The 72,089-nt window shown below is 39.5% G+C and overlaps 3 protein-coding genes across 3 annotated transcripts; 1 reads left to right on the top strand and 2 right to left on the bottom strand.

Annotated features, from left to right (window-relative positions):
• The first annotated feature begins 7,266 nt into the window (after window positions 1-7,266).
• On the top strand, window positions 7,267-9,120 carry LOC143857411 (lysM domain receptor-like kinase 4). The gene has a single exon (XM_077367837.1). The coding sequence runs from the start codon at window positions 7,267-7,269 to the stop codon at window positions 9,118-9,120; it is 1,854 nt and encodes a 617-aa protein (XP_077223952.1).
• A 9,765-nt stretch (window positions 9,121-18,885) lies between these two features.
• Window positions 18,886-21,661, bottom strand: LOC143857413 (uncharacterized). The gene is made up of 7 exons (XM_077367838.1): window positions 21,284-21,661; window positions 21,094-21,225; window positions 20,383-20,985; window positions 20,200-20,276; window positions 19,188-19,971; window positions 19,010-19,082; window positions 18,886-18,896 (listed from the first exon to the last, which is right to left on the bottom strand). The coding sequence occupies exons 1-7, from the start codon at window positions 21,659-21,661 to the stop codon at window positions 18,886-18,888; spliced, it is 2,058 nt and encodes a 685-aa protein (XP_077223953.1).
• Window positions 21,662-24,933: 3,272 nt separating this feature from the next.
• Window positions 24,934-51,126, bottom strand: LOC143857282 (uncharacterized). The gene is made up of 15 exons (XM_077367701.1): window positions 50,973-51,126; window positions 50,059-50,215; window positions 49,833-49,965; window positions 49,419-49,543; window positions 48,077-48,251; window positions 45,442-45,503; window positions 45,163-45,326; window positions 44,949-45,046; window positions 43,879-43,937; window positions 43,659-43,793; window positions 43,213-43,457; window positions 42,786-42,945; window positions 39,657-39,732; window positions 39,520-39,570; window positions 24,934-25,253 (listed from the first exon to the last, which is right to left on the bottom strand). The coding sequence occupies exons 1-15, from the start codon at window positions 51,023-51,025 to the stop codon at window positions 25,033-25,035; spliced, it is 1,914 nt and encodes a 637-aa protein (XP_077223816.1). The 5' UTR covers window positions 51,026-51,126; the 3' UTR covers window positions 24,934-25,032.
• Between the last annotated feature and the right edge of the window lie 20,963 nt (window positions 51,127-72,089).

Below are 72,089 nucleotides of genomic sequence, written 5' to 3' on the forward strand. Positions count from 1 at the left end.
CTTGAGCTATGGCGTTGAATTCCAAGGCGAATATGTTAGAAAGGGTTGAAACCCCTGGGCAAAATCACAACACGCAGCGGAATAAAATCGTGTAAAACAAAAATTTTCTTCAATTTTACGGGTATCCGAGGAATCCTAAGGTTTAGATGATCTGTTGGTGATCAAAATAAAACATATAAATATAAATTACCTCACTTGCTGTTACGAATAAGAACTTATGCGTGATTTACTCCTCGAACAGTAAAAAACGATCCGATCACCTCCGCACCGTAAGTTGAACCCATGGATTCCTTTGTGTTGCACAGAGGGACAGAAAATAAATTTTATTCTCAGCTATTTACGGATCAAATCAGTACCAAGAGATGGGAAATTGAGTTTCTCTTGATGGTGCTTTTATTATTTCTCAAAAACTTGAAGCTAGTATTCAAGGACTGTAAGAGACAGAAAGTGACACGAATTTAGGGGTGCCAATATTAATTCCAACAGCTTGGGCGAGATCCAATTCTCGTCAACCCTTCTGGTTTAAATAATATTGTGGGTTGCTTTTTACAATTCCCAAAAGTTACTTTCAATAGTACCCAAAGATTGAAAAGTGGTCAATGTTCGAAAAGTCAATAATGTTAACATATAAGCTAAATATATGGCAGCCCAAAGTGGATGTGGCTTATTGTCCAACTTAGTTGGGTTTCGAGTTTATATTAATTTTGTTTCCAAAACTTGTGGTGAAAGATTCCCATCTCTCTGTTTCCATTCATACAAGCTGTTTCTTTCTTTCTTTCTCATCTAACACTTTAGAAATAAGATAATGTTCCTAACATTATGTCTACAATTGATATGAACAATCCACATGGGGCACACAGTCATGGGTCGCACCCAAATTCGTCCCATGTGGGTTTTCACTATCCAATTTGAAATCCTTTGCAATTTCCAATTCAATTCCCAATTGAATCAAATTACAAATCCGTCCTATCCAATTATAGGATCAAAGCTCCTTCCAAATAATATGTAATTCCCAAAGTACCCCTTTGATTAACACTTAACCAATTTGGTATTCCAATTGTGTCCTAGAGTGACATAGACCATTAGAACTATGTATATCTATCACATTGCATCAAATCCGGCGAAACTAGTTCGTCCGCAATCCGTTAAATGCGGGACCCTTATCCAAAGGATATAAATGGGTCATTCGAGTTGTGAGTGAGATCGTTGCAGGGATTTAACGGTTGATCCTGCGAAACCCAATGGTGGGCCCCAATGCAATCTTGCTCCGTAGTTAAAACTAGGAGGGATATTTTCTCCTTTATATGGACAATCAGCTTTAGACAATTAATCTTTTACACCATTTGCTTCTCTCCAAATATTAGTCAGTTTCCAAGAGATTTGAAGTTGTCGAAGTCCTATTTGATCACTGCTAAGGTTGGGATCTTCTTCCCTGGGCAAATATAGCTTCCATTGATGACATTTACCACGAAGAGAGAAACTGATTCTATCCATAGTTCTTCCATCTTCATGTCTTTTGCAAGCCGTATTCCTTGAGTTGTGGCGTTTAATTCCAAGGCAAATATGTTAGAAAGGGTTGAAACCCCCGGGCAAAATCGTTACACGCAGCGGAATAAAATCGTGTAGAATAAAAGTTTTGTTCAATTTTGCAGGTATCCCAGGAATCCTAGGGTCTAGATGATCTGATGGTGATCAAAATAAAACATAGAAAATATAAATTACTTCTGTTGTTGTTGCGAAGAACAACCTATGCGTGATTTACTCATCGAACGGTAAAAAACGATTCGATCGCCGCGGCGCCGCAAGTTGAACCCATGGATTCCTTTTTGTTGCACAAAGGGATAGGAAATAACTTTTATTCTCAGCTATATACTGTTCAAATCAGTACCAAGAGCTGGGAAATCGAGTTTCTCTCGATGGAGCTTTTATTATTTCTCAAAGACTAGAAGCTAGTATTCAAGAACTATAAAAGATAGAAAGTGAGACGAATTTAGGGGTGTCAATATTAATTCCATCAGCTTGGGCAACATCCAATTCTCATCATCTCTTCTGGTTTAAATAGTATTGTGGTTTGCTTTTTACAATTCCCAAAAGTTACTTTCAATAGTACCCAAAGATTGAAATGTGGTCAATGTTCGAAAAGTCAACAATGTAAAAATATAAGCTAAATATATGGCAGGCCAAAGTGGATGTGGCATATTGCCCAACTCATTTGGGTTTCCATTTTATATTAATTTTGTCTCCAAAAGTTGTGGTAAAAGATTCCAATCTCTCTCTTTCCATTCATACAAGCTTTTTCTTTCTTTCTTTTTCATCTAACACTTTAGAAATAAGATAGTGTTCCTAACATTAAGTCTACAATTGATATGGACAATCTACATTGGGCGCACCCAAATTCGTCCCATGTGGGTTGTCACTATCCAATTTGAAATCCTTTGCAATTTCCAATTCAGTTCCCAATTAAATCAAATTACAAATCCGTCCTATCTAATAGGATCAAAGCTCCATCCAAATAGTATGTAATTCCTAAAGTACCCCTTCGATTAACACTTCACTAATTTGCTATTCCAATTGTGTCGTAGAGTGACATAGACTATTAGAACTATGTATAGCTATCCCTTTGCATCAAATCCGACGAAACTAGTTCGTCCGCAATCCAATGAATGCAGGACCCCTATCTAAAGGATATAAATGGGTCATTCGAGTTGTGAGTGGGATAGGCACAAGGATTTAACGGTCGATCCTACGGAACCCAATGGTGGGCCCCATTGCGATATTGCTCCATAGTTAAAACTACAATCGCAATGAATCTAGACCTGACAAAAAGTGACCCGGACCCGCGGGTCCACCCTGCCCGCCCATAAATTACGGGTTCGGGTCCCAAATCATTGACCCGCGGGTCCTCCCGGCCCGTCAAAACTGTGCCGGGCCGGGTGGACCTGTGGGTGCCCGCGGGTGCCTGTAGAGAAGTGCAAAAGGTTTTATTTTGGCATCTTTTGATTTTTTTTCTCATAATTGTCATAATTTTTGCTTTTTCTTTGTAGTTTTTTTCAGTAATTGTCATATCTTATTACATTTTTTTCGGTTTTTTTTTTCTTAATTTTTCTACTTTGCTACCATTTTTCCGTAATTTGTCATTTAAAACTTAGTACCCGTGATTATTATTTATTCCTAGCCAACTTTTCACAAATCGTACTTCTGCCAATCTTTGCAGTTTGCACCACGTCGACAGTTAGACAAATCTCTCAAACAGTGAACATAAATGGTCGGCGAAGGTGGCTAGCAAATCCCTGTACAATAAAAAAAATCTTAAAAAATATGTCAAAAATGCGGGTGACCCGTGGGTCGACCCGGCCCGTACGGGCCTGGTCCGGGTCCAACCTTAGTGACCCTTAAATTTTTTTGGGTCATTTTAACCCGGCTCGTTTGACCCGGACCCGTACGGGCCGGGTCAAACCCGACCCGGCCTGCCCATTTGCCAGCTCAACAAAAAATTTCCTTGTTTTTCAAGAAAAATTGCAAATCACCTGGAATCTAAAATTTTATTTTTCATGTAAATCTATTTTCCATAATTATTTTCCCTAGATCCAAAGTCCAAACACCCCTTCGTGTATGGAGAGATGCTAGAAAAAAATGGACTGCATTTCTCATAAAAAAAATGGGATATAGGAGGATGACACGTGCACAAAATGCATTTCTCAAATCCAAGGGTCATGATACCCCTGAATTTGTATTCAAGGGTATCATGACCCTAGTTGTTTTGCCCTTTTTCTTAGAGGGAAATGATACCTCGCCCCTACCGGTTTCAGTGAGAATGGTTCCCTGCTGGAGGGTAAATTCACCCCCCTTAACGTTTTTCTTTCCTTTAAAACTTAACGGATAATGTTAAAGAGGGGGGGGATATCACTTCCCTTCCTTAGATTGTTCTAAAGACTGGGCAGTGGTCCCTCGACCCCAGCTTACCCATTAAGAAACAAAAAGATAGAAAGAGGGGTATATTGGGCCCAATCTAACTTCTAACAAGATGATGAAATTTTAGGAGTAAATTTTAAAAGAAAAACAAAAAGCAATATCAATCTGATGCAAGTAGGGGTGGACATGGTTCCGGTTCGAACCGAGGAACCGAACAGAACCGGTACATATGGTTCGGTTCGGTTCCATATCTATATGGTTCGTTTCGTTTCTGATATCCTGGAACCGGTGGAAATTTGGTTAAGTTCTGGGTTTGGGATCCTGGAACCGAAAACCGAACCGAGAACCGACCCTCACCTTAAAACCCAATGCCTCCTCATTTGATAAAATCACCCCACCCCCTTTTAATTCACCCCTCTTTAACGTGTTGCTTTGCCTTTAAAATTTTAATTCACCCCCCAAATTTGTGCCTGTTTGTAATTCATATATATTTTTTGCATTGCCCAAATTTATGTCTGTTAGTGCTTGTAGTTCATATATAAACAGGACCGAGCCGAACCGAACCAATTATAAGCACGATTAGGCAAAATATTTACAATTGGTGAAGGTTGGGTAAACCCAAAACCAAACCGAACCGAACCGATTATATATGGTTCTGGTTCGGTTTGGTTCCAATTTCAGGGAACCGATTATATATGGTTCGGTTCTGGGTATACCCAAAACTGAACCGAATCGAACCAATGTCCACCCCTAGATGCGACCAAGAAAGGTGGTTCAAGGTCCGCTCAAAAAATGATACAACTCTAACGTAGATTTTAGATCGATTTTTCTAATGGCCGATGGGCCCACCTTTAACCATTCGACTCTCCACTAAGTTCATATTAATTGGGCAGAGAGACTCCAATTGACATTTGTCTCATCGTGCTACTAGTGATGGCTCAATGGTAATGTCATATGTTTAAAAAATTAACCCGTTTAAGCATTTGTATTTTATTATTTTAATCCTTGTTTTTATTATAATAAAGGATCTCCATTTTAAAACTATTTTCATAGGATGAATGTAATTTTCTCTATGCCATGTTTGGATTGCAGGAATTTTTGGGTGTAGAAAGGAAAAATATTTATAACATTTTCTACTCATTTTTGCCGGAAAAAGACGAATCATATTCAAATTTTAATTAGATGAAGCTTCAATTTTTTATGATATCACTCAAAATTAACCATAATCGTATCATTTCCTTCAAAATAAAGAAAACTTTTCTAAGGTCTCCTTGTCCCTCTTCCACCACTTGATAAACTAATATTTCATGGAAAAAGAAATTTAGGCCCAGTTTTCCGCTAAAAATTGGTGCCCGTTTTACATTGTAGAAACATATAACGAAATTTTTTCCATCAGAAATGTTTTCTTGCAATCCAAACATGGCCAAAACTATTATTATTTTCCAAAAGCATGTATCAAGTCATAGAGATGGAGTTACATGACTTGGTAGTGTAACATAAAAATCCAAAAGCAAAAAAAATTCTCTCTTAGCCTAAATCTCTCTACCTCTTGTATTATTGTTATCAGGAGGAGCCCATTCAATGATTAAGTAACCTCCTTCCATTTGCAAGGTGATAAAAATGATAAAAAAGTTGCTTAGCACAATAACAAACCCAACACAATGTCTATATGAAAAGGACATTAAATATATCAGACACAAGAAAAGTCATATTCTCTAGACAATGAAAACAAGCAAGAACCAGGTCAAAATGACAACTACTAGTTCTATTTTATGCCTAAATAGCTGTTTAGATCTTGATGGAGCTTTCCTTGTTAAAATGCTTTTTTCTCTTGGAGCTATCACCCAAGGGCCCAGTTTTAGTATGTAAAAAATGCTAAAAAGACACTGGATGTTTGGCTCTTTCCTAACAGCCACTTTCTGAGCAACATGTGTTGGACATGCTTGTGATTGGATTGGCTAATCTGACCAGTGACCAGGAGGTCCAGAACTCCCGTCCATTGTCGTTGAACTCAATTCGAGGATGATCTTAGCCTCTTGATTGACCAGCTTCATTTTAAGTAAACTCAACTCAACTCAACGAAGCCATTGTCCCAAACTAATTGGGGTCGGCCAATGAGTCCTTAGAAAATTTCCATGAAGAAGGTGAAAGGATCTATCCGGTTCAAATTGAGTAAATCTAATCCTGACACTAGTTGGGTTTAGAAAAATATCATTTTTAGTATACTTAAAGAATCATTTTAAGTATATGTTTAGAAAAGTATTTTAAAAAATTTAGCGATATTTTATAAATTTGTGATAAAATAAAATAAAATCTCAAAATTTTCCCAAGATTATAAAAATCATCGAGATATCTTCATATTTTATTGTTTTTACCGCAAATATATTGTAAAAATATCAAGCTAAATTCACAAAATTATTTGATGTCCTAATTTTTTCTTCAATTTTATATTTTTTTATATTTTGAAAAGAGAAAAGCGTTCCTGTAGCAGGGAGCTTAACTGTGCTTAAGTGGTTTATACCGCCTCCCATTGGTTCGTACAGCGGGTCCCCCTTTGAAACGTATAGCGGTCCACAAGAAAGGAACCAATGGGAGGCTTTATAAACCACTTAAGCGCAGTTAAGCTCCCTGCGCTGCAGCGCAGGAACGCTTTTCTCTTTTGAAAATGTTTATTATTTTTTCTACTTTTTCCTTATATAAACCCAAAAATGACAAAAAATCTTAAAATACCCCAGAAATTTCTGAGACAAATATTTGTGACATTCCTCTGCAATGAACCAATATTATTCGGGTCATCTCATGATGGATGACCTACAAGATCAACAATTTTGATCATACATGGCTCCTCGTTGATCTTAATGATTCATGGACTTTTTGGAAATATTTTTCACAAGTGTTAACTTTTTTGTTATTTCATAATTTTCAATGACTAATTGGAAAATATTTTACAAATCGCGTACTTATAGCCGAAAATCCCTATGGATCTTAAACATGGAAGCCGGAGCGATCAACGACCCTGATCCCCGTACATCTTCAACATAGAGACTTCAGATCATGCTTGAAGAATAGTAGTATTGCTAGTATTTCTGTTTTCTGATTTTCTCAAATTACCATGCTTATGTCAGTTTAAACTAAAGAGCCAAATGCTTATCCTGAGTTAACTCAGCGAGTCCGAAACCGAGTCAGATTTTTCAAACCATTCATTTAACAGACATAACCTACTATTTTTGAATTCTTCAATCTATATAAACCAGAGGCCTCCTCTCTCTCTCTCTCTCTCTCTCTCTCTCTCTCTCTCTCTCCATGGTTTCTCTCCTACCTTTGATCTGGGCTCTCAGTCTAGCATTTCTCTCCATGGTTTCTCTTCTACCTTTGATCTGGGCTCTCAGTCTAGCATTTCTAACAGAACCCATCACTGCTTCACAATCCTACGACAGAGACTGTTATACCAACACCTCCATCCCAGGTACAAACTACCTCTGCACCACAGACAGAACACCATGCCAAACCTTCATAGTCTACAGAGCTCAACAAACATTCCTAACACTTTCTTCAATCACCTCTCTCTTCACATCCAACCAAACCCAACTCCTCACCCTCAACAATCTCACTCTCCCCACCACGCACAATCTCAACATCACCCAAGAAATCCTCCTCCCCATCAATTGCTCGTGTTTCGGCCAGTTTTCTCACGCAGTTTTCCTATACAAATCTTCTCGTTCCTCCGACACTTACTCGATTGCTTGCGAAACTTTTGAAGGACTGTTGAAAGCACAGACGCTCACAGAGCAGAACCCATATCCAGATGGTAAAATTCCTGCAGGTTCTGAGGTTAGTATACGAATTAGATGTGCATGTCCTGATACATTTGAGACCAAAAATGGTACAAAATACCTTGTGACATACCCAGTTGTAGAAGGAGATAATATAGAAAAAATAGCCAGGAAATTCAATTTGTCTCCAGAGATTCTAGGGAATGAAAATGGCTTGGATCCAAAATCTACTATTTTTCCACAAACAACACTGCTTATTCCCATGACAAAAGTCCCAGTGTTAAATTTCATGTCTTCTCCTCCCCCCGTAAATTCATCTCCCAATCCTCCAATTGTAAATAATCTGAACAAAGTTAAGTCCCATATGCGATCGAATCGGAGGAATATGTTTATACTACTCGCAGCCATCACATTCACTATAATTCTGCTATCAGTTGTATTGGCTGGAGTATTTACAATTATTCGGAAAAAAAGGGAGCAAAATTTTGAGCCTTTATCTGCTAGAAGCTCACAGTTGTCAAAGTTATCACCTGATTTACTTGATGGGATGTCTAAGTTGAAGCATACTTTGTTCAGTTATAGCTTGGAGGAGCTGAAAATCGCAACTGGGGATTTTAGCGAGGATTCGAAGATCAGTAACTCGGTATATCGGGGAAGGATCGAGGGTTCTGATTTGGCGATCGAGCAGATGAGTTTAGGAGAAGCACGCAGAGTCATCAAGATACTGACAAAGGTCAATCATGTAAATATTGTGAAATTACAGGGTTGTTGTGATGAAAGTAGACCTTATCTTGTGTTTGAGTTCACGTCTAAGGGTAGCTTAAGAGATTACTTGTCAAATCAGGAACTTGGAAAGGAGCTCACGTGGAGAAAAAGGATGCAGATTGCTTTTGACATCACTATGGCTCTGCATTACTTACACTGTTGCACAAGTCCTTCCTATGTGCATGGTAACATCAACAGTAGAAATGTGTTTATAACTGAAGAGTGGAGAGCAAAGATTGGAGGGTTTGGAATAGCAAAGCCTCTTACTCAACTTGAAAATGAAGAGAAGGATGATAATAATAGTAGGATGATAGTGGGAAGAAAGGGGTATTTAGCACCTGAATATCTTTGTCATGGGTTGGCTTCACAAAAGGTGGACATTTTTAATCTTGGGGTTGTTTTGCTTGAGCTAATATCAGCTAAAGAGGGTGTGGATGGGTGTATGTTGAAGAGCTGTGTTGGGTTTTTGGTGGACATTGAGGAAAAGCTTGAAGGTTCCTCTCATTGTGTGGAGATGCTGAGGGAATTTATGGATCCTAGTCTCAATGGGGATTATCCATTAGGTGATGCTTTATGTTTGACATTCTTGGTTAAGGGTTGCATGGAGGAGGATCCTCTTCGTAGACCAACTGTGGATTGTCTCTTGAAAGCTCTCTCTAGAATGATATGAGACAATGAAAGGGTAAGAGGGCAATTGAAACCTGAGTAGAGAGTGGACCTTACATCATTTTCAACCTTGCATATATGAATGTGGGAAGCTTTTCTCTATTACTTTTGCATTTTAATGTACAATATTTCTATAAAAACAAGTGGCGCACAATACATCTATGGTTTCTATTGGATAGAGATGGTAAGATTGAATGGAATGTTGTTCACAACAAATTTCACATGCATGAAAAGAGAATCACACGCATAAAATGCATTGAGATCTCTTACGAGAAGGTGTTTTATTAATTTTGCAGCGACATACACTCCTGCTCTATCGGCCATTAATTACATTTCTTGAAGAAAGAAAACACCTCTGATTATCCATCAAGAGGTTCCCTATCTAAATACAAATTTTGATTATTCATCCCCTAAAAGAGGGGCTTCATGAAAAATCTGGATTTTATTGTAAAGGGATCCTCTTGGATGGGGAATTTCTTTTAGTCCTAAAGAGACCAAGTAAAGCACAATTCCATGTTGCCCACATACAAACTCTCTCTGTTTTACAACCTCTGAACTTAAGAATAAGCCATGTCCTTCCAATGAGATTCTTGACCACCATTTCTCGTCCTGTACTGCAACTTAGATGGTAATTTCCTTTTCCAACACTTATGCACAAATGCACAAGCCAGCAGTCAGGTTATCATTTTGTAAGATTGGTTTTCAACTGCTCATTCTCAAATCTTTGCACTAAAACTACACCAATCGGCCTCTTGTCTTTTTATTAAAAAATAAAACATTTTATTTTCCTTGACACAGATGCACAAACAAAAGGGGCACAACAGTAAAGTTGCTCCATTGTGATTTGGTGGTCACGAGTTCGAGTCACGGAAACAGCCTCTCTGCAAAGAAGGGGTAAGGCTGCGCACATCTAGCCCTCCTCAAACCCCGCAATGGCGGGAGCCTTGTACACTGGGCCGCCCTTTTTACAGATGCACAAACAAAATAACTTTTTTGTGAATTTACAACGTATAAAGGAATAGCCCATAGTTGGATCATAATTATTGATACATGTCTTTTCCACATAAAAAGGGGAATACTTTGTTACAAAAGACCCAAAAGTGATGTCGATTACTCAACATCAAAGTCAAATTCCTCTATGAATAGAATACCAATGAACTCCTATGAAATGGTTTCAGGGGAAATTGTCTCAGATGTTGGATATTGAGAAATAGGTTATATGTAATTATTGATACATGCCATTTTCACATGAAAAAGAAGTCACTTTCTTATACAAGAACCAGAGCTGATGAGGATTAATCACCATCAAAGTCAAATCTCTCTTTGAAAAGAGGATACCAATGGATTCCTATGAAATAGTTTCGCGGGATTCAATAAATTTTCTCAAATGTGGGATTTCATTGAGAAAAAAATGGAGGAAAATGAGGCCTGACATGTAGAAGAATCTGAAAGGATCAGTAAACCCAATGTCCTTAGAAAATGGGTGAACTGAATAACTAAGGCTTGATCTTCTAGATTCCATTTTTTCAAAACATCAATAGTGATCATTTTTACTCTTTTCAATAAAATGAAAGCATGAGTTTTCTATGAGGCAGTCAGCCAAAATGAAGCTTCTTACAGAACTCATTCTGGTCAAGTGAGTACATAGTTTCTTTGAGTAATAACTTTCCAACTATCTGCAATTATGCACCAGACATACAAATACCTGTTAACTCAAGGTATTATTAGATGTGATTATATATGTTTCTACTGACTATAAGCATTTTCTTTTGTTTGCAAAGTTTATGTCATCTCTTTTTCATGGGACTCAACTCAACTCAACTCAACTCAACAAATCATTTGTCCCAAACTAGTTGGGGTTGGCTAAATGAATCCTTTAGAAAAAATTCATGAAGAAGGTAAAAAGAATCTACCCGGCTCTAATCCTGGTTTTAGTTGGGTTCTTCTATCCAAGGTCATGTTCTCTGTTATGTTCCTAGCTATCAAGTCTTTCCTCACTGTTTCTACCCAAGTTGTTTTCGGTCTGCCCCTATGTCTTTTTACTCCCTCAATTTGGCACGAGTCACCTCTTCTCACTGGAGCATCCGGAGGCCTACGTTGGATATGTCCAAACCATCTTAAGCGGTGCTCTCTCATTGTTAGCCCAAGGGGTCCCATGGGTTCAACTATTCACCTTTACCTTCTTGTTTTGATGCTAACAAACCCAAATTGATTAGTCTTTATGGATTAATGTGTTGCTTTGGAGTGTTGTGCCTTAAACATGAACTCCATATGTCATATCGCCATTACACAATACAACACGACACAAGGCTTGAGGATCAACATGCGCAAAGGAACTAAGAGAGCTTGCACACATTGGAGGAACCATCCTTGGAAGATGTCCAAGCATAGAGCTCAGGTTGAGGATCCCACAAACATGCCTAGGATATGCCAAGAGGAGCTTGAAGTTGAACAAAGTGTTGGTCACCTTCTCATGCCTCAAAAGGGAAGATTCATTCAAGAAGAGAAGTCACATGTACCAAAGCATTCTTAAGTGTTCACTTACAAGCCAAAATCCCAAGGAAGACCTTTGAAGACAATACAAACAAGGTGCTAAGTAGTTTTACTTTATAGATTGTATTGGAGATCTTTTTCAAGTGGTTTTGCATTTCAAAGTATTTTTTAATCCTCTTTCAAAACCAACCTTGAAACCTATTTGTATTTCATGTAAATTTTTTTTCAAAGGTCCTAAATGTTATTAAAACAAAAGTCTATAACCCAAGAACGAAAGCCCAAGTGCTAACCAAAGTTTACAAATGAAAAGGAATGATATTAGCACTTGAATTTTAAAAATAACAGCTTAAAAGTGATTTAAATGGTTCAAAACATTTTTAAATATTTTTAAAAATATTTTTAACAGATAGTTATCATTTTTCTCATGTCCGTAGAGTATTAGAACATCAAAATCCGATAAGAAACGAGGGAGCTATGAATTTTACAAGAAGCGGCTGAAAAACTATTTTTTGCTGGAATTCCAGCAGGCCAGCGGCGGGCTACCTCCTTACCGCGGTCGACCGGGCACCCCCGCGAGCTACTGCGGCTGGGCGAAATACTACCCAGTGGGGCATAATGGCTAATTGCTTTTTTGACCCGTTTTTTGTCTTTTCTTGTCCAACTACCCCCAAACATTGAGCAATCATTGTGGGCTATAAATATGATGTTTTCTCATGGATTCTAAGATTTTTGGACTTATTGAAAACCTCCTTTGAGCTTTAACCTTCAAATCCATTGATTTCTTCAAAGAGCTTTGAACTTGCACATCTATTTGAAGAAGATCTCCTTAGGCTTCATTGTTTTCTATTCTTGGAGAGACTTGTGAGCTGTCATTGTTAATGTATCAAGCCTAGCAAGAGGCTAAAAAGAGTGCTTCATTATTTGTTCTTCATTGTATTGAGGGTCTTCGATTCGGCCTGCTAAGAAAGGTGAATCAAGATTGTGAAGAGGGTTTTACGTTTCGGCCTTGGAGAAAGGAGAAGTTGATTGTAATAGAGGGTCTACGATTCAGCCCGTTGACAAAGGTGAATCCGGTGCAAAGAGGGTTTGTTCCCTCGGAGGTGGAGAAGTGATTGTACGGCTTGGAGATTCGGCTATAGTGGGATCTCACTATTAGTGGAGTACCCAAGGAGACAAACTTGGAAGAGTGGAGTAGGTCTTATTGATAGACCGAACCACTATAAATCTTTGTGTCTTAATTGTGTGGTATTTCTCTCTACCTCCTTTATTGTTTCTTAATTTTTGTTTGGTGATTGGTAATTTCTCTTTCTTCATTTTCCACCAACCATATTTGAACAAAGCTTAGAATAATCTAGGATTAATCTCACACACCTTTATATTTAGAGCAAAAATTTTAATTGACCAATTCACCCCCCCTCTTGGGTTGCCCTATTGGGATTTTATTTGGTATCAGAGCCAAAGGCTCTTACATAGGTTTTGACTTGAAAATCTTCAAGAGAAAAGATCTTTTGGCAACCTAATAGCATCTAGACTTCCTAGATTTTATGGAACCCACTTTGGATCTTGGTCGATCCAAATGAGGTGATATCTAAAGGGTCTAGATAATGACTTATTAAGCTTGATTGAAAATGGATTCACACTATGTAAATCTAAGAGAGTAAATGAATACGACAAAAGCTATGAGTGTCATATGTTGTGCTTTACCGGCATATTTAATTGATAGTATTTCTACTTGTAAAAACGCTAATGAATATGGTCTAAACTTGAAAACAATTTTGATACAACATGTCTTATTGCTTTGGAGAATGTAAATAATAGTGTATCTTATGAAACTCCAAATATTAATGAACTTGTTGACAAATGTGAAAAATTAAAGGAGGCCTTAAATATTGAACTTTCAAAAAATGAAAAACTCCAACACTCTCTTACCTCTATTTCTAATGAAATATTAGAATCGGAAAAAAATTATCAAGATTTATTAGATGAAGAAAATGAATTAACTGAAAATAATAAGAAATTGGAAAAAGAAATAGAGGAATTGAAATTAAAAGAAGAACTTAAGATAAACTCATCTTATGAATTAAATGTTCTAAAAGAAGAAATCAATGAGATGAAGATTAAAAATGAAGAATTAATCTTAGATTACCACAAGTTACAAGAAGAAAAAGGTAAACATCTTTGTGAGCATTCTTGTGGTTCATCTTGTTCATCTACCTATTCATATACATCTTGTAATTATTGTGGTAGATTTGGACATTACAAATCTAGATGTAAATTTAGATTTGTAAAGAGCTCTAACTTTGTGTGGGTTAACAAAGATTTATTACATCACACAAACTTGGTTGGACCCAAGATGGTTTGGGTTCCAAAACCCCTCACTTGAATCTTAATCATGATTGTATTTTAGATTTAGGGGCTTGTGCTTATATTGTAAGATCTTTTGAAAAACATTAAGAAGATACATGCATTTGAAGTTGATCATCACTTTGTATCTCACATGCGATTGATAGTCTATATCTTTTGTAACTTTATTTCTAGATGCTATACTTTCCAAGAAGATTGATCTTTTTGCATCTAGTTGTTTGTGCTTATAATTGTCATATCTATTGAAAAAGGTTTTCTAGATACTTACTTCTTGTATCTAGTGTATACTTGTGCTTAATGGTTATTTCATGTTGAATTATTTGTACGCTAGATATCATATGCTTGATATGTATCTAGTTAGCTAGTGCTAAAATGATAAATCAATTGAATATTATGCTAGATATTGTATAATTATTGAATATTATATGTCTAGAAGTCATTGCTTAAAGATCACATCATTTTGAAAATGTATTATAGATACGCATATACCTATCTTGGTTTATCTATATGTATCTATATTTATGTGTTCATACCATTGATAACATGATATATTATATTGATATCTAAAAGCTCATGTTATTGTGCACAATAAATTACACACTCTTATTTTAGTATGATCATGTCTATTTTGTCTAAGTGTTATTATATCACTTGAAACATATTTGTGCACTTAGTACCCTTATTGACCCATAGGAATAGCTTAGGTTGGTTCAAGCTATATTCTTAAGACCAATATCTTGAAACTTGAATTCAAATGAAACAAGTTTTGCTATTGCTAGATTCTATTACTCTAGAGTTGTTGATCATGTAATTCTAGCAAATATAAAAGAAAAGTGAATGAAAATTGAAAATATAAGAAATGATAGAAAATCAAGAAAAATGCATAAATATTATGTCTAAGCAAAATCACTGTAAATCAATCCTTAAACTTCTTTAATCAACAAGGTTGGGTCAAAATGCAAAACTTAGTGAATTTCCAAAACTATTGTTAATATCATTCATCTTTGACATGAAAATCACTTGTTGAAAAGAACTCTAAAATTAATTTAAAACTTTCAAACAAGTGAAATTTGATTGGAAAAAGTGAAGTGCTAATAAACCTTATTTATCTTAATCCCGTCACACCAAACCTATGTGCACTAGAAAAACGAGAGTCTAGTTAAAACCTACATAAGAGTGTACATTGGAATACATTACCATTATGGAATATATTTGATACTTGGTCATTTATTTATATCATCTATATGACATTGATATTTTCACAAAGTAATTAAACTTGAAACATTCTAGACTTGTGAACTTAAAACAAAAGTGGAATCATCAAAATCCACTTAGTTAAAGGCATGTAATCTAAAATAAAGATACACTCACTTCATGCCTATATATGCGATCTATGTATAACATAGTGAAAGATTCCCAAGCTAGATCACTATAAGTTTGAGTTATTTGAAAGCATTTCCATCATATACTCGAACTTGTATCTCATGACCATTTTGCAAATTGTGAACATCATCGAAATCATGAGGTAATGACTAAAAAGCTATAGGTGTGCTAAAAATGAGAAATGTATAAAATTGGCTTTAAAAGAGAAGAATTGAAATGAAATATGTTTTGATAATCATACTTGATTTGTTAATTGGACTTAATCCATCAAAACACATCTAACAAGCTAATAGGGAACATGAAAATGAAAATGAAATGAACATTCCCTAAAGTTGAAAAGTAGTTTGCTTTTGCAAGAAAACTAAAAAGAACTAGTTACCTTCACACTATGATAGAGTTGTGTATCCTAGGATAGTGTACCTCATCAAACTTATTTAACTTTATCCTTGGTGTGCTTTTGTTTGTTTATTTATAGCACTCTATATATATATATATATATGTGTGTGTGTGTGTGTGTGTGTGTGATATTCCTCTTGTGTGGTATTAGCTACATGGTAAAGATGTTAAATCTCAATGTTAAAAGCTATTAAATAGGTGCTCATGCCTTTTCTTGAAGGAACAGTACCATCACCTAAATTAAAACATCTAATCATTTGGCTATATGCCAGCATCTAAGCCTTGACCAGTCATATGTGCTTTAACTTGGTATATATGTGTATAATATATGCACACAGTTAGGGGGAGCATGTATTGCTAGGATGTCTCACCACTTCACAGGATATCATTTGAGTATCCTTAGCAATCATGTAATTGTAGCCCAAGGATTATTATTTCAACTAATCACTTTACAAACCCTTGGTGACTCTGTATTGGACAGCCCTTTGGATTTATACTTTGTATGAGTCTCTAACAAAGGGGAGCTATATATGTAATATCTGTCATTTTTTATCTTATCATATGTTGTTTGATATGTATATTATATTACATATGATAAGTACACTCATGTGGAGCCTTATTGCTCCATATGTGTTGTAGTTGTGACTTGTCTTATGCCTTCATTATGAGATCGTCTCTCATTTATGGCAAGTACCCTTAGCCTGAGCTTAATATTATATCCTTCTTAGGCTTTAGACTTATCTTGGATAGATTCATATGTTACTATTTTTGCCAATGATAAGTACTTTGTTCCATGTGCCCTATCTTGAAAATTCTCTAGAATTATTCTTCATAGAACTCTACCTTAATTGTTCATCTCATTTCCTATGAGTTCTCACTCATATCATGTGCTTTTGAAGCTAAGTACATCATTTTTCAGGATAAGATCCATTGGCTATGCACTCATTGTCATATCTTTAGCCATTTTGCATTATCATGCCATACCTTATAGGTTTTATCTAAGGCCAATGACAAATACTTGGGGGGAGAGCCAAATTGTCTCATTTGTATACTTATATGGACTATTATTATATGCTCACAATGTCCATTGCCCCATTTGTTGTGCTTAACATGTAAATCTTTTTGATCAAATAAAAAAAAAACTGCTTGTCATGCACTGTACTCAATGCTTCTTGCTAAATCTTTTATGATAAGCATTAGGAGAGCTCAAAATGTTATATCATTCATATTTCATGGACCACAAGGTTACTTTATTGTTACCATTTTCCTGTGCCCATCTTGCATAGCTCTACATAGGACCAAACATAGAACTATCTTACAAATGCTAATCATATCTCTATGTTTTGCTTGTCCCTATCCCTATCATGTGTATTCAAGTTGATTACCTTATTATCATGATAGTTTTTTAATAAAACCTTCAAATTTCGTATCTTTTCAATCACTTCACTTGTTATGCTATGCCGTGATTGATCTATGTTCATGCTGTTGCAAAAGAGATTAGAAAGAAAGTATGTGAGTTGGGTATCTCCCCCTCACCCTTTTATTAATATAATAAAAGCTGTACAATAACTACAATGACTAAAATGCCCATAGGCATATAGGCTTATTCTAACACTCCCCCTCAAGTTGGAATGTATAAATTGTACCTTCCTAGCTTGTTACATATGTCACTCAGTTTTAATTTATTTAATGGTTTGGTAAACATGTCAGCCAACTGTTCTGCAGAACGAATAAATACAGTGCGTATCTCCCCTTTCTGGATTCTCTGACGAATGAAATGACAGTCAACTTCAATATGCTTTGTTCTCTCATGAAAGACCGGATTCGTCGCAATATAGATAGCTGCTCTATTGTCACAATACAACTGTGACGGCGAAGGAAACACAATACCAATCTCAGCTAGGAGTGATCTCAACCAAATAATCTCAGTCGTAGTATGCGTCATGGCTCTGTATTCTACCTCTCCACTTGATTTTGCAATGACATCTTCTTTCTTACTTTTCCATGAAACTAGGTTACCTCCAACAAAGGTACAATACCCGGTAGTCGATCTCCTATCCGCAGGGGATCCAGCCCAATCAGCATCTGAGAACCCCTCAATTCGTGTATGACTATGTCGTTTGAATAATAATCCCTTTCCTGGTGCACGTTTAAGATATTTGAGTATTTGAACCACTGCATTCCAATGCGAAGTACGAGGAGAGGTCATGTACTGGCTAACCACCCCAACGGCATAGGATATATCAGGGCGAGTAATCGTAAGGTATATAAGTTTGCCCACAAGTCTTCTATACCTACCAAGATCCTTCAACAACTCACCCTCTTCTAGAACTAGCTTCACATTTGGATCCATGGGTGCAGCTACAGGTTTCACATAAAGATTTCATGTCTCTTCTAACAAATCCAGAATGTACTTCATCTGTGATAGAGACAAACCATTAGAAGAATATGCAACCTCTATCCCAAGAAAATATCTGAGACGTCCCAAGTCGTTTGTCGCGAACTCTTTTTGTAGGAAGTCTTTCAGTTTCTGAATTCCCCCTGAGTCACTCCCTGTAATAATGATGTCATGGACATATACAATTAACATAATGCATTCTGCTGAGGACTGATGACTAAATACTAAGTGATCCACACCACACTGCTTGAGGGCAAACCTCATAACTGCCTCGTTAAATCTGCCAAACCATGCACGCGGCGATTGCTTCAACCCATAAATTGCTTTTCTGAGGCGACAGACTGATGAGGACAACTCCCCCTGAGTAACATAACGTGATGGTTGCTTCATATACACCTCTTCAAGGAGGTCGCCATGCAGAAAAGCGTTTTTCACATCTAACTGGTGAAGATGCCATCCATTATTTACTGCAAGGGAGAGGAGAACCGGAACAGAAGAAATCTTCGCCACTGGGGAAAACGTCTCATGATAGTCGACACCGAATGTCTGAGTGTAGCCCTTGGCCACCAGACGAGCCTTCAGTCGATCAACCGTGCCATCAGGTAGATATTTAATGGAGAACACCCAACGGCATCCTACAGGACGAGCACCAGCAGGTAGAGAAACTAGATCCCATGTGTGATTAGAATGCAGAGCTCCCATTTCAAGATCCATTGCAGCTCGCCATGAAGAGCCTCATCCAGAGACTGGGGTAACACAGCAGAAGACACAGACAAGACAAAGCTTTTGAAAGGAAGAGTTAGATGATCATAAGAGACAAAATTAGAAATGGGGTGAGCAGTAGAATGAGAATGAGTACGTGAAGCAATAGGAGAGTCAGAAACAACTACAGGAGATGAAGGTACCTGATGAGAGGGTAAAGAGATCTCTGCCTGTGAAGACAATTTGTCGGTGTGAGGAAGCTGTGCCTGTTGTTAACGACGTTGATATTGGACTTTAGTAGGGGGATGAGCCACCCTAAGAGCACACGAACCAACCTGTCCAGTGGGGCAAGCAGGAGGAGGTGCTAAGGAAGTCAGAGGAAGAGGGGGAAGAACAAGAAGAGAAATTGTCACATCAGGTTCCGTTCTGACAACATGAGGAACGGAGGTAGAGCCCAAGAATGATTCTGATTCAAAAAAGTTCACATCAGCTGATACATACCAACGGCGCAGACGTGGACTATAGCAACAATATCCTTTCTGGGTACGAGAGTAACCCAGAAAAACACATCGTTCTGACCGAGGGTCAAGCTTGTCGCGGCCAGGTCTCAAATGATGGACAAAACAAATGCAGCCAAAGACAAGGGGCGTAAGAGGGAATGAATCCTGATGTGGATAAACGATGTGAAATGGAGAATCCCCATGAAGCACCGAATATGGAAGACGATTGGAGAGGAAACAAGCAGTGAGAATGGCGTCAGACCAGTAGGTTTTAAGAACATGCATCTGGAAGAGGAGAGTGTGAGCCACCTCAAGTAGATAGCGCAGTTTTCTTTCGGCGACACCATTTTGCTGCGAGGTGTATGCACAAGAGGATTGATGGATAATGTCATGAGAGGAGAGATAATCCTGAAAGCCACCAGTACCAGAGAAAAACTCACGTGCATTATCAGTACACAGGCATTTAAGACAGCAACTAAGCTGGTTTTTTATTTCATTATGAAAATTTTGAAATGCAGAGAAGACCTGGGAGCGTTCTCTCAATAGATACAGCCAAGTCATTCGAGAGTAATCATCAATAAAAACAGCAAAATACTGAAATCCATTATTCGACGCGACCCTAGAAGATCCCCATACATCACAATGAACGAGCTGAAATAAACTATCTACTCTAGTGACAACTCAAGAAGGGAAAGACACTCTATGATGTTTCCCGAGTTCACAAGACTGACAATGAAATGGAGAGACAGAAGAGGGAAGTAAGGATGTTGCCCGGAGGCCCTGAAGTGATGGGTGACCCAGTCGACAGTGCCACTCAAAGGAACCCACTGAACTGTGTAAGGCTGACGAAGAGGGGTTGCAGTCAAGACGGTACAGGCCATCCACCTCACAACCCGATCCAATCGTCCTCCCAGTCGAAAGATCCTGAAAAAAGACAGTAAGATGGAAAGAATGAGATAGAGCAAGAAAGATTTTTCATAATTTGGCTAACAGATAATAAACTAAAAGGAGATTTAGGGACACACAATACTGAAGATCGCGGAAGATGAGGTGAAGGACATGTGGTACCAATACTAGTGATAGGTGTAGTGGAACCATCAGCTAAAGTAATGGACTGAAAAGCAGATGGAAAAGTGCGAAAAGAAGAGAGCTGTGATGAGTTACCAGTAATATGGTTTGAGGCTTCTGAGTCAATGATCCAGGACCCGGAGCTAGAAAGTAATGTAGTATGTGAACTACCTAGCTGGGCAAAGCCCACAGTGGCCTGTGAAGCACTCTGTCGAAGGCGCTGGAGCTCCTCATAGTCTACCAGCGTAAAGGAGAATGAGTCATCAGCAGGTGGCAAGGCAGGAGCAGAGACGACTGAATCAGATGGGACAGAAGTGCTGAGGTGAGCTGATCGAGGCGGCCTGAGCTTAGGGTGCAATGTGTAACAAGTCTCAATGACATGGCCATCGCGCTGGCAGTAGGTGCAATAAGGACGGCCACGCCCACTCCCAACACGACCACCACCACGGCCACGAGCTCGTGAAAAAGAACCACCACCCCGAGAAGGACGAGTACCACCACCACTATCATATGCTGCAAGAGCCGAACTTTCAGAAGTAGGGCGGGAGGGAGTCTCGCTAACGCACTGCTGAGCTCAGAAGTAAGTCTCGCGCAACGAAGGAATGTTCCCAGAACCAAGAATCTGATGGCGCAGATGGGTAAACTCTGGGCCTAGGCTCTCAAGATAGTGCACCACTCGAATCTGTTCCCGTTGACGCCAGAGAACATTAATATCAGAAGTGATTTGCAGAAAGACATCAAGCTGCTGACATAAAGAGATGAACTTCCTGTAATGAGTCTCAAGAGACATGTCGTCACGACGGAGCTGTATCCACTCAGAGTAAGTGGAATATATGCGAGTGATGTTCTCAACCCCAGAATACATCACTGCAGTATGATCCCAGATCTCCTTGGCAGTCGGAAGAAATCAGAGTAGAACAAATATCAGGAGTCATACTCTGCCATAGAAGACTCCGTATCAATGCATCTTCCTGCTCCCAGTGAGTATACGTAGGATCCTTAGGCGAAGGAGGATCCTCACGAAGGAAACAGACTTTGCCTCGCCCAAGTAGGTAAGTCTCAATTGCAACCTTCCACGGTAAATAGTTGGTTCCATCAAACTTGGCAATATTCAACTGTGGGTAAGAATTTTCCACAGGTGCCAAGTGAGAAGAAGAAGAAGAAGAGGCTGAGGTTTTGGTAGAGGCACTGACGTCAGTGGTCATGCCAATGGAGTGATCAACAATGACGGGAGGATCCATAACGACAACGAATATAGACGAACAAATAAACCACTACCAACGGCAACAGCAAATAGAAATGAGAGAAAGATAGGCAGAACCAATTAATCAATAGAAAGAGTTATATGACGATGTCAAAGGTGCAGGACATGAGTATAGAGAAACCCATAAAGAACCAGGAAGATGCTGAAAGAGAAATGGAGAAGAGGATTAAAGAAGATCGGCACATTGAGCAAAGAAAAATAATGAAATGCAAGACCAGAAAATAGATTAGGTTTTAAAAGAGGGTTTTAGAGGGTATAATAGGTGGAGCAGGTTGGGTTTGAAGGGAGGGGACGACGGGGTGCTGGGGAGGGCAGGAAGGGGGCGGGGTAAAAGAGAGGAGAAGTAGCGGCACTGTGGCGGCACTGTAGCAGTACTATAGCAGGATTAGGGTTAGGATTAGGTGAGAGAGAGGGAGAAGGGGGAGTGTTTAGGGTTAGGGTTAGGGTTGATAGAGAAGATGGAGGTTAAAGGTTTCCCTAGGGATAAGAAACCCTAGTGCTTTGATACCATGTTGCAAAAGAGATTAGAGAGAAAGTCTGTGAGTTGGGTATCTCCCCCTCACCCTTTTATTAATATAATAAAAGCTGTACAATAACTACAATGACTAAAATGCCCATAGGCATATAGACTTATTCGAACACATGCATAACAAAATTTAGGGGGAGTGCTTAATATGTTTATACTTGGATACATCAAAAAAAAAGAAAAAAAAAGGGTGGATATCTTACTTACCTATGATGCTTCATTCTTATCATGCATTATTCACTTTAAGCACATCATATTCATGATAAGTAGATAGGGGGAGTGCTTATTGCACATCTAGGCATATTAGTTTGAGCTTTCACTATTGAAACCTTCCTTTTTGCTGCTGCCAAAAGGGGGAGAATTTTGAAATTGATTAAGAAGTCCATGTGTATATGCACTACATGTTTTATATTGATAATTTGCACTTATGCATGTAGTGAGGGGGGGTGTTACACTTCATTTTATATCTCTTTGATATTATTTGTCTATTCTTTTGATATCTCCTAGCTCCTAATCAATTTGGTTAGCCATCATAAAAAATGAGGAGAATGTTAGCCCAAGGGTTCCCATGGGTTCAACTACTCACATTTACCTTCTTGTTTTGATGCTAGCAAACCCAAATTGATTAGTCTTTATAGACTAATGTGTTGCCTTGGAGTGTTGTGCCTTAAACAGGAACTTCATATGTCATATCGCCCTTACACAATACAACATGACACAAGGCTTGAGAATCAACATGCACAAAGGAACTAAGAGAGCTTGCACACATTGGATGAACCATCATTGGAAGATGTCCAAGCATATAGCTCAAGTTGAGGATCCCACAAGTATGCCTAGGATATGCCAAGAGGAGCTTGAAGTTGAACAAAGTGTTGGAGACCTTCTCATGCCTCAAAAGGGAAGATTCACTCAAGAAGAGAATTCACATGTACCAAATCATTCTTAAGTGTTCACTTACAAGCCAAAAGCCCAAGGAAGACCTTTGAAGACAATACGATCAAGGTGCTAAGTAGTTTAACTTTATAGATTGTATTGGAGATCTTTTTCAAGTGGTTTTGCATTTCAAAGTGTTTTTTAATCCACTCTCAAAACCAACCTTGAAACCTATTTGTATTTCATGTAAAATCATTTTCAAAGGTCCTAAATGTTATTAAAACAAAAGTCTATAGCCCAAGAACAAAAGCCCAAGTGCTAACCAAAGTTTACAAATGAAAATGAATGACATTAGCACTTGAATTGTGAAAACAACAGCTTAAAACTGATTTAAATGGTTCAAAACATCTTCAAATATTTTTGAAAATATTTTTAACATATAGCTTTCATTTTCTCATGTCCGTAGAGTATTATAACATCAAAATCCGATAAGAAACGAGGGAGATATGAATTTTACAAGAAGCGATTGAAAAACTGTTTTTTGCTAGAATTCCAGTAGGCCAGTGGTGGGCTACTGCCCTACCGCGGTCGACTGGGCACTCCCGCGGGTTATCGCAGTTGGGCGAAAAACTAGCCGTTAGGGCATAACGGCTAGTTGTTTTTTTGACCCGTTTTTTTCTTTTCTTGCCTAAATATTGAGCAATCATTGTGGGCTATAAATATGATGTTTTCTCATGAATTCTAAGATTTTTGAACTTATTGAAAACCTAATTTGAGCTTTAACCTTTAAATCTATTGATTTCTTCAAAGAGCTTTGAACTTGCACATCTATTTGAAGAAGATCTCCTTAGGCTTAATTGTTCTCTATTCTTGGAGAGACTTGTGAGCTTTCATTGTTAATGTATCAAGCCTAACAAGAGGCTAAAAAGAGTGCTTCATTATTTGTTCTTTATTATATTGAGGGTCTTTTATTCATACCGCTAAGAAAAGTGAATCAAGATTGTGAAGAGAGTTTTACACTTCGGCCTTTGAGAAAGGAAAACTTAATTGTAATAGAGTATCTACGATTTGGCCTGTTAACAAAGGTGAATCGGGTGCAAAGAGGGTTTGTTCCCTCGGAGGTGGAGAAGTGATTGTACGGCTTGGAGATTCGGCTATAGTGGGATCTCACCATTAGTGGAGTACCCAAGGAGACAAACTTGGAAGAGTGGAGTAGGTCTTATTGATAGACCGAACCACTATAAATTTTTGTGTCTTCATTGTGTGGTATTTCTCTCTACCTTTTTTATTGTTTCTTAATTTTTGTTTGGTGATTGGTAATATCTCTTTCTTCATTTTCCACCAAGCATATTTGAACAAGGCTTAGAATAATCTAGGATTAATCTCACACACCTTTCTATTTAGAGCAAAATTTTTAAATTGACCAATTCCCCCCCCCCCCCCCCCCCCCCTCTTGGGTTGCCCTATTGGGATTTCACTCATCTTCTCCTCAATTGGAGCCACCTCCACCTTTTTACGAATGTCTTCATTTTTAATTCTATCTAGCCTTGTGAAATTAAAAATGAAGACATTCGTAAAAAGGTGGGGGTGGCTCCAATTGAGGAGAAGATGAGAGAGCACCGCTTAAGATGATTAATATTTCATCATGGGCATTGTCTTTTCCATGAAACCCACTTTCTACTTAGAAAAATAAATAATACAGCATAGTCAGTGAAAACCACAAAATACACTTGATATGGGAATATAAAAAACTTTATATAACCAGGTAAGGAGAAAGGGATCATTTTAGACTGTGATATGAAATGGGCCACAGTTTGAAAGTGGTCGGCTCATTTTGCTCTTTAGTTGCATTTTTTTTTTGAATGATAGTAATTTTATTAAATTAAAGGAGACTGAGATGACCGGTACAAACACACAAGGAGAAAGAAAACTCTATACTTGTTCTTGTTCTAGTTACATTCAAGGACAAATAATGCGCAACCATGCGTCTCCACCGCAGTTGACAGCTTGCTTTTTGTTGTCCCAAAGTTTTTTGCAGTCCAAACCTCAGTACAGCTACATGAATCTTTCCTCAAGTATTTTTTGGGCAGCACCTTAGCCAAATCTGCTATATTTGCCGATATTTCCACTTTCTCAGGGTTTAAATTGAAAAATGCAAGATATATTTCTCCTACACAAACAAAAGACATATGAAAAGATGAGAGAACAAAAAAAATGAAGCATTGAAAGGACGTCACAGAATTAATTTCATATTGCACACATAAAGCAATAGCCTTAGAAAACATAAATGGTAAGTATTGTTGATTATTTTATGATCCTGTACAAGTACATGTGAATTGTAATGTTCATAGAAAGAAAAAGAAAATTTATAAAGTATTTTCTTTACAAAGTAGTAGAGTACTAATAATAGTATCCTCATGGAATTAATGGTAGTAGCAACCACTATGAGATGCCAATAGTGATGTAAAATCAGTAGTACTAATAGTAGTGGCAGCGGTAGTACCAGTAATTACAATAAATGTATGAATAATAACAGTAGCAGTGATAGTTTTCCCATGAAAGAACAGCTTGGACAGCTCGACAACTAACAGAAGTTTCACTAGCCACTCCACTTCCTCAAACTTAGATTCCATCCATCTTGTTGGGATTGATGTCTTGTTTCCATGCAAGTGGGAAATCTTGTAGCTTCCTAATAAGATTATGAGAGGACGTCTGTTTTGGACGGTTTCTATAACTGTGGGATTTATTATTATTATTTTTAAATGGCAACATATAATATATTATAAAGAAAGAACCGAGATGGTCCTTAAATTATACAACTGGCAAAGAAGAAATAAAACAAAATCAAGGTGGAAGGAAATCAAACCATTACAAACCCAACCTACCCACACACTGTGGGATTTATTCTCTTGTTGTTTCCTAGTTTGATGTGATCAACCAGCCATAAACTTTAGTTTATTTAGATTTTTATGAGGCTGATTTAGTTATTTTTTAGGGTTTACTCTATTTTAAGTTGTATTTTTATCCTACATGTGGGGGGGATCAGCATATGTCCCACCTTTCTCACCTTTTTATCCCAATACCCACCATCACTTAAACCCAAGCCCACACCCCTTTTTATCCTATTGTCCGTTACCATGGTGCACCACTTAAATCCTTTTTCTTTTAAATGACATTTTATTGATTTCAAGTAAGGTTAGTCAGGGACAAGTTGTCCCCTGACTTACAATACTAAAGATGCTTTCAGAAGGCCCCTTACAAAAGGGGATTTAAGATAAAGATACAATAAGAGTAGATTCTCGCAGGACCCCTTCCTACCAACGCCATGGCCCACTACTTATCCCTATTTACTCTCAGTTATCCCCTTTATTTTGTCCAATGGGGTAGCCCCTCGGGCCTACCTAACACCCCTCTCTTATATAAACACCACAACCCCAAAGGAAACCTAGTTTTGGAAATCAGAAAAACACACCCCCTCCCTTTCTTTTGTCTTATTGGGTAGTAGCCCCTTGGGCCTACCTCGTACCCCAATACCTCCCTCTTATATAACCATCTCACCCCCAAAGAAAACTAAGTTTTGGAAATCGGAAAAACAGTGGCCCCCCCATTTCTCTCTTTCCCTCCTCTCCACTCATGGCTAGGAGAGCTGCCCCTTTCTCCCTCCTCATCATAGACCTTTCTCACAACCACACCCATAAGATCAGTTCAAAGTGTGTATACGCCTAAGGGCAAGGTGGCCATTATACTATGTTCTCCTTTACATAAATACATAAGTGAGGGGGAGTGATCCCTAACTCACTCATTTCTTCTCTTCTCCTCCCTTACCTTTCTCAACATGATATCCGAGCCCTAGGATTTTAGCCCCCTTAGAGACCCCATTTCTTCTCATTCCATTCTCTAACCCTAGCCACCCACACATCTCTCCCACCTCTCATCTAAACCTCCCACCGCACTCGCCTCCTGCATTTCCAGCTCCCAAGACTCCTCGCCCAGCCCCTCCAGCCTCCCATGACCCTCGTCAAACCCACTTTTAGCCCCCCCCCCCCCCAACCTCCGCTCCTCCTTTCCAACTCAACCCGACGCCTCCACCGCCCCTTTCCCTTACTGGACAACCCTTCCAGCCACCTCGCCTCAGCCCTTTACCTCCACCTCTTCCCTCGTCAAACCCTCTACAGACCCTAGCCATTTCCTATCCAAACCCCATCCCGACTCCCATTTTCTATCCAAACCCTCATCAAACCCCCATTCCATATCCAAAACCTCCTCAAACGATCCCCATTCTCATCAGACCCTCATTCCCCACCACCCTCCCTCCATTAGCCTCAACCGGCACTCTTCTCATCCCATTCTCCCACTCTCCAAGGAGGTTCATCTCTTGAAACCCCAATCTTACCCTCTACCCTCATCTAACTCCCTTATCTTACACTCAAGGAGTTACCTTCACTCTCCTCTATTTTTCCTATTTAAATCTCTACACCTAAACCTCTAAACACTTCTCACTTTCTCTCATCCTTTATCTAGCCTTAATGGCCTAAATCCCCTCGGATATCCTTGTTATTTGTCTTCGCGGCTCCGGTTTAGTCTCTCAACCTTCCTTCTCGCTATGGCTAGTCATCACTTGTCTTTTTTTACTTCATATCCTCATTGAAGCCGCGGTCTCAGCGGTGCACGCCTTGTGTTTGCTGAAATGTCTGAGTGAGCTATTGTGCCTTCAACTTCACCTCCTAGCCTCTATTCTCCTCTTGGCTTGTGATAAGGGCTCGTCGTGTGAGCTATTCTACACCTCTCACTTGTTTAACCTCTGATGTCGTTGTAGATGAGAGTGTCTTTATATTTCTCTCATCATGGATCCTCCTGTTAGTTCGAATCATACTTCGGCTACTTTATCGAGTTATTCCACTTCTGTGGAGGCTGCTTTCGCACAAATGGCTTATGTCCCACTTGATAGGTCCATTCCTTCCCTCACAGGGATTCTCCCTTGTGCATCGTGCTGTATGCGACCTCATGGGTCTAGTTCTCCTTTTGCTGATACTTCTATTCTTGGCACTAACCATTCTAGCCTTGGCGGTGGTCTCTTTGCCCAAGGTCAGGGCCGTCAAGGTTGTGTTCATGGCCGTGATTCTGTGAGCGGTCGTATCGCTGATGAGCGTTGATGCCCTTACTGCACTCCTCATCCAGCAACGAGACATTCTGTGGCTACATGCTATGCCTCTACATCCTCCTCCGCTAGCCTGGTAGCACATAATGGTTGTTCCCTTATTTCCAGAGCCGACTATGATGAGCTTCTGTACTTGCGAGCGCACAACCGAGCAATTGCTGTGCCTTTTGCTCAACCTAGTGGTTCGCCAGCTTCGCTTCTTACTACTTATGGCTATTGGATTATTGATTCTGGGGCCTCCAACCATCTGACGGGTAATTCTGCTTCCCTTCGTTCATTTAACCTCTTCCTCAGGCCTCTATTGTTACTCTGGCCGATGGGACCACTGCACCCATCTCTGGTATTTGTACTATTTCTTCTTGTTAGGAATTAACAACGCAGCAGAATAACGATGCAAAGATAAAACGAAAGATCACACACAGAACACACAGATTTACGTGGTTCACCCAACCAGTTTGGTATGGGCTACGTCCACGGCAGAGCGGCAAGCCAACGATTCCACTATTATGAAGAAAAGATTACAAACCCTCACACCTCTCTAGGGCGTCTCCTGATAGCACATCCCTTTTATATGGCGTTCTAAGACGCATTACAATTAAAAAAAATAACCTAATTCATGAAAGTATGAAACTACCCCCAGTATAAAAATACCCTAAAAAATTTGGGCCGGGGGCGCCCGCTCTGCGGCGAGCAGGACCACCGCAGTCAAGGTAGAGTGTACAGTACTTTCCAAATTAGACTGAGATCAAGCTTCACCAATAACAATTTCCCACTTGAAGACTGATATCTGCAGTTCCACTGAATAGCTTCACTCATGATGACTTATCGCTCTCGCATCCATCAATCATACAAAGGCTCAACTTTTCCCTGTCAATCACCTTTGTTAGGATATCTGCAGGATTTTTGCTGCCATCAATCTTGTCAAGCTTTAGTTGTCCATCCTCCAAAACCGACCGAATGAAGTGATACCTCAACTGAATATGCTTCGTCCTCGAATGAAATGCTGAGTTCCTTGCTAGATGAATAGCACTTTGACTGTTGCTCCACTATATGATGTTCCCTTGCTTTCTACCCAACTCTTCCATAAATCTTTGAAGCCAAATCATCTCTTTATTAGCCTCAGTAATAGCAACATATTATGCTTCTGTTGATGAGAGAGCAACCACCTTCTGTAAATTTGAAATCCAGCTAACTGCTGTTCCACCTACAGTGAAAACATATCCTGTGGTGCTTCTTCCTCTGTCTCTATCACCTGAATGATCTGAGTCAACATATCCTTGCACATCTGTATCGGCTCCCACAAAACATAAGCAATAATTGGATGTACCTCTGAGAAATCTGAGTATCCACTGAACTGCCTTCCAATGCTCTTTTCCTGGGTTCTGCATATACCTGCTGACAACTTCCACTGCATGTGCGATGTCCGGTCTCGTGCTTACCATTGCATACATTAAACTTCCAACTGCTGAAGAATATGGCACTTTTGCCATGTTCTCATTTTCTTCCTTTGTTGACGGACACAGATCCTTTGAAAGTTTAAAGTGACCTGCCAATGGAGTAGCTACTGGCTTCGCCTTATCCATGTTGAACCTCTTTAATACTTTCTCGACATAAGCTTCTTGAGATAACCACAGTTTCTTCTACTTTCTGTCTCTCCTTATCTGCATGCCAAGAATTTGCTTCGCCTCACCCAAATCTTTCATGTCAAAGACTTTTGAAAGATTCTTCTTGAGTTCATTAATTATCTGCATATTCGATCCTGCAACAAGCATATCTCTACATACAATGCAAGAATTATGAAGTCTCCATTTTCAAATCTTTGAAAATAAACACAGTGATCAGACTGACATCTAGTAAAATTTGAAACCTGTATAAACTTGTCAAATTTCAAATACCACTGCCTTGGAGCTTGTTTGAGGCCATACTAACTCCTATTTAATTTGCAGACCAGATTGTCCTTAACTTCAAAGCCTTCAGGTTGATGCATGTAGATCTCTTCTTCCAAATCACCATGGAGAAAAACAGTTTTAACATCTAACTGCTCAAGATGTAAATTTTCTACAGCCACAATACTCAACAAAATACGAATTGAAGTCATTTTAACAACAGGAGAAAATATTCCTTTGAAGTCAATACCTTTCTTTTGTGCAAACCCTTTTACCACAAGCCTTGCTTTGTACCTCTTTGTTCCCCTGATTTCATCTTTTACCTTGTATACCTATTTGTTGTACAATGCCTTCTTACCAGCTGGCAGCTTCACCAAATCCCAAGTTTTGCTTTGTTTCAATGAGGCAATCTCCTCATTCATGGCTTGCTCCCACTTTATCCTGGATTCATCCTGCATTGCTTCCTGAAAACATTCTGGCTCACCCGAATCAGTATACAAAACATAATTTAAAGCAGGAGAATACCTTTCAGGAGGTTTAATCTGTCTTGAAGATCTTCTAAGAACAGGAGTTTCCTGTTCCTGCACTTTAAGATTATCATCATAGCTGCTTGCAGACTCAACATCTGAATTTCCAAAATCATCATCTGAACTTTCTGGAATTTCTTGCACACTAGGTCTGACCTCACCTGCAATCTCATCGAGTTCTAAAAACTCTGTTTTATCTTTTCTACTTTGTTGTTGTCTATCTTTGTACATGCAATTCTCATTGAATATAACATCTCTACTCTTGATGATTTTGTTATGTTCATAATCCCATAAACGATAACCAAAAGCATCACCACCATACCCAACAAATGCACATTTAATAGACTTAGGATCAATTTTCTTTCTGTTTTCTTTATCAACATGAGCATAAGAAATGCAACCAAAAGTTCTCAGGAATGAGTAATTTACCTGTTTCCCTGTCCAAACCTCCTCTGGAATCCCTCTATCTAATGCGCTAGATGGACTCCGATTTATCAGAAAAACTACAGTGTCAACTGTTGCTGCCCAAAACTGTTGAGGTAACCCTGAATGAATCGTCATGCTCCTCGCACGCTCCAAGATGGTTCTATTCATTCTCTCTGGAACCCCATTCTGTTGAGGTGTCCTTGGAACTGTTTCCAATCTTCTGATTCCATTGAGTGAACAGTAGCTCTTAAAACTTCCACTATCGTACTCTCTGCCATTGTCTATCTTAAGACACTTGACTTTGTTTCCTGTTTCAGTTTCTACAAGAGCTTTCCACTTCTTGAGAACATCAAACACTTCAGATTTATTTTTAATTGCAAAGACCCATGTTTTTCTACTTGCATCATCTATAAACGAAACAAAGTAAGATTTTCCACCGAAAGAATTTACCTGAGCTGGTCTCCAAATATCTGAATGTACCAGTTCCAACCTTTCTGATTTCTTCTTGTTCCCTCCTTTCAGAAAGCTAACTCTCTTCTGCTTTCCATACACACAATCTTCACAGAACTCAAAATTCACCCCCTTCAAACCAGGTAACAGATTTCTTGAGTGTAGGTTCTTCATACTAGTCTCACTCAAATGCCCAAGCCTCTGATGCCAAAGTGTAGTGTTCCCATCTGTAGAAGCTAATGAAACAACATAATCATTAGTGCCAGTAAACATGTACAAAGTACCAACCAGATTACCCTTGGCCACTACCAGCGACCCTTTTGTAATCTTCCATTGACCGTTACCGAAACTAACAAAATACCCTTCACTGTCCAGCTTGCTTGTTGAGATGAGATTCTTCTTTAAGTCGGGAACATGGCGTGCCCCTTCCAACTTCAAGTGGCCACCATTAGACAATTTTAACAAAATTGTACCTTTTCTTACAATCTTACATTCTTGTCTGAGATTCTTCTTTAAGTCGGGAACATGGCGTGCCCCTTCCAACTTCAAGTGGCCACCATTAGACAATTTTAACAAAATTGTACCTTTTCCTACAATCTTACATTCTTGTCTGTTTCCCACAGTTACATGTCCATAATCACCATGAACATAATCATGAAAATAATGCTTATGAGAAGTACAATGAAAGGAAGCAGCAGAATCTATGAACCAAACTTCAGATTTAACATCTACTGATGCAGATAAACACAAATCACCATATACCTCATCATTCGTAGACACCATGTTTGCTTCGTCATCATTATTCTGCTAACCTTTTTCATCTTTGTTCTTCTCGTTCCAGCAATCTTTCCTCATGTGTCCAGTCTTGCCGCAATTCCAGCATTTTCCTTTAATTTTTCCTTCTGTTTTCCCCTTTCCAATTGACTTTGATCTGCCTCTGGATTGTGACTTTCTGCCCTTCGAAGTATTTCCTCTCTGTTGTTGTCTGCCCCTTGTTTCAACCGACAGAACAGTACCAGATGAGACATCTAAACTTTTTCTCCGCATCTCATCACTCAGTATACAACTGACAACATCGTTGAATACCAAGTTTCCTGTGATTGTATACTTACAGCCATAACCAAGTTATTCCAACTTTCTGGCAAAGAACACAAGAACAACAGAGCCACAACTTCATCATCAAAAGTCAAATCAACAGATTGTAATTGACCAATAATCATATTAAACTCATTTAAATGATCAACTACAGAAACGTTATCAGACATCGTCATATTAAATAACTTTTTCATGAGGAAAACTCTATTTGAAGCAGAGGGTTTTTCGTATAACTTAGCTAGGGTTTCCATGACTCCAACGGTTGTGGTTTCTTTGGAGATATTGAAGGCCACCTGCGACATGAGAGATAACCTCACCGTAGCCAACGCCTTTCTGTCCAAAATCTTCCAATCTTCAGCCTTCATTGCTTCTGGTTTCTTGCCCAACGGGAGATATAGATCTTTCTGATAAAGACAGTCCTCGATCTGCATCTTCCACCACTGAAAGTTCTGCCCGTTAAATTTCTCAACTTTCGATTTTCCATCTTCTGCCATTGCTCCCACTCAAGCGAAAAAATCCTGTCAGATTCGCTTTTCAACCTCAGCTCTGATACCAGTTGTTAGGAATTAACAACGCAGCAGAATAACGATACAAAGATAAAACGAAAGATCACACACAGAACACACAGATTTACGTGGTTCACCCAACCAGTTTGGTATGGGCAACGTCCACGGCAGAGCGACAAGCCAACGATTCCACTATTCTGAAGAAAAGATTACAAACCCTCACACCTCTCTAGGGCGTCTCCTGATAACACATCCCTTTTATATGGCGTTCTAAGACGCGTTACAATAAAGAGAAAAAACCCTAATTCATGAAAGTACGAAACTACCCCCAGTATAAAAATACCCTAAAAAATTCGGGTCGAGGGCTACCGCTCCCGCCCCCCCCCCGCCTTCGGGCAGGGGGGCTCCCGCCCCCCTGCAACCCCCCGGGACCGCCGCAGTCGAGGTAGAGTGTACAGTACTTTCCAGATTAGACTGAGATCAGGCTTCACCAATAACACTTCTCATTCTGGCTTTACCTTGTCATCAGTACTCTGTGGTCCTAAGTCACCCTTTAATTTACATTCTGTTAGCCAACTTACCAAGAGTCTTAACTATTTTGTCTCTTTCTTCCCCTCTCATTGTGTTTTTTAGGACGTTTTAACTGGGAAGACGATTGCTTCGGGTCGTGTGGTAAATGGTCTCTATCATCTTGACTGCAACCCTCCTCGTGCCGTGTTGCATACTTCTGTTGATGCCTATCAGTGGCATTGTTGTCTCGGCCATCCCTCCCTTCCGCGACTTCAGCAGTCCTCTGTTGTTTCTGGTCCTCTTCAGCCCTTTCAGTGCGAGTCCCGTGAGCTCGGAAAACACCATCGTGTGTCCTTCCTGTTCCGGGTCGTTAGTCATGCCTCTACTCCTTTTGAGCTCGAGCACTCTGATGTATGGCGTCCCTTCAGGATCACGTCTCTATGATGTGGTTATCACTATTTTGTCGTCTTTGTGGATGATTTCACACGTATAACTAGGTTGTTTCTCCTTTAAGATTGCTCTGAGGTCTTTCATGCTTTTTGCACGTTTCACGTTGAGATTACTACCCAATATGGTTGTTCTCTAAAGTGTGCGCGCGCACTGATAATGCTAGGGAGTACTTCTTTGCTGCCTTTCGAGATTTCTTATCCACCCATGGCATTATTCATCAGTCCTTGTGTGACAACACCTCCCAACAGAATAGTGTTGCCGAGTGCCGAGAGGAAACTCCGATACTTGATATGGCCCACACTCTTTATTTCAAATGTGGTTTCCTCAACTCTACTGGAGCGATGCCATCCTTCCTTTTTTCCTGGCTAATCGACTCCTATCATCTATTTTAGATGGCACCTTCCCCTTCTCAGTCTTACATCCTCAGGGGGATCCATTTCCCCTCACTTTGCAGATTTTTGGTTGTGTTTGTTTTGTTCACAACCTCTCACCCAGACTGGATAAGTTGGCTCCTCGGGCAGAGTGATGTGTCTTTCTCGGGTACTCTCGCACCCAGAAAGGTTGTCGTTGTTATAGCCCATCGCTTGCGACGCTTATTTGCTTCTGTCGATGTCACATTTTTTGAGTTTGTCTCCTACTTTACTACTTCTGCTAAGAGTCGTACCATTGTGCCTGGCACTATGGCTCCTCTCTCTCTCTCTCTCTCTCTCTTCTTGTTTTACCTAATCTTGTCGTCCTTCGATTTCTCCTCCTCCTGTTGAGTCCTCTTCTTCTCCATTGCATGTGCCTTCAGTTCCTCCTCCACTTGCTCTGAAGGTCTATCAGCGACGTTCGAGGCCAGATGTTCACCACCCTATGCCTGAGGCAAACTCCTTCTCAGTCAGAGATTCCAGGTACCTCATCTCATGTACCTCTACTTCCTCTCCAGATGTGGCTGTAGACTCACGTCACTCACCTATTGCTTCTTGGACTCATTCTCGTTCTAGTGCGCATCCTATTTCTCACTTTATCTCTTATGATCATCTCATTCCTACTTTTCGCAATTTTGTGTCTTTCTTGTCCTCTGTTTCTGTGCCCAGGTCTATGCCCGAGGTCTTTGCTCATCCAGGCCGGCGTGCCGCTATGGATTTGGAGATGGCCGCTCTTCAGGCTAATCACACTTGGGACTTGGTTCCCATTCCTCCAGGTGATTAGTCCGCAGGTTATCCTTGGGTCTTTACCGTCAAGTATCTGCCAGATGGGATACTTGAGCGCCTTACGGCACTCTTAGTTGCAAACATTTGGAGTTGACTACACAAAGACCTTTTCCCCTGTTGCCAAAATCCCTTCTGTGAGAATGCTTATATCCCTCGTTGTCAACCGATGAGGGACCTTATATCAACTTGATGTGAAGAATGCCTTTCTCCATGGCGACTTGACTGAGGAGGTTTATATGGAGCAACCTCCAGGGGATGTTGCTCAGGGGGAGATGTCCTCCTAAGTATGCAGGTTGCTCAAATAGTTATATGGGCTTAAACAATCTCCTCGAGCATGGTTTGAGAGATTCAATTAAGCTACTATGCTATTTGGTATGACACAGTGTGCAGTTGATCGGTCTGTATTCAGTCAGAGATACGGGGAATGTCCTTCGCATAGTCTATGTGGATGACATTATCATTACAGGGAGTGAAAAGCTAGCATACAGGGGTTGAAGGCCTTTCTACAAAAAGAATTCTCCACAAAAGACTTGTGCTGTCTAAGATACTTTCTGGGAATTGAGATAGCTTATTCCGGTAGTAATCTCTCCCCCTCGTAGAGGAATTATGTACCAGATTTATTGGAGGAGACAGGTTCTATTGGTAAGAAATCAGCTGCTGTTCCCATGGACCCAAATACAAAATTGCTTGCAGATGAGGGAGACTTGATGGATGACTCTGGCAGATATCGACGACTTGTTAGGAAGCTTATTTATCTCACAGTCACTCGGCCAGATATCTCATATGCAGTGGGGGTAGTAAGTCAGTTTATGAGCGCGCCACGCACCTCCCACTAGGCAGCATTTATTCAAATTCTTCGCTACTTGGAAAGCGCGCAAGGAAAATGCCTGCTTTTCAAGAAGCATGGGTATGAGAAGTTAGAAAGTTTTTGTGATGCGGATTGGGCAAGGTCTCCAACAGATAGAAGATCCATCATTAGGTATTGTACTTTTGTTGGGGGTAACCTAATGTCATGGAAGCAAGAAACAAGACATAGCTTCCAAATCTAGAGCAGAAGCGGAATATCGAGCCATGTCACATACGAGTGGAGAGCTTCTCTGGCTACGATCTCTCCTCTATGAGATTGGTTTCCCCTCATCTCTTCCAACACAGCTTTAATGTGACAATAAGGCTACTATTCACATTGCTACAAATCCTATCTTTCACGAGAGAACTGAGCACAAAGAGGTAGATTGTCACTTCATACGCCAGAGAATACAAAAAGGGCGAGATATGCATTTCCTTCACTCGATCTACGGACCAATTAGCTGATGTTTTTGCCAAATCTTTGAGTAAAGCTAAGCTAAGTAATATTTGTAACAAGCTTGGAATGTATTATATCTAAATTCCAGCTTGAAGGAGAGTGTTAGAAGTGTGTATCAAGGTTTTAAATTTCCGTTTCGGTACCTATTTCAGACCCCACCGAAATCCGAAATTTCGGTCCTAAATTTGGTATTAAGTTTCAACATTCGGCCGAAATTTTGTAACATTTTTTTTTTTTTTTAAATGCCATATTCTCGAAATTTCGGACTGAAAGTACCGAAATTTCTGAAATTTAGGACCGAAATTCCGAAATTTGGTATTTCGCGAAATTTCAAAGTTTAGGAAATTTCGGTTTCGGTCCCCACCAAAATCCGAAATTTTCAATTTCAGTCGAAATTTAAAACGATGGTTTGTATATGCCTAAGGGCAAGATGGTCATTGTACTATGTTCTCCTTTATATAAATACATAAGTGAGAGGGAGTGATCCCAAAATCACTCATTTCTTCTCTTCTCCTCTCTTCCCCTTCTCAACAGGTCTAACCCTAAATCATATATACTTCATTTTCCAAAACCTAACCCCTCTCTACTAGTCTTACTAGAAGACAGCTAAAAAAGAACCCACGGTTATAGAAACCTTCCAAAAAATAGTCTTCCCTAATCATATTCGAAATCCATAATAACATCCCCAATTGTGTGGAAACCAGACGCCGATAGAGAAGAGTTTTGGGATTGATCCGGGCTTAGATTAATCAGGAGAATCATTGTAATGTTTTGTTCTTGCTCAGAGTGGATTTCTCATTGACTTGCTCACGGATGTACACAACCTTGCTAAACCATTGTCTTTATTGTGTGCTGTGGTTTGTTTACTATTTCCGTTATGTACACATCATACAGATTGTGTTAGGCTAGACAGATTTAAACAACATGATACCAGATCATGGTTACAACAATCCTCAAGAACAATCAAGAACAATCAAGAACAACGGATTTTAAACAACATGAAGAACAATCAAGAACAACGGAGTTTTAAAAGCTTCACAGAGATTCTAGTGGGAGGTGGAGTTTTTGAGGAGTTTCGTCGCAAGGTAACCTCAATTTCAAATCTTTGTATAGTTTAGTTTTAATTTCAGAGGTATATGGATCGATCGATTGGGAGTGAAAATGAGCGAAGCCTGCTCAGAATTCTGAAATATTTGTTGCTTGCCCGGTATTATCTGTATAGCTGATCGAATTATCATCCATCCAATTAGACAAGTGCTGACATCTCATTTTGTGTGGACTGGGATCACGTACAGTCTGGCACTCTAGCGATGAGCAGAGCTGTGCCTATTGAACACAATCTAGAACAGACTGCTAGTAGTAGTGGTGGGTGAATAGAATGAGGTGGTTGGAGTTTTTTTTTTTTTTTACTTTCTTTTGAATGGTGGTTGGAGATGTTCTCACAGTCTCAAATCTGAATCGGTATTAGCAGTTCTCCTCACAATACGTGGATATTAGATTTAGAATGTTCTATTCATGTATGCTCTAGGAGGCAATACTTTGATAGGTTTAAGAAAGAAGGGCGGGTGTAGTGTCCATGGGTGACGGGTCTGCTTGTGATGTTATGGGAGTTGGGATGATACATATAAAAATGATTGATGGATTGGTTGGCGTACGTCCCAAAGATACTGACGAATCTGATATCACTTAGCAAGTTGGACTCTAGAAGTTGCAGGTGTAGCCATGAAAATTACATGCGAATGCATGGTCATGATGAAAGGGGCGAAGTGTGATGGTTTGTATCATCGGCTGGGGAACACGGTGACATTTGTTGTTTCTAGTCCAATGATGGATGTTTGAAAATGGAGTGACACACCCGCATAAGATCTCTCTTGCAATTCTCAATGACGGATCTCTGGCATGCAGACGATAATGAGAGGCTAGTTCCTGCTGGTGGAGAAGACAAATCGAGGTCGTGGAGAAAACAAATCGAGCTCCCTCTCCAAAGTTGACTTGAGGCAAGCTACACATGTATATTGGTTATATTGATCGAGTTAAGTAGAGTGAGGACTAGGATGGCTTGACGATGTATATAGCTAGTGGTTGCAGAAGGCTAAGTGGGTGTTTTCAGTGATGAAAATCTGGTGGAGATGGAAATGAAAAATCTTTAGGCTGGTTGAGAAACAAGCCAAGGTGGAGAATTTTGGGATTGGTGTCTTATTTCCATGCAAGTGGGGGCAAGTGGGGGCACTTGTAGATTCCTCATAGGATTAGGAAAGAAAGAGTGTTTTAAACAGTTTCTATATTCATGGGAGTTATTGTCTTATTGTTTCCTAGTTAGACTGAGAGAGAGTGATTTAGATTTAGGAAACCTAAGTATATAAGGTTTAGGTTAAACCTTGTGGGTGCAGGTGGTGGCAAAGGTCTCTTGTGGGAATAACGAGAGAGGGAGTAAGAGGGTTTAGAGAGATTACGAAGAAATATTTTGGGATGATCTCAGTTTAGATTAATCATGAAAATCATTGTAACATTTTGTTCTTGCTCATAATAGATATTTCATGAATCACCCGTGGATATAGGCAATCTTGCTGAACCACGTAAACTCGTGTCTTCATCCTGTGGCTTGTGGTTTGTTTACTATTTCCATAGTGTATGCGTGGATGCGCCATTTAGAATATTTTAAGCCTAATGGATTTCAACATATCTATTATGTGTGGTAATGAAAATAACAAGGAAAGATGAATTAGAATTGTGAAGTATTAATCAAATAAGCGATAATTAGAAGTCAATGCTCAGAAAATAAAAAATTGTTTAGTGATTTTAGAAAGTCTAATGGGGAAGATATTCAACACTTCAATTTATCAAAAGGAAGAAATGAAGAGTATCATATGAAACAGAAGGGCATAATCTGCAAGCAATAGATACAGTCCCTTTGGTTTATTAACCAAACCTCTTCTTCCAGCTGCCACCCATGAGCGAATTCCACCAGAATTGCCTTCATCTGTGAAAGGGGTCAAGTTTGTTATTTGGGAAAGTAGCTTTGAAAAACGGGTAACATAGACAAATAAATGAATTTCCATATATCACCTTTCACCGTTCTCATTATCGCACAGAGACCAGAATAGCTGTTCACAAGGGTTCCAGTAGGGTTTAACTCCCACATCTGCTAATATTAGGTATATTAGTTTCCATCCAAGTAAGATAAAAACCTAGGAACTTAGTAATGTTGGGGAAAACATAAAATTATAAATAGCAAGAGTCGATCCTGATCAAATGCATGATAAATGAAATAACAGGTACTAAATCAGTTGCAGTTGTATGACTAAAGAAAACCACATATCCTACTTTATTAATCTTAAATGTAACTTCAGTAGCTTTAGCATGAATATTAGTTCCAATTCTAGTTTAGTAGTCTCACCATCAATGTGACTCCATCTTTTATTGAGGATCTACACTCAAACTCAGTTGGCCATATCGATTTCAATTGCATAAATGACAGAACGTGGATATAATTAATTAATGTACGCCATATCAATTCCAATTCCATACATGACAGATAATAGATATAATTCATTATTTTCATCTATGCTTCTAGTTAAAATATGCATTTTTTAGTCACCTTTGATCAAGGACCTCTGACTTTGTGCTAGCTGGATTATAGTTTAGTAAATTTGAACTGATTTCTTGCATTGAATCAATTAAAATTGAGAGATGTAACATGTGCTTATCCTCTTAAGTTGGGACCAACCGAAATTTTCCTTCTGGATGTAATGAGTTGTGAATTCACTTAGATGACAATGTTGATAGCTTTTGTAATTTCTCCCAAGACAGGACCCCTCAAACATGGGTGATTGTATGTTGCATGGAAGCATTATGGCTGTCAACCGTGAATAAACAAAATTTTACAATCGCAGCATGTTGGGGTCATACTTTGCTATGCATATACTAGTTTATTTAAAGACCGACACTCATCAGGGAACTTACTTCTGGGATCTATTACCCTACATTCCACATTCAAGGATATATACATACACATTCAAATTAAGTAAACTATGTTCCAAAGAGCATTGAAAATTAAAACCATAGAAATCTATGAAACAAAAATCATATTGAATTGCACGATTCAGAAATTAATCCTCGCTTTATGCTATTATATGTATTTTCAAATTCATACATTGATGATTATAGAAGCATGGTTAACCTGACAGGATCTGTGTTCAGCATGGGATATAGACCCAACGAGTCTCCTGGTACATCAGTGGTCCTGATTTTCTGATCACCTAACATGGGTCCTACATGTAGAGATGGAATCTTGGTTACGGTTTTGCAGAAACCGATTTTTTTTTTTGAATGGTAGCAAATTTTCATTAAAATCAAACGAAAGACCGAGATGGTTAAACCTAGAAGTACAAAGATAATCCAAAACAAAAATCATGGCAGAACAAGAAGGAAAAAACGTTCCGGGGGGGGGGGGGGGCTACACCCTACCTATAGTCTATCCACCACTCTATTGATGGACCTTCTAATGTGCTTGAAGACAATTGATGACCCTTCCACTCAGTCTTGGATCTCGTCGAAAAAATGAGCGAATTTCCAAGGGGGGCTAGAGAACCTCTAAGCCATTGGATGACGCTGAGGGAATCTCCCTCCACAATCACCCTATCTAGGCAATCGTTTTCCAAGCATTTTATCTCTTGATGGGCTTCGCGGACCTCCGACTCACAAGCATTTGAGACCCCAATTGGCCCTGAAAATGCCCAAATGAGTTCTCCCCTTGAGTCCTTTAGAACACCTCCAATTCCTGCCGGGGCCTGGGTTGCCCATACTGGATCCATCAAAGTTTAACTTTACGAACCCTTGGGTTGGTGGCTCCCAATCCTGCATGATCACGGGCTGCTGCTCCGCACTAAAGCACATCTCCTTCCAACCCTCCCATAAAGCAGGGAAGAATCATCACCTAAGAAATAGTGACAACTATCACTTTCACGAAGAGGAATACAGGGGATTTTACTACTCCATCGAAGAGTAGCATTTCTCTCTTTCCATAGCACCTACAAGGTGGCTAGAAGAGAGACATTCCAAAGAATCTTACCTTTTTTCTTCCATGGTACCGCCGACCAACCCTCCAAAAGATCTGAAAGCTTGGAGGGGAAACCCAAGAAAACCCAAACCTACTTAGGATGCTACTCTATACTTCCCTCACTACTTTGCAATGTATGAATATGTGGTCGACTGATTACCCTGCTATGCATAAGGCGCAATGATCAACTATCAGTATCTCCCGCTTTCCCAGGAAGCCAGCATTCTGAATCTGCCTGAGGGTAGCAGCCCAACCGAATGTACGTACTCTGGGAGGCGCTTGGATCATCCACACTTTAGCTACTTTGGAGAGCACAGGGCAAGTCACAAGCTGGTAATAGAAATATTTGATAGTAAACACCCCAATAGAGTCCCAGATCCACACCCTTTTGTCCACCCCAGATTGCTTGACATAGCACCCTTCTTGCGTCTCAAGAAGCCTAGCAACTAAGTGCAGAAGCCCAATGTTATGCTTGTAGAACTCAACCAAGAAGGCATGGAATGGGTGGAAATTGGAAGTCATGAAATGTTGAAATTGCAATCCCAAAATTCATGAAAATAAGAATAATGCAACCCAAAAATTCATGATGTTAACTTACCAACTTCTCCAAAAGCTTAAGCTGTTGGAGAAAGGCATTATTTATCTTTTATACTTTAATACTCCCCTGCACGTGTGGCTCACGTGGCAAACACGTGGCGCATGTGGTCCCACTTTGGCCCGACCATCGCATGTGGATTTTTGCTATCCGGGAGGTTTGAACTTGAGACCTTTGGCTCTGATACCATGTTAACTAACCAACTTCTCCAAAAGCTTAAGCTTTTGGAGAAAGGCGTTATTTAACTTTTATACTTTAATACATGATAATAAAAATAAAATATTATACATGGCTAGATTTTGCTTCCAGTCGTGGAAAAATTGGAAAACCTACAAATATCTAGATCAAAACATACTCAGTTTTCTAGGTTGCCCCATCTAAAAATATGCCATCCTTTTGTGAAATGCCAAGTTTCTTCAAGTCTGAAACTTATTCAATAACTTTTAAGATAAATTGAGTTGATAAAGAACATCAACAATAATCATATGGAGGTTCTCAATGATGATAACAATTTCTTCAGTTTTCACAAGCCACAAGATACCTGGTTGGCATCCCAATTGCAAGGGAATAGAGAACTTCCTTTGGAGTCTTGTGAAGTAAGCTTTCTGTTTCTAGAAGCCACCAGACAATGTTCTGTTGTCTTATTAGCTAATAAATGGTATTTTCCTTGATACTGCTTCTTGTAGATGACCTCTTCATCCCTACATAAGCAATGGAAAGTATGCCAGAAATAACAAAAACCGATTAATGAAAAACCCGTACGGGTGTGGCTCTTTGGTTTAAAGTCATGGGTATGCTCCCCATTGAGGCGAGTTCGAATCCCCCCGGGCTTATCCGATGCGTGTCGTTTATGGGTGATTGCTTGCATCCGTAGGGAATAGTCCCGCCCTAAAAATTGGGGTGGGGATACCCTATGTCATAAAAAACATTTTAATTACTGATTGGTAGAAGGTAGAAGGCTTCCATACCTTGTCAAAAGATGATTTCTTTTGTACAGGCAAAATTGCGACTCGTCGTTTCTTTCCAACCTGTCATTCCAACAGATCCGATCCATCTCTTGTTCGTGACTTTCAACAACCCAACCTTTTGCCTTGTGATCATTGCAACTAGTAAGAACCACTTCATCTACATTTGAATCCTTCAAATTTCTAGTACTTTGGGTGAGAATATGATTGCTTCCTTTGAGGTCTTTACTTGAAGTAACATAAGGAAACTGAAACAGCATTATATCAGAAGTGAATGCAAAAGGTTACTAGACAGACTCCATATGAAAAAAGTAACTACAGAAACTCCATATGGTAAAATAGTAATCAGTACCAATTAAGATGTAGAGACTATTTCACACAATCAAATAACCTCCCTTCATGAGATTTTTTTCTTCTTTTAGGGAGTATATGATAAAATGGACAAATACCTCCATGTTATTCCTGCTGAAAGAGTTTATTTCCAATATGGTAGGATTTGTGAGGATATTGAATGTAAAATCATCAATGTGTGTCATATCTCCTCCAAATATGAGAGGAGACTTGGCCATAGACCAGAGAGTCATCTGCAAAAAGGAAATTTGAATAGCCACTATACTATAGTTATTTAAAAAGAGCATCAAGAAATAGAGTAAGATAAAATTTGCACACCTGAGTTCTCTGCTCCTCAACTGTGAGTTTAGACTTCCTATGTGGACCTTGGTTTGAACCTGATACATCCAAAATATTTCCCTTTAAACTTTGATAATAATAGGAAAAACAATGAAGATTAGTTGATCACCAAGAGATGAGTTGTAACTCGGTCCTTGTTACAGTTTTTTGTCGTACGATTTTTTATTAATTTATTAGTTTATACACAAGTCATATATTATCACTAATTACTTGTATATGAGGGCGTCTTTTCATTTAGCACTTTTTATATATTTATATCAATGATAATGTAGATGCCTTTGTCATTTCAAAGGATCACTTTACAATATTAACATGGTATAAGAGTAGCCTGTCAGGAATTCTGTATCTTGGTATTTGCCATCCATCTTCAATATCCCTTTACATTATCTTTTCCATAATTCTGGCGTACCTATATGTTCTTTCTCAGTCTTCTTCCTTTTCTCTTCACCCATTTATGTTATCTTTTTTTCCAAACCATGGTTCATCCATGATAGGGGCTTACCAAATGAAAATCTGGATTCAATACACATACACCACGTGTACCAAATTAGGATCCGGAAAAGTTTTACAGAAAAATACAAAAAATATTTTAGGAAATAGTGGTAGGAGTTGGTAAAAACAAAGAATAACTTGCTAATCTAGGTTGTCCCCTTTTGGATGTGCAGTACTTCTACAGATTCCTTATTAATGCTATTTTCTGTTCCTTTTTATGTTTTAATTGTGAAGGCCATGTTTGGATTGCAGGAATTTTATGGAAAAGTTTGGAAAGGGAAATATTTCTAAAAACTTTTACTTTTTTATACTTACAAGAAAAGATAACTTGAACCAACCCTAATCAATTTTTACCTAGAGGAACCTTCAATTTATGATAATATTCCTCTAAATTAACCATAATCATGTTATTTCCCTCTAAATTTTGTAGAGAAAAAAAAATTTCCCAATAAAATATTTTTCGTCGGAAATGTTTTTCGTGGAATCCAATCAGGGCCTAAATGTCTGAAGCTGCTTTAAATAGTAAAAAAGCCATCTTGCTATGCCAAGCTTACTACCTGGATCAGTAAGCCACCCCAGTGGCAGCATGTCTAAGTCGGGCCATGATTTTCCTTGAAGCCCTTTAGCTCCTATAAAATCAGAAGCAGCGAAGTCCCTGCCCAAACGAAAATATATGACACTTATAAATAGCAATAGTGGAATTCTTAATTGCTGACATTGTAGGGTATTTCAACAGGTGAAGGTGGCTTCATTTAAATAACATTCCCATACCTTGCTACATTAAAATGAGCTTCCACATCTCCCCATGAATCCCAATCATCTCCAGTCACTCTGTACATGTTAACAAGACCTTTTACATCCTTGGCTATGGCTGGTGTAACACTGGTTCCAGGAGAGAGGGAATACAAGATAGGACGATTGAGATCTTTCAGAACCTGCAGAAAGGATATTGGTACATAAAGAACCCCTTCCAACACTTATGTCTGGATTTTTTATGGAATGCTTATGCTGGAAAACTATTTTTTTGGGAAAATTAGGCCTTCAATATACCTCTGAGACAACGCTTATCTCGTTTATGTCCAAATCATCACCAAAGACACAGTCATTCTTCACTGAAAAGAAAACATAACAAGCAACAAGATATTGTAAAGCTAGGCATTTGGATCCAACAAGATCAGGTATTACCCAATGGAAATGTTAGCCTATTGTTGACTATTGGCACCAAATTTAGTACATCTTGTGAACCTGCTACAAAGGATTGAGAACAGGAGATACTACATCCTGTTGAAGGGTATTAAAGTCCATGTACAAATAACCCTAAGTTTTGTGTGTGTGTGCGCGCGGGCGATATTGCAAGGGAGATCTCTAAGGAGACTCCATCTTTTTTCTCACTCTTCTTCTCCTTCTCTTCCTTCCACAATAACATGGTGTCAAAGCCACAGATTCTGGGTTCAAAACTCACAACTCCTTGAAATTAAAAGTCGGCCAACCCAACAAGAAAAAAAAGAAGAGGAGCCACACGTGAGGGGGAGTGTTGAAGTATAAATGATTAAATAACACCAACTCTAACAGCTTAAGCTTTTGGAGTAATTGGTAGTTTCACACATCCCAAAACCCATATTTTTTTAACTAGGGATGAGACATATAACGAGGTTAGGGATGGTCATGGACATATTATTAAGTGCAAAAAAAAAAAAAAAGAATAGCTATAAGTCAGCTTGCCCAAAATTTTATTCATCATCATTATTAAATGTGATGTTATTACGGAATCATACTCAAAAAGGTATACGAAAGGATTCCGCGCTAATCCCGCAACCCTCATGCGTCGTAATTACGGAATCGAGAAAAGCTCAAGAGTTGGCTCTATCTTATATAAAAAAGGGGAAGATACGGGTTCTGGAAAGTACGAACCAAAAAAGAGGAAACTTGTCTCTACCCTCCTTGACCTCTTGGAGTCTTTCAACAAGGACGAGGGCTACAATTCTTCTGATGAAGGACAAAAGACTTGATCGCACCGGAAAACAGAAAATGGCAAGGGAGGAAGGCTTAGGAGTTGATGAAACAAAGTCTTTCAAAAAGCATGGCCATGCCAAACGATCGAAGCGCCAGCAATCTGCTTCACAAGATGAAATCACTCGGGCTTATTTGGAGCATCAATGGAAGAAGCTCTTAGAGGAAGGTAAGATAAGGAAGATGAAATCGAGGCCCTTACTGGCAAAAGAACAATGGAAGAGGTCTGTATCCCTCTCCAGGAGCTCCCTCACTTTAAAAAAGCATTGGCTGAGGAGAAAAAGGCTTTGGAAGTGGAGTCGAATTGGGGGAAGGAGGCTTGGGAGGATGTAGTCAGTCATGAGGCTGCTCAATCCAGAGATTCCATGGATGCAGACCTTAGTGGGAAGATAAAGAGATGTATGAGAAAGGCCGAATAGGATTCGGTGAACGAGTGTGGAAATGTTGACTGAGGAAAGACAGACATTTCTGGATGATTTTGATGAAATGTCAAAAATGGGCAAGAACCTGGGACTTGGCTTTGAGGAAAATGTGGTAAAGACGAAGGAGATACTTCTAGATATTGAGAAGCGTGATACGATGGAGAAGGGGAAGACGATAGCAAAGGGAAGCAGGGAGCTAAAGGCTCTCAAGAAGGGTTTTTTTTTACTTCTCTGGTGTAAATGTCATTTTGGGAGTTTTGGTGTTTTTGTCTTGGAGGTCTCTGATTTTCTGAAGGTTTGTGAAGGTTTTTTGTATATTGTTTTTTCTTGGTGGATGAAAGGGGATGCTGTTAATGGTTTGGTGATGGGACCCTTTACCCTTATTGAGGAAGTGGATGCTAAAAGAGATTTTTTGTTTGGTTGCTGATGGAGTTGGCAAACGGGTGGGTATTCTGTATGCTCTTTGGGCATAAGAACCTGTTCTATGCCATTCACATGTTAATCAGGGGGATAGAAATTTCGGTGGGTTGTTTCTGTGGATGGTTATGATGGTGCCTATTTTAGATGGGCGTGGGTGTAGATGAGTTTTTTATGTTTTCTTTGATCCAGATGTATGTTCCTGGATTCTCATGCTATCACTGTTACATGGATTCTTCTAAATGAGAGAAGAATCAGTGTCAGACACGTCTTGGATTCCAATACTTCAAGATTCTCCGAGACACTCCTAGATATTTTTTATCTATTATTTCTGAATACTACTGCCACAACTTTACAATTACCATAAGGATTGAGTTTTACTCATCCTAATATTAAGTTTCTTAAATGGAAATAAAATATTATGTCTACTTAACCTATTAAAATATTCAATATATTACTAGATATAACCATATAATATGTAAAAAAATAAAATTTGAAAATTGTTAATAATAATTTAGCGAATCCATGAATCGTTCTTTTTGAGGTTTGCCGAATCCGACACTCGATACCCTTGTCATATTCCGACACTCGATACCCGTGTTGGGTTCCGACACTCGTATCCGTACTGATGCAACATAGTGTGCTATGTAAACCGGATGGGACTACTTGTGCCCAATGTAACTTCCATAGGATGAATATGTAAGTCATCTTTCAAAAAACAAATGTGATGTTATTCTCCCTATTTTATCTTTCTAGTATCATTGCATCATAAACTACGCATAATAGTGGCAGAAATACGATAAATCTGCAATTTCAATTAGCAATAATTGAATTACCAAAGTCAACATCCCATTCAGCATACTGTTGATACAGTGACCTTAAGAAGGCTCTTCCAGCTGCCAACTTAGTATTGACGCTCATAAAACCATGTGGCATCCAAGCACATGCCTTCTCTTTCAGACCTATATCTCTTGCTCGCCATTGTTGGCCGCTCTCCTCAAAGGCACCTCCCTAATAAATGCAGATTAGAGTTCAAGGTTTCAAGAAAAAGGAAAATATTTAGTATGATATCAAATTTGCATCTTTGAATAAACTAATAATTGCTAATTGAAATTGAGACTCATGATTTAAATGCTACCTTGGAAAGTATGAGGTGATAGGTTACATCATTTTAAATTTCCACCGAAACTGACACGAAACGGCCGAAATGTTTCTGTTTCCATCCCTACCGAAACCGAAATGATCGAATTGCAAAAACCAAAATCGTAAGTGAATAGTGGCATACTATATTAGTATGCATTACATTATTATATTTATATGAATTTCATGCAAAATGTGGTGCATGTATTATGTATAAATATTTATATGAATTACATGTGAAATTTTGTATGTACTAAATTATCAGACATGCGTGACAGCGTATGCGACTATGTGTTTGATGGATGTTTTTAAACCATTATGCATGGCTGTCTTGCTTATATGATTGTTTCTAATTGTGTAATTATGCTTATTCAAGCGTTTTCTGGGGTTTTATTGTTAAATTCTATCATTTACGTTTCCTTGATTTCAAGATTTCAACCGAAATTTTTAAACGAAACTGAAACGTTTCCATTTTTGTGGAGACCAAAATTGAAAAAGGGATAATATTTTCAGCTACAAATAACAAGAACAGAGGGATGATATTTTCATTCCCTTGTTTTGGTGTTCTTCAATCCCTTGTATTTATTTTAGAATTTTCAGTGGTTGTTACAATTTTCAATGACCTGCAAGAACCAATAAACGAATGAGATAGAGCTTAAGAATCACAATGACAATAAAATGATCCTAACTCTCCGATGAATGGATCTTCTTGTGGACCCCTGCCCATAATTTTTTGCCAGCTCTTGAAATGGCGCACTACTTGGGCTATAGCTTATCTATTGATAGATGATTACAAGTACTAGCAGAGATGGTTTACGCAATGAATTTCACTGTACAGATTGTAAATATGGTCATTCACCATAGAAATAATTTCTGCCTTTATGTCCTGCTAATGCTTAAATTTTAATGATATTTTGGTTCATTATAGAAATAATTTCTGCATCCATCTCCTGCTAATGCTTAAATTATTAGGATATTTTGGTAACAAATAGAAGAAAAAAAGCAAATTAAAAGGAATTTTATGGAGTAGAGGGAGACCTTGAAAGTGTCTAAGATAGGGGTGTTGGCATTGACTGCTTGAGTGCTTATTCCTCTCATCAAATGAATCCCAAACTTCAAACCCATGCCATGAACTTTCTTGGCCACTTCCTTGAACCCTTTTCCTGTTAAAAGTACAAAAGATTAAATAACGCCATTTCCAACGGCTTAAACTTTTGGAATAATTGGTTGTTCCACATGGTATCAGAGCAAACTGCCTGGGTTCAAAACTACTTGATATAAAAAAAATCCACATATAATGGCCAACCCAAAAGAGGGGCCCACATGTGCCACATGTAGGACAACCCTAAAAAGAGGGGCCACACGTGAGGGGAAGTGTTAAAAGTATAAAAGATTAAATAACGCCATCTCCAACGGCTTAGACTTTTGGAGTAATTGGTTGTTTCCCATTACCATCTCTGGAAGAAGGCCATCTCTCGGGATCGGGGATCATCCGCCCCCATTCATCAATCACATCAAATCCCAGTGAATCGGTATATGCTCCTTCAACTTTCCTCCTATACCAAAGGAAATCAACCACAACATACTGCCAAAAATGAAGAAAATATAAGTCATTCTAGTACTTGATTTAACTAAACTACAATTTGTTTCTTTTTGGCTTCTCAGTAAAGTTTTTTACCTCGTAACCATGAGGTAATAGCTTCATAGAAATGATTTCTGCATTTCTTAGGAACTCTTCTTCAGAGATAATCCATGAATATGAATCATAGGAATTCCATCCTCTTGGAGGGGTGCTAGCATGCATTTGCCTCTCTGACAGAGCATAAGATAATTCCCTGCAATGTGTTCATTTATCAAAAATTTCATGAAACAGATACACAACTGCAAAAAAAAAAACAAAAAAAAACTACAGGAACCAAAAGAGAAGTTCAGGTAATTCCTTGTAATGGGTCCATCCTATTTATCAAAACAGATAAATATCAGCTACCAAACTCCTATAGACAAATACACCCATGAACAAAAAAGGAACTGTAGATAATTCCATGAAATGGGTATTTCTCATTTATCAACAATTTCATGAAACTGATAGACCAAAAAAAAAAAAAACTCTGCAGAACCCAAAAGACAAGTCCAGTTAATTCCCTGTAATGGGTCCATCCCATTTATCCTTGACTCCACAAAACAGATAAATATCAGCTACCAAACTCCTATAGAAAAATACACTCATGAAAAAAAAAAAAATGAAGTGCAGATAATTCCATGAAATGGGTACTTCTCATTTATCAATAATTTCATAAAACTGATAGACAAATGCACAAAAAACCTATAAAGAACCGTGCACCCACAAAAGAAAAATTCAGGTAATTCCCTGTAATGGGTCCTTACGATTTATCCATAACTTCACCAAACAGATAAGAATCAGCAACCAAACTCCTAAAGAACAATACACCCAGTGGAAAAAAAAAAGGAAGTGCAAATAATTCCATGAAATGTTCATTCCTTGTTACAAATAACTCCTAGAAAGGAATGCAAAAGAAAAAGAAAAACAATGGGAGTTGTGGAAAATAAATAAGAGATTAAAGGAAACAGTACCTATGAAAGTGAAAACAAAAGAAGAAGAGAAAACCCAAAACAAAAGCTCTCATTGCTGCAGATATTGGGGTGTGCAGAGAGAGGTGTGTGAATAGGCTTATATGAAAAATCCTCTGATAAAGTGATAAAGTGAAGAAAAATATGAGAAAGGGTAAAAAGTAATATGTTAAAGGACTTTGTCATCATCTCTTGTCGTTACACGAATACACGCGTTTGGTAAGACGTGAATCGTGATATAGTTTGAACTAAATCTAAATAAAATTTGCCAAAATCTGACTTATTTGGGAATTGATATTTTGACCCCTCCCCCCCGTCCTTATTATTATTATTATTATTATTTTATGGGTAAGCTGGGGTTAGGCAGGACCCCCTACCAGATGTATTAGATAAAAAAGAAAGATATTCATGAAGCTTGAAGAGCAAAACCCTCTGCATGCAGAGGGGAAAACCAACAAAGGATAGAGCCAGTGAGATGGCCCAACCGAACACAAAAAGGATACCAAGAAAGAAAAACAACATAAAGAACAAAAGCAAAACAAACCAAAACACGACCCCAAAAGGGGGAATGTATTTTTGATTTATGACGACTCTCTTTACACTGCAAGGGGGTGGCTCTGAGAAGAAAAGGGGAAAAATATATCATCATGGCACTGATATTCCCACTACCATGTTTTAATAATGGTACAAACTCAGATTTTCTTTTATTATTTAACTAGCTTCATAGGCTATTACACTTCCTAATAAGCTCTCAAATGCCAATTAAAGAGGAAAAGACAAGTTGAGATCGTACCATAATCAAAACATGGCAGTTCAAATATCAGTAGCCTACTGTTTTTTTGTGAGAGGCTAAGATAACTCACTAAAATCATTTTTTAGATATTTGCTACAGACCATCGCTCAAAGGATTTGCGGCCGACTGTGTTGCATGAGAGATGCCACATCAGATGAATTAATTGAATAAGACAAAATCGTGGATAGATTACATAGAATGAAATCTTGGATACCATGACAAATTTAGGAAATTCACAAAACTTGGATAGATTGCAAAGAGAATTGATGGTGCTTGTATAGAGCACTTATATGATAAACAAGGGCGACGGAACTTGTAAGGGAAGGGGGGCAATTGCCCCCCTTAATTTTTTGGGAAAGAACAAATATAACTTTATTGGTGAATGTCACCGAATGCAGAAAACAGATGAAAGGGCGCCCCATTGGTGAATGTCATCGAATCCATTTATTGTTCTTTGACTTATACAAGTTATAAATGCACATTGGTCCTGTTCCACCAGTGGGGTTTGCAAGAGAATTTAACATTCCACTTTTTGACGAATGATAGACTGAAGGGCGCCCTTGCAAAAACCAGCTCCAAGGGCGCCCCCATTGGTTCAATCTTAAGAAAGTGATCCACTTTCTCACTTTCTTAAGATTGGACCAATGGAGACACCATTATAGCTGGTTTTTGTATGCCGTACTTCATTCTATCATTCCTCACTTGAATATGTTTTGTTCTCTGGAACAAGATTGAAATATATAGCCAAGGGCATTTTAGCCGAAGTGATGTTTACGCCGCTGGAGATGGAATATATAGAGGGTTTTTTTCGGAAACTATAATATTACTTTCATTTGTTTGGAGAAAAAAAATTACTATAATTTTTGCCCCCCTTGTGCAAAATTTCTAGCATCGCCCGTGATGATAAATGTAGAATAAAATGAAGATAATTATGGAAAGGGATTATAATAGTAAGATTCTATTCTAGCCTAATTTCTAATTCAATCTTATTGCTTAATCTAGCTACGTTACCTCTCTTAACCTACTTGCCTAATATACACCAAGACGATCCAACGGTGAACCAAAGTCCAATCCAATGACTCACATATTCTAACATGCCCCCTCAAACGTATGTGGATTGAAAAATAGACATACTTTTGATTACAGTGAAATTTCCAAAAGCAAATTCCCCAATATGAAAATTGACTTTTTCCCTAGAATATGCGTAAAACATAGAATGAAATCTTGGATACCGTGACAAATTTAGAAATTTCACTAAACTTGGATAGAATATAAAGAGAATGAAATGTAGATCATTTATAAGATATATGTAGGATGAAATCAAGATAACTATGTGATGGGGTATGGAAAGCCACATCCAACCAGTTGTCGACACGTGGCCCCCGAAGGGCCCACCATGGAGTCGACACAGCCCCAAGGGCAACCTAGTAATCTGCCAAGAGCAGGTAAAAACAAGCCCACACATGGGCTGACACCTGTCCTGGGGTAGGTAATCCAACCACCCCAGAGCTCTCACCATAAATAGCCTTCACTCATGCTAAGGTGAGAGATATAGAAAAACTCTTAAGCTATAACTCCAAGCTCTGGCTTTACTCTTCTGCTCATACTGACTTGAGTGTCGAAGGGCCCGTCCGGAGCAATGACTCTGGGTTGGTCTTCTGACCTTGTGCGCTACTGTGCAGGACATTTTTAAGTCAACTTGGATCAGATAGATCAGCTCTTTTGTCACTGCTGTATCTGTTACCAATTTTGGGCCTAACAGATTGGCGTCATCCGTGGGACCCTGAACTAAAAGCTGTTCAAATCCCCCTTTATAAAATGGCATGACGGAGGAGTGCTCGAGTACCAACTGCCAGGACAGCCCGAGCCGAAGCACATCGCAGGGTTCGGAGCGAGTGAGTTGCCTCACAGGTAGTAGCTCCTTCTGCAATAGCGGAACAGAGCCCTGCTCATTCGGAACATCTGAACCCTACTCCTACTCCAGAACAAATCCAGACTCTTTTTCAACAGATGACAACTCTTGTCGATCCGTACAAGCACCTGGTGCAACAAGCACCCCAGCAGCAGAACCCAGAGGCCTCCAGACCACCGCAGGAAAGGTTGAGCCCCCCCGGGGAAGAACCTATATGAAATACTCAAGAGGGGGGGTGAATTGAATTTAACTCAATATTAGGCCTTTTGAAAATTATCTATAAACCCTAATTGGAATTTTTCTTCACTTAATTAAATATTTGGTTAGTGCAAATATAATTGAAAGAACAAAGTGAAATGCCAAACCAAAACAATAATGGAAATGCAAGAGTGAGAAATGACACACCGATATATAGTGGTTCGGCCAACGGCCTACTCCACTCTACTCAAGGTCGCACTTGAGGGATTCCACTATTGGAGACCTCCACGATGCCCGGCTCCGAGGCGGTTACAATTCCAAGGGATATTAAACAAGGATGCCCTTACACCTTTACAAAGACTCTCCTTCTCCGCCGAGTTCTAAGCGGTTGCTCTCTAGGGAATTAAAAAAGGAATGCCCTAGCCACCTATACAAGATTTGAAAGAGAATAGCTTGGCTTCTTCTTGAAAGCTTGATGCTCTTTGTAGACCCTTGATTGCTCTTCAAAGATGGTGATTTGCAAGTGAAAGCACTACCATATCCAAACTCAAAAGATTCACAAGTGAAAGGCAAGTTTGGGATGAAAAACAAAAACTCAAGCTAAAATGGATTGCAAATGTTTTTGATGCTTAAGGAAGTTTTTCAAAGATCAAGAGAGAGTGAAAAACTTCTCTACATGTTGTATATATAGCCACACCAAAGAATATGACCGTTTGGGGGTGGAAATATCAAAAACCAAAAATTAATTTGAATCCCAACGGCTATTTTTTTTGTCTGTCGCGAGGTTCTCGGAGTTCCGAGAATTCTCGGAGTTCCGAGAAATATTCTCGGAGTTCCGAGACAACGGCCAGAAGAAATAAAATTTCTACTGGACCATTTCTCGGAGTTCCGAGAAATTTTCTCGGAGTTCCGAGAAAATGTCCAGATGCTACTGGACCTTTTCTCGGAGTTCCGAGGGAACTCTCGGAGTTCCGAGCTCGGAGCTCCGAGAAAAATTCTCGGAGTTCCGAGAAGCCTAAAAATCCACAGATTTTGATTTTTATTGCAAATTTGATTTTTAGCTTTTGGAACTCAACTCCTATGGTTATTTTGGAATGTTTATGAGGGTCCCAACATGTTGGTCCACCACATAACCATTCACTAATGCATTTTAAGTTCTTAAGTGTTCTTTGAAAACCAAGTTGAAAACACTTTGAAAAACGTTTTGCCTTGACTTGAAAATCTAAAGAGAAAGGATGTACAATGATACCTATGTAGCTTTCAACCTCTCTTTAGTCTTGGTCTTCAATTGATCTTCCATCTTGTGTATGCTTGCTTGAGAGATGAGGTGAGCTTCACTTAGCTCCTTTGACTCTTGTATGGGATATCTCCAAGCATGACCATGTTGTGTGTTGGTTTCTTCAATGATCAATCCTATCTCAAACACAACACTTCAAAGCAAATTGATTAGTATTCAAAAACACAATCAATTATGTTTAGAATCATCAAAACAAGATAGGAGAGTAGACCCTTGGGCTTACAATCTCCCCCTTTTTGATGATGACAAACAAAATTGATTATGAGGTGTGTGTGGAGTGGGACATAGTAGGCAAGTGAATACTAGAACTCCCCCTCAATATATGCACACATATAAATGATACAAGTTATAAGCAAGTGGTGCATATAGTCAATTGAATAGATAATCAATTTCAAACTTCTCCCCCTTTTGTCATCGACAGAAAGGGTGTAAAAAAAATTTAGGAGTGGATAACTCCCCCTAAATCAATGCTTATGGTATAAAAATATATAACCAAGTAATGTACATATACCTGTTCATGATCGAGATGTTGACATATGTCAAGATGTTAGGTATTTTAATTAAAGTGAAGATACCTCTCCAACTTAGAAAAACTAAGAAGGCTAAGAATATCAATTGAGTGATTTTTAAGATTAAAAATTTGACATCTCATTCATGCAGATACTACCAAACAAAGATTATATATATAAATACTATATAAATAAGCTGGTTAAAGGCACAAAGTATTTATTTGGCAATTTCTTTAATTTGATCCGCACTCCAAATGTTTAAGGCACTTCGGATATAACAAATTCTATCATCACTAAGGGGTTTTGTAAAGATATCCGCTAATTGATCTTCAGTGTTGATATATTTTAAGCAAATATCCCCTTTTTGTGAGTGATCTCTGATGAAGTGGTGCCTAATCTCAATGTGTTTTGTTCTTGAGTGTTGTATGGGGTTCTTTGTTAAGCTTATAGCACTAGTATTGTCACATTGGATGAGAATATTTTCCATTTTGATTGCATAGTCCATCAATGTGCTTTTCATCCATAGGACTTGAGCACAGCAAGCTCCAACTGCCACATATTCTGCTTCTGTTGTGGACAGAGCTACTGAATTTTGCTTCTTGCTAAACCATGAAACAAGTGATTTACTCAAGAATTGGCAAGTCCCACTAGTGCTTTTCCTATCTACTCTACATCCAGCAAAGTCTGCATCTGAATATCCGATGAGAGTGAAGGAAGATGATCTTTCATACCACAGTCCTAGACTTTGGGTTCCTTTTAAGTACTTGAAGATCTTCTTAACTGCCGATAGGTGAGATTCTTTAGGATCCGATTGAAATCGAGCACAGAGACAGACAGTAAACATAATGTCTGGTCTGCTGGCTGTCAAATAGAGCAAACTACCTATCATACCCCTATACAATTTCTGATCCACAGATTTGCCAAATTCATCTTTTTCTAGCTTAGCAGTAGTACTCATGGGAATTCTTGATGTCTTACTGCTATCCATGCCATACTTCTTTAATAACTCCTTTGTATATTTTTCTTGATTTAAAAATATTCTATTTTTGTATTGTTTAATTTGGAGTCCTAAGAAGTAGGTTAACTCTCCCATCATGCTCATTTCAAATTCATTTTTCATTAAGGTTGCAAATTCATCACACAATTTTTGATTAGTTGAGCCACAGATGGTATCATCCACATAGATTTGGACAAGGAGGATATCATGATTTTCTCTTTTGATAAATAAGGTTTTATCCACCTTTCCCATCTCGAATCCCTTTTCAACTAAGAAAGTGCAAAGCCTCTCATACCAAGCTCTAGGAGCTTGCTTTAATCCATATAAAGCTTTATCAAGCCTGAAGACATGATTTGGATGTTTGAAGTCTTCAAAACCTGGAGGTTGCTCAACATACACTTCCTCTTGGATATAGCCATTTAGGAAGGCACTTTTGACATCCATTTGATATAGTTTAAATCCTTTATGAGATGCATATGCCAAAAGTATCCTAATAGCCTCCATACGGGCAACAGGAGCAAATGTCTCATCATAATCTATCCCTTCCTCCTGATTGTACCCTTGGGCTACAAGCCTAGCTTTATTCCTAGTGATAATTCCATTTTCATCCAATTTATTTCTATACACCCATCTCGTACCAATGACTGGATGATCACTAGGTCTAGGTACTAGCCTCCATACCTTGTTCCTTTCGAATTGACTCAACTCTTCTTGCATGGCCATCAACCAATATTCATCATTTTCTGCTTCCTTGATGGATTTTGGTTCCAATTCGGATAGGAATGCCAAATTATTGCTCACACTACGATAGTATGATCTAGTTCTTACTGGCAATGTGGCATCACCTAAGATTTGGGATTCAGGATGATCAACCAATGTTCTCCTATCCCTAGGTAATGAGGCATCATTTTCATTTTCTACTTCCTCACTAGGTGGTGTATGACTAGTAGATGCATGAGGAGGAGCACTCAATTTTGGAAAAAGATGTTCAACGGGTTCATCCTCATCATGTGGCATTTCTTGAGGTGTTGGCTCCCTTTCATCAAATGTCACATGCATGGATTCTTCTACTACTAGGGTTCTCCTATTAAATACTCTATATGCTTTGCTATGAGAAGAATACCCTAAGAATATTCCATCATCCGACTTCTTATCAAATTTATGTAAATTATCTCTAATGTTCAAAATGAAGCATTTACATCCAAACACTCTAAAATAGCTTATATTTGGTTTCAAGTTTTTCCAAAGCTCATAAGGTGTTTTCTTAGAGATTGGCCTTAAGTATACCCTGTTTATGATATAGCAAGCGGTGCTAACCGCTTCCGCCCAAAAATATCTAGGGAGATCATTTTCATGCAACATTGTTCTAGCCATTTCTTGGAGAGTTCGATTCTTTCTTTCTACTACTCCATTTTGTTGAGGTGTTCTAGGTGCGGAAAAATTATGTTTAATGCCATGTTCATTACAGTAAGTGTCAAAGTGTACATTTTCAAATTCCGTTCCATGATCACTTCTAATGTGGGAGATGGCAACACCTTTTTCATTTTGAATTTGATTGCATAATGTTAGGAAGTTTTCATAAGTTTCATCTTTATGTCCTAGAAATATGACCCATGTGAATCGTGAGTAGTCATCAACAACTACAAACACGTACCTCTTTCCACCTAGGCTACTAGTCTTCATTGGTCCAAAAAGATCCATATGAAGTAGCTCCAAGGGGTAGGAAGTTGAAATCATATTTTTAGGTGCAAAAGAGCTTTTCAATTGTTTTCCTAATTGACAAGTTCTACAAATGTGATCCTTGATGAATTTGAACTTAGGCAATCCTCTAACACTTTCTTTTGAGGAGAGGGTCGAAATGAGATCCATTCCGGCATGACCCAACCTCCTATGCCATAGCCAAGAATCCTCACTAATGGCATTTAGACAAGTCACTTTTTGGAGTCTAAGATCATCTAGTCCAATTGTATAAATGTTATTGTCTCTAGACCCTATGAATTTTACTTCTCCATTTATCTTATTTTTAACAATGCATTTGTCGGGATTGAAGACAACTTCAAAACCATTATCACATAATTGACTAATGCTAATAAGATTATGGGACAAGCCATCAACAAAGAGTACATCATGTATGGGAGAGGTAGAGTTACCTATGGTGCCTTCACCTTTGACTTTTCCTTTCTTGTCATCTCCAAAGGTAACTTCTCCACCATCCTTGAGTGATAGTGATGCGAATTGAGTGAGGTCTCCAGTCATGTGTCTAGAGCATCCACTATCAAGGTACCATGTGTTCCTCTTGTTGTGGCTTTTAAGGCATACCTACATAGGAATAGTCAAGTGAGATCCCTTAGGTACCCAAATCTTCCTAATCTTGCTATGTTCATTTGTTTTCACTTTAGAGTTCAATTTGATCTTATCTTGTTTAGCATGTAAGCAAGCAACTTTATAATGACCTAACAATCCACAATAAAAGCAAATTTTGGTACTACTAGAGGAAGTCTTTTCAAGTTTGTTTTTATAGTTAGATATTGTGGTATTCCATCTATGTCCAAGTCCACTTTTGTCACTTGACATTCTTTGAAGATTTACAAGTTTATCCAATTTTAATGAACTATTTTCAAATTTTTCAAAGAGTTTCTTGAGTTCATCATATTCAAAAGATAGTTTACCGTTTTCATGCTTTAGTTTGTTATTTTCAATAGAAAGATTTTGTCGATTTTCATTCAAAGTCTTAATGGTAGCATTTAGCTCATGAATCTCTACTTTGCATTTTTCATTTTCATCATCTAAGAATTCATGATCCTTTTTTAACCAACCAAATTCTTTTGTCATGTTAGCAAGAGAATTTTCTAGTGATGCAATTTTATCAAATTGAATTTCAAGTTCATCATTTGCACTTTGTAAGGAATCTAAAACTTCTTGTAAGATAATGACATCATTTAAAGTGTTTACCTCATTGTTGTCGTTTGTTGAGGCCATGAAGCACACATTTCTTGCTAATAGGCAATCTTCCCCATCATTTTGTTCGCCTTCGCTTTCAATCTCCTCATCCCATGTGGCGGACATTCCTTTCTTGCCTTCTCTTCTCTTGAAGCGGTTGTTTGAAGTAGGTTCATTGTTGAGTGGACAATCCGGGCGAATGTGTCCAAGCTTCTTGCAACCGTAACATCGGGGTTGAGAAGATCCATCACCAACTTCTTCTTTCTTCTTGAATGGAGGATTGGTCCTTCTATTTCTCATGCCTCCCATGTTTCTTTGCAAGAATTTGATCCTTCTTGTTAGGAGAGCTACTTCATCCTCGATGTCTTCCTTTGCATCTTCACTTTCACCTACATTACAAGCAAAAGCAATTCCTTTTCCTTTTTCGATTTTAGTTTCGATTTCGGGTGCTTTTGTTTTGAAAATCATTTCATGTGTGATCAAGGACCCTATAAGTTCATCTAGGTTCAAAGTGTTCATGTCCTTGGCTTCGGTGATTGCGGAGGTTTTGGATTCCCAAGACAAAGGTAGGGATCTAAGAATTTTAGTTACTAAATCTCTATTGGAAAATTGTTTTCCAAGTCCCCTTAATCCATTTACAAGATTGGTGAATCTAGTGTACATGTCGGCAATTGTTTCATCGGGTGTCATTTGAAAAAGTTCGTATTGCCGAAAAAGATGGTTCATTTTAGATTCTTTAACTTGATTGGTTCCTTCATGGGTGACTTCTAGAGTGTCCCAAATTTCCTTAGCCGAATTCAAATTTGATACTCTATTGAATTCTCCGGGAGATAGAGCACAAATGAGAGAATTCATGGCTTTGGCATTATAATTCGAAGCTTGTTGTTCGGCTTCGGTCCAATCATTTAAATTTCTTGTGGGTAGGATATATTCATTATTAATTGCTCTCCACATTTGATAGTCTTGAGTTAAAAAGATTTTCATTTTAGTTTTCCAAAAACCATAATTTGTACCATCAAAATAGGGTGGCCTAGTGTTTGAATAACCTTCATGATGTTGAGGGTAGTTTGCCATTTTTGAATCTTTACTCTAAACCGGTTAGGGTTTTCAAAAAAAATAGAGACGAGGCTCTGATACCAATTGAAATACTCAAGAGGGGGGTGAATTGAATTTAACTCAATATTAGGCCTTTTGAAAATTATCTATAAACCCTAATTGGAATTTTTCTTCACTTAATTAAATATTTGGTTAGTGCAAATATAATTGAAAGAACAAAGTGAAATGCCAAACCAAAACAATAATGGAAATGCAAGAGTGAGAAATGACACACCGATATATAGTGGTTCGGCCAACGGCCTACTCCACTCTACTCAAGGTCGCACTTGAGGGATTCCACTATTGGAGACCTCCACGATGCCCGGCTCCGAGGCGGTTACAATTCTAAGGGATATTAAACAAGGATGCCCTTACACCTTTACAAAGACTCTCCTTCTCCGCCGAGTTCTAAGCGGTTGCTCTCTAGGGAATTAAAAAAGGAATGCCCTAGCCACCTATACAAGATTTGAAAGAGAATAGCTTGGCTTCTTCTTGAAAGCTTGATGCTCTTTGTAGACCCTTGATTGCTCTTCAAAGATGGTGATTTGCAAGTGAAAGCACTACTATATCCAAACTCAAAAGATTCACAATTGAAAGGCAAGTTTGGGATGAAAAACAAAAACTCAAGCTAAAATGGATTGCAAATGTTTTTGATGCTTAAGGAAGTTTTTCAAAGATCAAGAGAGAGTGAAAAACTTCTCTACATGTTGTATATATAGCCACACCAAAGAATATGACCGTTTGGGGGTGGAAATATCAAAAACCAAAAATTAATTTGAATCCCAACGGCTATTTTTTTTGTCTGTCGCGAGGTTCTCGGAGTTCCGAGAACCATTCTCGGAGTTCCGAGAATTCTCGGAGTTCCGAGAAATATTCTCGGAGTTCCGAGACAACGGCCAGAAGAAATAAAATTTCTACTGGACCATTTCTCGGAGTTCCGAGAAATTTTCTCGGAGTTCCGAGAAAATGTCCAGATGCTACTGGACCTTTTCTCGGAGTTCCGAGGGAACTCTCGGAGTTCCGAGAAGCCTAAAAATCCACAGATTTTGATTTTTATTGCAAATTTGATTTTTAGCTTTTGGAACTCAACTCCTATGGTTATTTTGGAATGTTTATGAGGGTCCCAACATGTTGGTCCACCACATAACCATTCACTAATGCATTTTAAGTTCTTAAGTGTTCTTTGAAAACCAAGTTGAAAACACTTTGAAAAACGTTTTGCCTTGACTTGAAAATCTAAAGAGAAAGGATGTACAATGATACCTATGTAGCTTTCAACCTCTCTTTAGTCTTGGTCTTCAATTGATCTTCCATCTTGTGTATGCTTGATTGAGAGATGAGGTGAGCTTCACTTAGCTCCTTTGACTCTTGTATGGGATATCTCCAAGCATGACCATGTTGTGTGTTGGTTTCTTCAATGATCAATCCTATCTCAAACACAACACTTCAAAGCAAATTGATTAGTATTCAAAAACACAATCAATTATGTTTAGAATCATCAAAACAAGATAGGAGAGTAGACCCTTGGGCTTACACTATACCTCCCTGTCGTGATCACTCCCACCACTCAAGGCGAGCGCATCACTCCCAAACAAGACACGCACAAACGGAGCCTCACCGCCGTCACCGATCTCGATCTCGCTCCATACAGAGGCACCGAGCTAGGGAGGACCGTGCACAACAAGATAAATCCTGTCGTGGCCGACGGAGCTCGGAAAGTCATTCTGGGTTGGCCTCCCGCCCTTCTGTCGGAAGGGACAGATCGGCGGGGCAAGCAGACAAGAGATCCAACCCGATGCTGTGAAGGATCGAGGAAATAGACCATCGGATAGAAGAGCTAGCGAAAGATCAGGGCCAACCTACCTCGAAGGCGTTCTCAAGTGGCTCTTCAAGTGCCGAACTTAGATCCCTCTGTAGCCACAAATGCGCTCCTCGCCGGTGCTAAGTCTAACGATTTCCGGCGATCGGTAGCCCGCCGAAACCCACAGTCACTAGCGGATCTGATGGCGGGGGCTGAAGAGTTCATATCTGTAGAGGAAACCCTAGCGGCCTTGGACTCGAACCGGAGGAGAACCTCCGAGGAAGAAAAGAACCCCACCAAGCAGCGCAGGGACGATAAAGCTCGGCGAAGAGAAAGGAGCCCCCAAAGGAAGGAAGAAAGTAAGACCCCCCTCAACACCTCTAGAAGGCGCATTTTGGCTGCCATAAAGGAAGAAGACTTCTTAAAATGGCCGGCCAGAATGCTCTCAAAGGGGAATAAAAGAGACAAGTCAAAATAATGTCATTTCCACGGAGACCACGGGCACGACACCGACGAGTGCAGGCACCTTAAAGAAGAAATCGAGCTGCTGATTAACCGAGGATACCTTAGGAAGTATGTTAAAGAGGATGACCGCAGAAGGGAGCGCAGGGGTCGAAGCCCTCGGGGTCGAAGCCCTCGACGATCCCCGCCGCCCCTGGCACGGCATAAGTCTCCTGCCGCAGCGAGCCCGCGTCTTGAAATCCACCGATCCATGCCCAATGGGGTTATAAACACCATTATGGGAGGGCCCGCAGCTGGGGGAACTTCGTCATCAGCTCAAAAAGCTTACGCCCGCTGAGTCAACGCCGTCCACACTTGTGATAAGAAGATGAAAATAAAGAACGAGATCTCTTTCTCGAACGAGGTCCTCGACAACTTGATACTCCCTCACGATAACGCCCTGGTCATCACTATGCTCGTTGCAAACTGGGAGCTGAAAATAATCTTGGTTGACAATGGAAGCTCCATGGACATTCTCGATTATCACGCCTTTAAACAGATGATGATTGGAGATGATCGGCTGAGGCCAGCAAATTCATATCAGTTCGGCTTCTCGGGAGAGGTAGTCAAAGTCGAAGGACAAATCGGCTCCCCGTTCTTGTCTGCGAGCCTCCTTGTCAGGCGTTTGCTATGGTTAACTTCTTAGTAGTGAGGGCCGGTTCGGCCTATAACGCTATCTTAGGAAGACCTGAACAGAACCTCGTCCGCGCCGTCGCATCTGCATACCACCAAAAAATGAAATTCATCACCCCTAACGGCGTGGGCGAGGTCAAGGGAGACCAGCCGCAATCAAGAGAGTGCTATGTCATGACGCTCAAAGGCAAAAATGCATCAGAAACACTACCGATTGAGCTGCTCGATCTGAGAGACGAAGCTCAAATCATCGTAAATGAACCGGCCGAGGACCTCTTCTCAATTCCGTTATACCAAGATGACAGTAGGAAAACGGTTCAAATCGGCTCTTCCTTAGGTGAAGACGCCCAACAGGAGCTCACCCAGTTTCTGAGAGGTAACGTAGTGTAGACACCCACATTTTGCTTTACTTTAACCAACAATAACCTAATATATTGATCCATCCTCAAATTTTTTGAAAAAAACAAAATGATAAAGAGATGTACCTGGTGAGATGATTAGATCCGAAAAATTGAAAAATACCCTGATTAGTGAATTTAGTGTGTTAAATCCATGTGAGAACCCCCTCTATCATTGATTTATATGTTTTAGGTCATTAATATCTTGATCTGACTTTACGGATCATCAATCGGGACAAAATAAGCTAGGGTCACTTCATAGCCCGGACCCTGATTCCATTCCGAGACCCGATTTCCGTAAATCGTTAGATCAATGACAGATCTTGACCTGGGTCTCACCATCCAAAACCACCTAACCTCTCCTCTCATCCTAACCATCCAAACCTCACCTAACCTCACCTAACCTCTCCTCTCATCCTAACCACCCAAACCTCACCTAACCTCACCTAACCTTACCTAACCTCACCTAACCTTACCTAACCTCACCTAACCTCACCTAACCTCCTATCCCATTCTCCTATAAATACCCTCTCATCCCACCATCCAAAAAAGAGAAGAAAGGGAAGAACCCCTCTCTTAGAAAATTCATCCCTCTCCCTCATCTCTTCAAGGGTTCAGCCATCCTTGCCGGATCGGGTGATTTTATACGTTTGGTGATATATATCAAAAGCAGTCATTATCAAGCAAGGAATCATCTTCAAGGAATTAACATCAAAGAAAAATCAAACACAAAGTGGGTTTCCAAAGAGGTAGGCATTTATTTCAATTCTATGTAGGGTCTGTTTTCATGCATATCTTTTACTTTAAAAGAAAAACCATGTTAGGAAGCATGTAGGGTCTGTTTTCCCCCTGGTTAGCCTCTGGTTAGACCCTGGTTGCACCCAGGTTCGCTGCTGGTTGCACCCAGGTTCGATGCTGGTTGCACCCTGGTTCCCTACTGGTTGCACCCTGGTTCCCTGCTGGTTGCACCCTGGTTCCCTATTGGTTCGCACCCTGGTTCGATATTGGTTCGCACCCTGGTTCCCTGCTGGTTCGCACTCTGGTTAGACCCTGGTTGCACCCAGGTTCGCTGCTGGTTGCACCCAGGTTCCCTGCTGGTTGCACCCTGGTTCCCCTGCTGGTTCGCACCCTGGTTCCCTGCTGGTTTGCACCCAGGTTCGCTGCTGGTTGCACCCAGGTTCCCTGCTGGTTGCACCCTGGTTCCCCTGCTGGTTGCACCCTGGTTCCCCTGCTGGTTCGCACCCTGGTTCCCTGCTGGTTGCACCCTGGTTCCCCTGCTGGTTCGCACCCTGGTTCCCTGCTGGTTCGCACCCTGGTTCCCTGCTGGTTCGCACCCTGGTGCACCCTGGTCCGCACCCTGGTTTGTACCCTGCTTCCTCCTAGTTAGACCATGGCTAGTCTCGGGTTTGCTCATAACTTAGACCCGACTCACTTGACCCTAACCATTAACCCAATCCAACCAAGTCATATCCCAACACAATCCGAGTCGCATGTCTGAATCCATTTGGCCGAATCTCATAAGCCCGCCCACTTTGAATTCCGAAAATTCAAACCCTTGATGATTCCAATATGCTCAATTCTTTGATGCAAATTCCCAATTCCAAAATCCCATTGCTATATCAATGTTTTTGAATCTCAAGTCCAATGCTCAAATACAAACCCGATTCCTGATCCAAATACCAAACCTGTTTTCCAAAATCCAAGCAACCTCCCCAGTGGAACTACGTGTGGCTTGATCCCCATCACGGGGTACGTAGGCAATTTGGCACTCCCAAGTTCAGTCGCACCTTTCTCTATCTTTCCCATTCCCTCACACTATTCATCATCTCGATTCATCTCGTGTCTCTCGGAACCATTGGATTATGGTTTCCGTCGTAAGAACCCTTAGAGCCCAATTTAGGAACAATGGTGTCGTGTCGTGTTGTGTCCTAAGTTTTAGGGAGTCCTAGAGTTAGGAGTCCAGCCTCATCACGGACGCTTGCTATGTATAGCAACCGTGCCATAGGTCAAGTTACACTAGTCATCCAGTTTTTCCCTAGGACAAGCCTAGTAAACTAGGATGTAGGCTAACCTGCATTAGTCTAAGGGACAACTTGCATTTAGATAGGATCATATAGCATCTTCGATGAAATCCTAAGATAATAAAATCCTCAACTTGAATTAAATAACTTCTCTTAAAACTGTTGAAACAGTCAATCCCGTCTAGGTCGGTGTCTTAGTTGAGTTAGGCATATGTAACTTAGCTTAGGTGCACCGAACTACGTCGACTCTGATCCCAGTGAGGCTTGGGTACGTAGGCAGCTTGGATGTCTGATGGCATACCACCCGCGAGTCGGCACCACAACAAATTGTGGTGTTTTGTATATTAATTTTCTTGTAAATACTTAATCAAATCACTTAGGACTTTCCATGAAATTAGAATTCTAGGAGAACCTTCACTTAGATTGAATCCAGACAAATTAATAAATCAAGATACACATTTAGGATTCTCATTGAAATTAGATCATAGGATGCATGTCACTTAGTTCGCACATTAACATAGAGTTGAATGAGCCATTTAAAATAAATTTAAAAGAGTTAGCTTTTGGAATCGAAGACCGATTATCGGGCAGGAATGGTGCATGTGGCGGATAACTCCCCATACCTTCCATTCTCGTAACCAGGTAGCGAGTCTAGATTTCTGGTTAATTTTGGGTCCTAGATCCCACATCTAGGTGGCGACTCTGTCAGTCTCTTTCGTGTGGAATTCGGATTGCCTTAGTGATCCCAAGTTCACATGAAAGACGAATTCAAATCAATAATTAAATGCACACGCCAATCGCGTGGGTACGGGAGACCAAGAGAGAGAGCGTGGCGGCTCGCGCCCCACCCCTCTCGCGGGATCAGGTACCACAGTCTGGCGACTCTGCTGGGGATCACCTAACTTCATTAAAATTCCAAAAGATAATTCATTTGAATTTAATTTAACTGGCTCATAAAAACTCTATACTTGTCAGATTAATTTGTCTTGTTTTATTTTCTCATCACCTTTTACTTGAACTTAATCTAACAAAACCTGAAGGCATCATAGATTGCGCAAACATATTGCACACACTTACATCACTTGCATCTAAACCCTTGCATCTCACGTGCACACAGTCCTATTTTAGGAACCCGGAGTGTTATCTAGCATGGTTGACTGGGATTTCATCACCTGGTGCCTCTGTTCTAGAGAAGCATTCCACCCTTAGCCTAGTACCTTTATGGTACGTAAACGGATCTCTTGTTCACGTACTGATACGCCGGACACTGGTACAGTATATCGAACAGGGATTCGCGCTAAGGGAACTCTTGGCCTTACCCCTAGATTAACCCACACATGCATGTAGTATACGAACACATGTGCATCACGTGTGTGAGCCTAGTTTAGGATATCCTACCCATTTGTGTCTAGATTAGGCCGTGGTCCATCTTCCAATGGCTACGATCGGTCCTTAGATACACGAACAAAGTCATGAGTCGAGATCCTCTCTCCACTCCGCTAGATTAGGATTAGGGTTGATGCCTTCAGGTAATACTGTTAAAATGTGTGAAGATTAAAAACTTTCCCTTTGGGGTTAGGATATAAATCCCATCATTTTCAAAGATCTCATAGGATTAGTCATTCATGATCTATCCGTTGAAAGCAATCTTATGCTATCTCATCTAATCTCTTGATCGTGCGTCTTTCATTCTTCTGTCATACAATTCGATCGTATCTTCATGCCATCCCCTAACTGGCAGGAGCAGAATCTCACAATCTTTCGATTATGCAATCTCATGATCTGATCATGCCTGGTCCAGATGATCCAATCTTACTTGTACCCTTAGTCCTTTCTTACTCTAAGGGCAACCTTTTTCAAGAATATTTTGCTAAGTCCTTCAGAGTTCACTATCATAATCCTTGAACTAGGGGCATTCCCCTATGCGAATCAGTCATCATGGTCAGTACAATTGTTGAGTCCGGTCTTACATTTCAAGGTCAATGCCTAGTCCAGGCAAATCATCTCTCTTTTTTATTTAGAGTTGTGAATCCTGAGCATGTTCAGGATAGGTCGTGTCCAATAATTCACTTGTGTTTGTTTCTTAAGTGTGCTTCTGATCTTAAAATAAGACTCCCTCCTCAAATGAGGACAAAATTGACGAAACTCCACTTGAGTCACAGCAATTACTTGAACAAGAGGAGGAGCGCCAATCCCAGCTTTTCAAAAATGAAATTGAAGTGGTAAACGCTGGCACTGAAACTTTGATTCAGTAAATGCCGATTGAAAATACATTACCCTCTGAAGAGTGTGAAGAATTGATAAAATTATTTCAAGAATAAGATGATTGTCTAGAAAAGCTACAACCGATACCAGGGGCAAGACATAGTTGGAAAGCTCAAAGAAAATGAAGAAAGTGAGAAGATATATGCTATACAAGGGGCATAGAGTGGAAACAACTTTCATATTTCCAATTAATGACCTTGGTTCTCAAATTCATAACATAAAGCCAACAAATTCAAGATAAGAAGTTCAAGAGCAAGCATTGAAAAGTGATCATCAGAACGAATCCATAGATGGAGGATGTCAAAGAACAAGTTTCGCTCTATGAAAGTCGAAAGCACACTTTAGAATCTTGGAAGAAGAAGATCCATTATCTCTTACCTGGAAATGCCGTCAAACTCCGTAAAAAAAAAAAAACAAAACAAAAAAGAAAAAAATAATCAGTACCAGACGGACTCTAGCCAATCTGAACATCGGAAGGCCTCCTTTGGCCGAATAAATCCCAAAATCAGAACCCAATGTCAAAACAAATACCTGTTTGCAAACCCTTTGAGCCTGAATGAAATTTTCTTGAAAACCCATCAAACTAGGGGCATCTGCCCCGAACTACGCGAGACCTGATCCCTACACTGGGGTACGTAGGCAGCTCGGTTAAACTGAGTTCGGTCGATTCAAAAAAGAAAAGCAATTCAGTCGATCCAAAAAAAAGAAAAAAAAAAGAAAAAGAAATTCAATCCTTTCAGAAAAAAGAGGGACAAGTTCCTAAAGAAGAGAAGTCAATTTTTCCAGAAAAAAAAAAGAAAAATCAATAAACATTCGAACAATTTATCTTCAAACTAGGGGCATTCGCCCTGAACTACACACAACCTGATATGTAGGCAACCTGTTCACAGGTTCGGTCGAAATCTTTGTTGAAACCTTAAGCCATTCTTTGAAAAGCCCTATCCTACCTATAAAGTCCCTCCGGTGTTCAGATTTAATGATCTAGGTCCCGAAACACAAAAAGAAAAAAAAAAGGACGGAGTTTGAAGATCTGCTAGACTGAAAACCTGAAAGGGCGGTCTAGGCAAAATTTAAGATCATTTCCCTGCTAAGTTGAAAACCCGAAAGGGCGGCTTAGGCAAAAGCTAAGGGGATAGCCTGCTGGATCGAAAACCTAGAAAGGTGGTTCAGGCAAAAGTTAAGGCTAGCGCGGTCCGCCAAGTTAAAAACCCTGAAGAGGTAACTTGGTCACGGTAAGAGAATCAGTATAAGAAGGCTACAGCCGGTATCAAGACTGAAGATCAACTGAAATTCAAGCAAATTCAAGTGATATCCTCAAAACTGGGGGCATTGAAGCTAAGCAATCTTAAGGGGTGTAATTAAATCCTTGAGGCATTACTGTTTCAAGGAAGAAGTCCCATGTGCACCAATTGAAAAAAAACATTCCTTGAAAGGATAGACTTACCAAATAAAATATTAACTAAGTCAGAAGTATTACTGTGTCTGTCAGTGTAGTCAGTCAATCTTTGTCATTCTATGTTCACTCCTTCAGAGCTGCTCAATCTTTTGAGTAGTGCATTTTATCTAAGTTTTCTCTTTAGAAAGAGTCAATCGTCGTCCTGGTGTCCAAATGATGCAACTGTCTCGGTGAAGAAGGCCCAGCCTCGTCAGCTCCCTGCGATCGTATGAAGGAGTTCGAGAATCTAGTCAAACAGCTACATTTCAAAGAAGATCAACTCAGAAGAGTTCAGAAGTAGAAACATCAGAAAGCCCAACTTTCGTAAAAAGATCATACCCCAGGAAGGCACCTTAAGCTTGGAAGAGCCCCAGATGCAATGGTGGTTGAGCCAATTTCTCAGAAAGATGAACCATTAAAATTCGGAATCTCCTTCCAGTTGTTAAATACTATCCTGGTCAAGAAATGTTTATCTAAACACCTGTCAAGAGGCAAATCCCACTTTTCCATGATTATATCCAAGAGAGCCATTGTTCTAAATTACCAATCTCAACTGTCTTGTTCAAGGTTTCAGTTATCAAAATCCCCAGAAGACAAGACCAACAGTCTCATTGAGAAAAATCTTGTTGAAGTTTCATAAAAGTGTTCCTAATCCATCCTTGTTACTAATGGTTCTTCGTTCATAAGGTTGGTCGTCTCATCATTCGTCAAAGTCTTGGTTTCCAATATCTTTACTGGGCACGATCTATAATGTCCCCGATTTCATTGAGTTCAAAAAAAAAAAAAAAAAATCCAAAATTCATCAAATCCAATTCTACGTCAAATTCAAATTCATGAAAACCTCTAAATTCTTCGAGCCCGTTTGTGAACGGTGCCACTTTTCTCGAGGCCATTTGGGAATGTTCTCGTCTTCTCCTTGAGCCCGTTTGTGAACGGTGCCTCATTTTCTGAGTCCATTTGTGAATGGTCTCATGTCCTCCTTGAGCCCGTTTGTGAATGGTGCCTCATTTCTCGAGTCCATTTGTGAATGGTCTCGTCTTCTCCTTGAGCCCGTTTGTGAACGGTGCCTCATTTTTTTGAGTCCATTTATGAATGGTCTCGTCTTCTCCTTGAACCCGTTTGTGAACGGTGTCTCATTCTCTGAGTCCATTTGTGAATGGTCTCATCTTCTCCTTGAGCCCGTTTGTGAACGGTGCCTCATTTTCTGAGTCCATTTGTGAATGGTCTCGTGTCCTCTTTGAGCCCGTTTGTGAACGGTGCCTCATTTCTCGAGTCCATTTGTGAATGGTCTTGTCTTATCCTTGAGCCCGTTTGTGAATGGTGCCTCTTTTCTCGAATCCATTTGTGAATGGTATCGTCCTCCTTGAGCCCGTTTATGAACGGTGCCTCATTTCTCGAGTCCATTTGTGAATGGTCTCGTCTTCTCCTTGAGCCCGTTTGTGAACGGTGCCTCATTTTTTTGAGTCCATTTGTGAATGGTCTCGTCTTCTCCTTGAACCCGTTTGTGAACGGTGTCTCATTCTCTGAGTCCATTTGTGAATGGTCTCATCTTCTCCTTGAGCCCGTTTGTGAACGGTGCCTCATTTTCTGAGTCCATTTGTGAATGGTCTCGTGTCCTCTTTGAGCCCGTTTGTGAACGGTGCCTCATTTCTCGAGTCCATTTGTGAATGGTCTTGTCTTATCCTTGAGCCCGTTTGTGAATGGTGCCTCTTTTCTCGAATCCATTTGTGAATGGTATCGTCCTCCTTGAGCCCGTTTATGAACGGTGCCTCATTTCTCGAGTCTATTTGTGAATGGTCTTGTCTTCTCCTTGAGCCCGTTTGTGAACGGTGCCTCTTTTCTCGAGTCCATTTGTGAATGGTTTTCTATCCTCTTCGAGCCCGTTTGAGAACGGTGCCTCTTTTCTTCGAGTCCATACAACTATGGTCTCTTATCCTCTTTGAACATCATACATCTATGATGTCTCATTTCCTTGAATCCGTACAAATACGGTATTTCATTATCTTCGAGTTCGTACAACTATGGTCTCTTATCCCCTTTGAACATCATACAACTATGATGTCTCATTCCCTTGGAATCCGTACAAATACGGTATTTCATTATCTTCGAGTCCGTACAACTATGGTCTCTTATCCCCTTTGAACATCATACAACTATGATGTCTCATTCCCTTGGAATCCGTACAAATACGGTATTTCATTCTCTTCGAGTCCATACAACTATGGTCTCTTATCCCCTTTGAACATCATACAACTATGATGTCTCATTCCCTTGGAATCCGTACAAATACGGTATTTCATTCTCTCCGAGTCCATACGACTATGG

The sequence above is a fragment of the Tasmannia lanceolata genome, unplaced genomic scaffold (genome assembly GCF_043159265.1).
Source record: "Tasmannia lanceolata isolate RefF3 unplaced genomic scaffold, GAP_Taslan_0.1 ptg000024l, whole genome shotgun sequence".
Taxonomy (NCBI): domain Eukaryota; kingdom Viridiplantae; phylum Streptophyta; class Magnoliopsida; order Canellales; family Winteraceae; genus Tasmannia; species Tasmannia lanceolata.

Coding starts and splice junctions, on each gene's coding strand:
- LOC143857411 (XM_077367837.1), top strand. CDS start 7,267: ATGGTTTCTCTTCTACCTTTGATCTGGGCTCTCAGTCTAGCATTTCTA.
- LOC143857282 (XM_077367701.1), bottom strand. CDS start 51,025: ATGAGAGCTTTTGTTTTGGGTTTTCTCTTCTTCTTTTGTTTTCACTTT. Junction 50,216..50,972: donor TTTTGTTTTCACTTTCATAG/GTACTGTTTCCT, acceptor AACACATTGCAG/GGAATTATCTTATGCTCTGT. Junction 39,571..39,656: donor GATAATGAGAACGGTGAAAG/GTGATATATGGA, acceptor CCCCTTTCACAG/ATGAAGGCAATTCTGGTGGA.
- LOC143857413 (XM_077367838.1), bottom strand. CDS start 21,661: ATGGATCCTCCCGTCATTGTTGATCACTCCATTGGCATGACCACTGAC. Junction 20,986..21,093: donor AACGGGAACAGATTCGAGTG/GTGCACTATCTT, acceptor TGAGCTCAGCAG/TGCGTTAGCGAGACTCCCTC. Junction 20,277..20,382: donor CTCATCTTCCGCGATCTTCA/GTATTGTGTGTC, acceptor GTCTTTTTTCAG/GATCTTTCGACTGGGAGGAC.